We start from the raw sequence: 72,089 nt of genomic DNA on the forward strand, positions 1-72,089 counted from the left end.
ACCGTGAGATTCAATCCAGCTACAAACACGAGAACATGGACTCACAAAACAAAACAGAAAGCTGCCATGTGACTGCTGGGTGCTAGTCTCTGTCTACCCAGGCAGCTGCTCCCTTCTGTGGGGACCACGCAGCAGTCATTAAGCCTAACAAGCCAGAGGAAGGTGCCAAACAGAAGTACAAAGTCACCCTCGTAAAAACAAGAAGGGGAAGGAGCAGAAACAACTTTAAACAAGTTGTTTTGCAGCTGCTCTTTGTGATAAGGGACTCTTGTGAGGCTCCCTGTCAGCCTGTGCCATATGCTCCAGGAAACCAGGGCCCCTTGAAGGAGGAGCAGCTTCTGAATTATTGATCAATGATTAGCAAATGCAATCGAAATGGTACACTTGATGTTGTGCAACGATCCATAATTTATGAGTGGACAAAATAGGAGGTAGCAGAGGTAGCAGTAGGTGATTTCAGTCCCCATATTGATTACTTAAAACCACAGGAGGTAAGTGTACTGTGACAGATGGAACAAAAGCTGACAGCTCGCGGGCTGTCCATCAGCCTAGCCTGAGAACTGGGGAATAAGGCGCCTGCAGAAGCAAATTCATTTCCATTGTGTCTCTTTGATCATTATGCTGTTCGACGAGACCAAAGGACATATTTGTTTATAATTTATGTATTCTCTTACTATGAAAGATTGATGGCACCCTATTAGATACTCTGGTAACTAAATATCTAGGTAATTTGTACCTGCAACAGCCAGCGAAGTGCTATTGTGAAAGTGGTCTCCTTGGTCCACAGCAGAGGGACAGTGGGACCCTGACCCATGGTCCAGCCACCTCAGGGACAAGCACATCTGAAACTCTCCCGGGGCACAGGCCAGAAGGTGACCCGATTTTAACCCGACAGTCAGTCCCCTCAGGCAGGATCAGACTAGGTGAATCGTTCTCTTTCTGGGGAAGTGTGGAAGAAGACAGTCTGGAGGAACAAATTCTCTCTGATTTTCCATGTTTACAAAAATCGCACACTATAAAGGAACGATTTTTGTTGCAAGCAATAGAGGCAGTTTGGTCAATTTACAGTGGCAGCTCTCACTGGGAGGGACATTGAGCAATGTCTGGGGACATATGGGTGATCACACCGCAGCGGGTGCCCCTGCAGCCAGTGAAGCTGCTACAAGGCGCAATGCAAAGCCCTGAAATACCACAGTGCAAGACTGAGAAACCGTCAGAGGAAGGAGCAGAAGGGAGAGAAACTCCACAGCACCTTCCTGGCTTGGCCGTAAACCTCAGCTCTGTCCACCAGGGTGACTGGTACCACTCATGGGTACAGACTGTCCCTTCCTCACCCAGCAGCCAAGTTCACCGAGAGGAGTCCCTGGACCTCTGGGTCACAGCCTCCTCCTCTGTGAAATGGGGAAGAAGCTGTGTATCCCTGTCCTGTGGTGTGGAAGCCACTCAGACAGGATCCAAAGGTGGCAGGCTGTGTCGTGTGCATGGAATTACAGTATTCTGTTATTCAGTTTGTTATGGCTGTGGTCTCACCAAACAGCACACACTCCTGTGCCTTCACAGTGAGAATCCTGTGCAGGAGCTCACTGGACTCATTTCATTATAGATGTGCTATCTATCTGTCTGTCTGTCAGTCTATCTGTCAATCTTTCTAATCTATCTATCTATCTAATCTGTCTATCTATCATCTATTTGTCTAACTATCTGCCTATAGATAATCTGTCTATTATCTATGTATCTATCTGTCCATTTGTCTATCTGTATATTTATCTATCTATCATCTATCTATTCATCTATTGTCTATCAATCTATCTGCCTATTTATCTCCCTATCTATCGGTCTATCTACCTATCAATCATCTCTGGCTTTCTATCTATCATCTATCTGTCTATTTATCTGTCTATCCATCATCTATAGATCTGGAGGGCGGGTTAAAATAGCTCAGACAACTTTCTAATTCTGATGCAGAAGATGTGATGAGCCTTGGAAGAAGGCTGAGTTCAGAACTGCCGTGCAGGTCTCCAGACCCCGTGAGATGAGGCAGGGTTGGTTTGTGACCTTCAGATCCCACTGCACACATGCTTCTGAACGTGTAAGGGACAGGAGAGCAGTCACAGATTAAGGGGAATTCTCGAACAGTCTCGAAATCAGTTTGAAACTCCTGCCCTCTATTGTTTTAAAAATGTAAAACAAACAAACCAGAATGTGCTCACAAGAGGCGCCGTGGCCCTTGTTCTTTCTAGAAGTATAGTTTCTAAATAAAGCAAATCATGGGCCAGTGGCTTATGAAGAGTCGTAACATCCACTTGTACTACTGTTGCCCTTATCCTCTGAGGACTGTTTGCTGCTTTAGAACATGGAGCTCAGCCTCTCAGGGTGGACAGCGCTGTGCACGTGGTCCCAACCAGGGTCCAGACACTGCGGTTTCGAGCTCCTATGCAGCAGCCGTCACTGACTTGGATGCTGCCACGCTTCTGGCTTCCTCCCGGGTCCTGCCCAGCCAGGTGAGCTGCCAGACTTAGGACCCATGTCTGTGCCAAGCTCATCAAACACAGACCGACTTAGAAAGAGGTCTTTTCCAGTCACTGAACAGCCACATCCATGTCCCCTGAAGTTGCAGCTAAAAGTTTAGAACTGCAAAGTGCCTGGTGCAGGCTGTGCACCCAGAGCAGCTGGAGTGCAGCAGAGATCACAGCTCTGCAGGCAGGCACTGACAGTAGAACACCTGATTTTTCTGGAGACCCCAAAAATCCCACAATGACTGCCAGATCACCCTCTAACACAGAGTGACAGACTCCTTGACCCTGCACCCCACAAAGGTGGGACCATGCACACCCTACCACTACCTCTGGGGGGGCCTGTGGCTGCTTCAGGGGCAGAAGGGATGTTACACAGCTTCCAAGGCCTATCATAGAAGGCTGCTCAGACATCACCTTTTAAGGCCCCTGCAAACTTGGGGGATGTTCTGGAAGAGCCAGGCAGGGCCCCTGCTTCTGTCTACCCAAAGTAACCACCTTTAGTTGTATGGCTTTCCATCTCACCTTGGCCCAGAGACAAGGGACACACTGGTGTTCCATCAGCCAGAAGGCATCTCTCTCATGGCAGATTAAACCACTTCCTCATCAAGAAATTGCTCACACATTCATTCTCTGTCCCTATGCTGAGATGCACCCCAAGCATCCTGTGGCCTGGCTATTTTGTTAGCCATTGTGTCCCTAGATCCTGGAACTGGGTTGGAGTGGGAGAAAACAGTCTTCTGTAATCAAACTGTGGTTCCCGGCTTTGCTTTCTCTTACTTTTATCTCCGTCAGGACAGCATGGCTACAAACACTTCCAAATGCTGAGGCCCCAACCCAGTTCACCCTAACTTCTGCTGCTCATTCAGCAGGTGCCCACGATGCTCTGCCTTCTAAGGGCTAATTGATTCATGAACTTAAACACAGGGCAGGCCTGTGGACTAGCTTCTTTGTAAGGCTTCTGAATGATTCAAAGGGGTCTGACTATCAGCATGCCACACAGATCCCCAGCTGTTCTGCCATATGCTCTAGCAGCCATAGACAACGTGAGGGGCCGGGGACCATGGTCAGTGGCTTCTTTTTACCAGGTCCTTGTTTCTGCTATAGCTGACCAGCACCTGGGGAACAAATTAATGTTGACATGGAGGTAAATAAACTTAGGACGTGTGCTTAAAGGAAATCCACCAGGGTAAAGAGCACGGTGCATGATGTTAGGTTTCATGGCACACATGTGATCACAGCTTCAGCTGAGGATGTGTCAGGGAACTTCGGGAAGGTAAAGAGCTCCCCTCAGGCAGAAGCAGTTGGACCCATGGTCCAGAGGTAAAAAATGCTATCCTACCACTATGAGGACAAAAACTTGGAATGGAGATGGAGGTAGAAATGAGAGTTCTGTGATGGGCTGGACCAGAGAGGAAGAAGACTCAGCAAGCAGCAAGAGAGTTCTAGACACTGTTTAGGAGGTGGAGACTGCTAGGTGGGCTTCTAACCATATAGGGAAAGTTGAGTACCTAGTTGGCCGCTTGCTAGTTTGCCCATCATGGTTGAATTCAAGTTTGCAAGCCACAGATACCAAAGAGATAGCCTTCATGCTGGGAGTCCCTGTGTTGGCTTTGGGTGACCCCAATTTTGCCTGAAGTTTCCAAGGTTTATTCTGCGTCTGTAGGGTGCAAAGGCTGGGATCCCATACTGCTCAGGACCTTGGTGACTCTTCCAGAGTGACCTAATGTGGGGTGTTCAGCTTCTGAAATGATTCCAGAAGTCCACAGGAACCAGTTTACTCTGCATACAGATGACTCAGGGTGCTGCTGCTGAGAGAACTCACCTCTCCCAGCTCTGGAAGGCTGTCTTTCTGAGACTGGGCAGAAGAAAAACTTAAGAGAATAAATTCAATACTAAATGTGTAGACGGCCACACTTTTCTGGGGATTTCAGCATTGACTTTGATGTTTTGTTATGAGCATATATTCATTAGGCCTTCTGTCTGGGAGGTCAAGGTTGGGCAACAACCTAGATGCAATTTGGGGCAGATCACAGACAGGGAGTGGCTTTCAGACAGGGAATGGTTTTCCCCTGGATTCACAGAAATCAGGAACTGTCAAGACTCATGGTGGGACCTGTGTGGTTCAGTCCGAACCTGAGGGGGACCAGTCATGTAATCTCAGGATGCATATGGAGAAGTCTGTGACTACAGTCTCCCTTGTCCAAGATTTTTTTAAATCAGTTGTGTCAGCAAAGCCTGATTTCCAATCTCCACCTGCCCACTCAACCTTTTTCACTGGTTCCAACCTGAACAGAGCAAACAGAATGGGGAAATTCAGGAAAGACCCCAAGGTCCGGTGTTAAACACATCACACAATTTTGCTCTTTGAATCTCAAAAGAATTTCATGGAGGGAAAAGAGTTTTATCTCTATGCTATAGATGAGGAAGTCAGGTTCCATGGGGTCTTTCATCTTCTGAGGTCACACAGGGATGGGCAAGAGTGGGGTTAAGTCAGGAAGTAGGATGCCAAGGCAAGCTTCTGACACAGCACCCCTGGGTGAGGCTGGGCTGGGCTGACATCCCTCGTGGGGCTGGAAACCCCTTTGATTTTTGCATGGGGTTGGGGACAGCAAGGAACCTGCAAGTAGTTCAGAGCTTCTCACAGTGAGAGAAGGGCTTTTGTTTACTTTTAGGATACCCTGGTCCCATGGTTACACTGGGGATGTCCAATTCTGGCCACATGTTGGAATCAGAGTCTGTAGAGATGCCAGTGCCAGGTGTGCTGGTCTGATTGGACAGACTCTCCAACAAGGGGACAGTCTCCACAGTAGGTGTCAGTGACCTTGTTTCATTTTGTTTTTAGGATACCAGGCAATTTAATCTGTACCAAAGTTTAACACAAATGACACAAAGTTGTCAGGCATCATGGGTTGGGGGAAAACTGCTGTCATCAACAGATCAGGTTCAGACAAGTCCAAGAGGTCCCCTCTACACAGTGCCGTGTCCTACAAAGTCAAAAAACACTGAGTCAGTGAACATTGAGCCGTCGCTCCCGAGGGCACACAGGCTCGGTTTCCTGCCAGCCTCTGAGTGCGTATTCATCAACCAAGCAATACACAATAATTTGTTGTGTTTTTCTGTTAAAGACCCTCATTTAACACACAGTATGCATTCATTGGTATTGAGCTGTGACCAGAGCACCCTGCATCTTGCCTGAAGAAGCTCACGTGACACCCACGTGACACGCATCTTCTCGGTAAGGCATATCACAGCTCTGCTGCACTTTAAGGATCACCTCAGTACTATGCAGGGCTCTTTGAACAATGAGATCATGGCAAAAGGCACAAAAGTGGGAAAAATGTGGCACTCAATAGGCTGCAGAAATGACACTTACAGTATGAAAGCTGAAACAGATATGTACACCAAGTGTGTATCACATGTTGCTTTTGACACCTTCCCTTGGCTCCGTTGGCCATGTGCCCTGGTGCCCAGGTGAGCTCTGGATGGCCCTCCTTCAAGCAAAGCCATCAACACCACCACTATTTTCTATGAAGCCTCGTGGGTCATGTCCAGGTCCAGTGTCGTACTGTTTCTCATATATCAAGAAGTGAAATGAGATTAATTTCAGCCTCTTAATATATGGCATTATCAGCACAATATAGAATCTATCCATGTACTCATCCATCTGTCCATCCTTCCATCCATTCATCCACCCACCCATCCATCTATCCACCCATCTGTCTATCCATCTACCCATCCATCCATCCATCCATCCACCCACCCACCTATCCATCTATCCATCCATTCATCTACCATTTATCCATCCATCCTCCTGTCTATCTATCCATCTACCCATCAACCCATCCATCCATCCAGTCACCTACCATCCATACATCTATCCATACCTCCATCTACCCATCTATCCATTCATCCACCCATCTTCCCATCAACCTGTCAATCCATCCATTTGCCCACCATCCATCTCATCCATCAACTCATCCATCCATTCATCCACCACCCTCTCATGTATACATCATTCCTAAGGGCTCACTGAGCACCATCTCTGCACTGATTGCTGGGGTAGCTTGTGGAGGAGATACCTGAAAAGAAAAATAAATAGATTTGCTTTGTCCTCAAGTTGCTTTTGCTTACCCACACTTTCCTTTTCCCTCCTTTTATTTCTCATCCACATTCTGAATATCCTAACTATTACCAAAGGCAGAAAGACAAGTGGAAGTTGTTCCTGTTCTCCAGGACTTGGACTCTGGTACAGTGTTCTCAAACTGTCCTACTGCCCCTCAGTGTTGCTTGTTTCTAGAAAACCTGGTTATGTGGGAGACATCAGCATGTGAGGTACATTTGCAATACCCAAGAACATACTAAATATTCTGGTCCTGCAGTCAATGAGCCTACTTGATTTTGTTAAAATAACTGATTGAAAAGCAACGATGCTGAGTGTCCCTAGGTCCTGGAGTGAGCAATGCAAATCCAGTTCAGAAGAAATGATAGACAGTGGCCCCACCTAAGTCTTGGTGACTCAGGATCCTGAAGCTGTGATCCACATGGGTCACATTCCCGTTTGCTGGGTGCAAAGGATGGGAGGGAAGGTGTCCCTGGACAGAGAGAAAGTGGTTACTCAGGCTGTTGAAGTGACGTTAGAAGACTAAGGAAAGTCACCTGCTAAGTGAAGACGCACAGGCAAGACTGGCCAGCACTCATGCCCCCTTAGGCTTTCTAAGACAGTCCCAAGAATGGATCAGGAAGCAGCCTGCAGAGGCACATCCAGAGGTAGGCATGGCCTCCAGCTGATGCCCTCTGTCTTTAATTCAAGAGTGGGTAGGTCAGGGAGATTCACAGATCAGGGAGGCAGTGACAGGGAGGCCGTGGAGCAAGGTGGACCTTCCTCTCCCTGGTTGCACAGGGTGGCCACAGCACTTTGACTACTGGTCAGCAGCAGGCAGTGGTCTTGGGAATTGTCCCTTCACCTGGCATCTGATTGAGAACCAGGAGCCAGGTGTTTGGGGACTAAAAAGGAGTGAACAAGCACCTGATGTTCCAGGAGAGTGCCTGCCTGGTCCCCTGTCTCTGGTCCATTCTTGTTTCTACAAACAGTGCACATCTGGAAGCAGAGGCTGAGAGGCTCAGGGTCTCCTCATGGGTTGCTGTCCTCTCCCCTGCCCGTGATGCAGAAGGGCTGGTGTCATCCCATCTTGGGACCAGATGGGCCCCTGCTGGTCAATGATTCACTCTGCTTGCACCTTTAAACACAGTGAATCAGTCTGTTGTCATCATTCCAGCAGATCTGGGGACAGGCTTTGAGTTGACTAATGACGGTATTTGTGTTTCATACTCACATGGGCTGTGACATGGCTGATTGGCAGAGAAGGCCTCTGTGATGGCGTAGCATGTTGCAAGTAGCCCACGTTTATGAGAAGACAGTTCTGCTGTATTTGGAAAGGGTACATCTACTGCCTCACCAGGTCTCTTGAAAGGACACGAGCCATTTCCTAAAAAAGTGTCCACAGCAGGCCTTTCAGGAAATTACTTTACCCTTCAAAAGCTTTACTCATGTGGAGATTTTCAAATTTATTTATGAAGAATCAGCTTTCTTCATTTCTGGCTGCCATTAACATTTGAAGTCATGTAAGTCTCTGTGTTTTGGCTCACGTTTGTAACGTCCAAGGCAGCCATATTTCAACAATCACTACTGAACTCTACTAGAATACATGTGTGCTCTCCGAGCAGGAGCACAGATGCTCAAGTTAGAAAGTGAGCGTTTCACTGTAGAAACAGAGACTGTCCAAAAGAATATAGCTGTTCACTCTTCAACTCAACCTGCTAGTTTCTAACACAACCCTTGCCTCCCATCCAGGGACATTGTGACAGAAGTGCATGGTGTTATTTTTGCTTTGCGAGTAGCTGAGTGGGAAGGGAGGTGGAGACGTGCAGAGTCAAGCACCTCTCCAGGTTACCAGCATCCCAGAAACTCCCAGCCAGTGCCAGCCATGTGTGATTCAGAATTAGGGTTCACATGACCAGGTGTGTCCCCTGCCCTGCACCTCTGTGACTCATTTCTGGGAGGCACTCACAAGGATGAGGTCCTCTTTGGAGCTGGACACTGGAGTTTGACCCACTCTGGGGTCACTACCATAGGGCCCTGCTTGAGAATTAGCCTAATGACCTTCTTGAGTTTTTCTCAGTTAGCACCTTGTAATGAACCATGCTTCCACACTGATTTCTCCTTTGTCCAAAAAAAAAAATGGTATAAATAGAGTCGAGCAAATCGTCCCCTTTCATCAGCAACTCAGAAGGGACAATCCCGCATTAACAGGCCTTTTTGGAAGATATATTGGACTTTAATAAAATTTGATCAATGAATTTAAGTCAAATTGAATTATATGTAAGTGGATAGGGTTGACATATGTTTCAATATCTGTGAGTGATACATTATTCTCTAGTGAGCATAAAATTTAATGAAATATAAATACCCATTAATCCTCATGTTTCAACCAATCAGTCACTGTGGCTCCCGCCTGCTGCGAGCAGGAGCCGGTCCAGAAACTCATCTGTTTCATCCACGCAGGAGCTGCAGGCTGGAGAGACATCAGAGGCACTGAGGAGAGGGGAGAGGCCGGGCTGGGGAGCCGCCAGCACCATCTCCGTGCACAGACGGCACCACGCACATGGTTTGCCTGGGTTGGGGGAGTGACCCCTGAATATTTCTCTTCAAATGCATAAATAATGGTGAAATTGGTTATCATCACACATATATCTGCCCAGGGTAACTGGTGTGTGCATATGACCTTTCTTTTTTCCTGGGCAGCAGAGAGGGACTTTCAAACTCAGCCCTTGGGTGTGGGGACCCACAGCAGCTGCCAAAGCAGCCTCTAAGTCCCATGCAGGCTCTCAGAGTCCAGACACCTGAGAGGCTGTCCCCAGCCCACAGGCCCACGGAGCTGGGGAAGTGGACTGTGAGGGCTCACCACTGCCAGGGCAACTGCCCCCATCAAGAGCAGAGAGGAAAATGCAGCCAAGAGCAGAGGAGCCCAACCTTCATGTCCTGAGTGGGCAGCTGGCCACAGCTTCCAGACCCAGAGGGGTTAGTGGCTGCAGAAACTTGGATTGGAAGGAATGAATCATTTGTTGTTAGTGGCAGACTTTTTTCATTCTGAATGTCTTTTCTTAAATTCAGGAGCCACCGTGTACACCACTTACAGTCTCAACCAGGGGCAGCATTGGTCCCTTCAGAAGGAGACCCAATGGCCAGGCACCTGGCTGATTTGATTTAAAGCAACTTGGGCCCACTGAGTTCAGGTCTCTGTGCAGCCTGTGCTTGGTGACAGAGAACGCACACAGGAGCAAGGTGTGAGTTGGCTTGCAAGTCTGTGCGGATAATTTGGCACTCCAGGAGACACCCAGATAACCATTCCATAAGAGGACCCCCCAGGATGAGGAAGCACAAAGGCCACACATGCTAAGGGGCTGCGGGGGAGGGGTGGTCACAGGGACCAGTGAGTGGGCAGCCCAAAATGACAGGAGGAGGTGTCTTACAATCCCAGAAGGGAGCAGGAAGGCTCTGTGGGCAGAGGGGAAGCAACTGGGCTGAGACAAAGGGCAGAGTTGGACCAACTTACAGATGGCAAAGGGAGCAGAAGGAAGGGAGGGATTTGGAGGGACATGGGTGACAAGGAGGGACACAGAGGAAAAATGGAGGGACACGAGTGATGTGGGGGGGATACAGAGGAGTGACGGAAGGACACTGAAGTCTTTTGATTCCTCCTTCTCCTGAAGAGGGAAGACCCATTGAGCTGGCCTGGCTGGAGCTGAGGACTGGAGCAGTTGAAGGTGACTGCCCAACGTAGGCTTCATGCTGCACCCCACTGTATCAGTGGATTCGACATCGTTTTCAGAGAGCATTGGCTCCCCATTGCACTTGGGATGAGAACAGCCACAAGCAGCCATGGCAGGAAGAAAGCTAACCAGTGCCTGCTGAAGCTCATGCTGCCTGTGGCTGTTCCTTTCCTCCTCTGGCCACTCCACAGGCCACAGAGATCTGCTAAAGAAGTGGGGACCGGGGGCAGGGAGGGGATGGCAGAGGATCCCTGCAAGTGGGGACCAGAGCCAGGAGTAAACATCTCCTCTTTTCCCATGCCTCACGCTGGCACACCAGTGTCCACCCTGGAGATCTTTGCCTTTGCAGGCAGGAAGACATACCTAATACATACACAAGGACAATTTGCAAATGGTGAAGGAGGCGAGACCCCTGTGGTGAAGATGGAACTCATGCTAATTAGATGGCAATTTGTGTCCCACTAATGCATTTGTTGACATTTTTATGTTTCCGCTCGAGGAAGGATGCTCTTTGCATTTTTATTTCACAGATGAGAACCATAAAATTAGCTCAATTTAAATGATCCGCCTTAGAAGAAGCTCACCTATCCCCGTCTTCCATCCGTAAACACAGCAAGCGAAGTCGGAGCTAGATGCTGACCGCCTCCCCGAAGCAGAGGTGGAGAGGGGAGTTTGGAGAATCTGGAGTGTGTGCACCCCAAGACCGATGTACTGTATCAATCTGCTCCCTGGTCAGCAGAAGACATGGCGACCTCTGTCGCCAGGAACCCCTATAGGTGCATGAGGACCCTGTTTTCCCCCAGCATCCTGAACCAGGGAGGCTGTGGGTCCCAGCTGGGTCTGACTCTCCCGAGTGAAAGATGCAGTGCGTTCTAGATCTTAAGGCAGTGGGAGGAACCTGGCTGACCTCACGCAGAATGAAGTAGAATTCCAGTTGCCTGAGGAAGATTTACATCTGTTCCGAGTTCTTAACACACTTTGAAATACGCCAGAAGGACTGATCTCACAAGTGTTGTACACACACAACCCACAAAAGGGCACAGGACACTTTTGGAGGTGGTGGCCATGTTACCTCAAGTGTGGTGCTGGTATTGTGGGTGCAGGCATAGGTCCAAGCTCATTGGGACATATGTAGTAAACCCGTGTCATTGATCCTATATCAGTTATACCTCAAAAAAGCTCCAATAACATGACTTTCCAGGTCAGTCAGCAAAATGTGCATGGACCAACTTAGACAGCCAGCTCCTCCAAGAACGCTAGTCATGACCCTGTGACATTTTCAACCTTGGCACCTTGATGCTTAGACGGCACCCAACTTTCCTGTTGGTGACACACATTTCCGGGAGGCCATTCGTGCTGCCTGTATGGTAGGAAGATCCTAAACAGAGCTTGTGGGTGTCATGTGGACCTTGCAGGGTGGCAGCATGGGCGACATCACTGGCAGTGAGCAACCATCATGGACGCCGACTTACCTGACCTTCTGACATCACACCAGGGCCTGAGCCACAGCAGAGATTGTTTGTCCCTGAGCTTGGCGGAGGACACACTCAAGGAGAATGACTGCACCTTGCGTTCCCTTTCAGGGCAGGAGACCCATCCAGTTGGTCATGTTCTCAAGGCCCAAAAATGAGTCATGCACTAGAGGCCAGGCCTCACTCCTCTTCACCAATGGCCATTAGAGGGTGGTCCAGACTTAGACATGGTGACCGTTCATCAGGAGCAGCTTTCTAGCTGTCCCTTTGATCTGATCCCCTGTCATGGATGAGGCCTGCGGGGTCTGTGTGGGGACAGGTCACTGACTGTCCACACAGCCAATGAGAGATGACAGGTGCAGATCCAGGACACCTGAGCTCCTAGTGCTGCCCAGAGCTGCACAGAGCTGAGGTCTCATGGAGAAGGTCCTGCCCTGCCTGGGTCTTTTGTGATAACAAGTAGGGATCCCCTCCACAACTGCCCCCACCGCAGGCCTCCACTGTCCTGCCAGAACTGGGATAATTCCTAACTCCTCCCCCTCCTCTCTTAGGTGAGATCACAGTGTGCAGGGAATTTTGCCAGCATGAGAAGAACAGAGGAGAGTTGTAGCAGGCCTGAAGTGGCAGTCACTGTGCCCCTCATAGCAGACTCAGCAGTCATTCAACAAGGTTGAGGTGGAGCCTCCATCCTAGGGCATCTGGAAGTCAAGAAGCAAAAGACAAGTGAGACAACATTCACTGGCTGGTGTGAGCATGGCTCTCCTCCTCGGACACACTGCCCTCCTGATAGCCATGGCCCATTCTGTCCTGTGACAGCAGGAAGGCGGGTGTGATATGGGCCCATTGTAGCTCATAGTTCCCTTCTCTGCTCAGCTCCTCTCAGTGAGCACACAGCAGAGCTCCCCTGCATGGCCAGGAGAGACAAACCCTATGGGACCCAGTTAGATGTTACCTCTCTGTTTCCTTAAATCCCCAGGTACCTGATGGGGCAGAAGATGATGTCAGCAGCCACATTAGCTGTCACTAACTGCTTCTGTGAGACCTGCCTCACCACCCCAACCCCCAGCAGAGTGGGGAGGACAGTCGTGCTGTCACTACCCTGCAGTAGCTCACTGCCCCCAAGAGCCTGGGAAGATAGCATCCACTGCCCTTCAAGAATGAGGCCAATGGGGACATTTTTCCTTTTATTTTTGTGCCCCTGCACACTGTGCCTATTTTACGGTCCTGTCTTTCATTATTAATTTCTAAGTTGAGGGTCAAAGGACTTTCCCCAGGCATCTCCACTATGAGTATACTTTGGTCCATTCAAACCCTTCCATTGCTCTCCCTTACTCCTTCCCTCCATTTTTCACCAGCTTTCAGTACACATCCTTACACATCCTTATATCCTCGACCTGCACAGATGCGAAGTTTTAAGCTGTTACTGATGCTCTGTCATTCTCTTTTCTTTCCTCTCCTTCCCTGAGTTCCACGGCTAGAGACGTGTTCTACATAGGACTTTGTGTGTGATCATGCTTTTTTTGTGTATGTGTTTATCTTTTGGATCTATCTTCCACATTTGTGTTTCTGATCCTGGCTTACTTCTCTTAGCACGAAGTCCTCCTACTGCATCCATTTACCTTCAAACCTCATGTCATTTTTCCTTGTGGCTGAGTAAAACTCGATTGTGTATAAATACCACATTTTCTCAATCCATTCATCAGTCAACAGGGGCATTTTTAAGCCAAAGCAGAGCTTTTATTTCAGGCTTCGAGTATGTCTGTTTTCAGCTGACTTACCTCTCTCCATTCCACACAGATAGGAAAGTGTCAGACCCAGGTCCACCCCTCACTGCCTGATCCTAGGTCCCTGGTCCCTCTATGACGGCCTCCAGCACCACCTCAGCGGCACCATGGAGGTCTGCAGAAGGAGCCTCAAGTTCAACTTCTTGTGCAGCTAGACATGTCCAGTTCTGCAACCAGCATGCTGTTGCCAGTGGGCAGCTGTAAGGCCACCACAAATGTATTTCAAGGTATGAATGATGCAGACCTAGAGGCAACTTTAAAGCCACAAAGCTGACACCCTGGTCAGCTGCTCTGCTGTGGGTGGCAGAAGGTGGCCAGCACTTGTCTGGATTCCACTCTGGGCAAGTTGCTTTGGTCTGTTGCTAGCCATGACAGTGAAGATGACCTCCCCTGAGGGCATTCACACTCTGCACACTGCATCACTACAGGCTCTGCAAGGAGGGGCTGAGGAGGGCAGAGCCCCTCCTAGGTCACTGTATCCTTGAAAGCTTTCCCCCATCCGCATCCCACCCAGAACAGCCACCTCTCACTCAGTGACCCCAGTGCTAGCCTGGCACCATCCCGTGTCCTCCAGGGTTCAGTCCCAGCTCTTCAACACTGTCCTCCAGCCATCTGCTTCTGTACCCCTCCCCTCTGACCCTCCATAGTGTGAGGGCTGGGGCTTTACCTGCAGGTTCCAAGTGTTGGTCACTTCAGTGTTGCCATAGCATGACTTCAACTCCAGTTTTTATCTAAAAGATTTCCTTTATTGGAGTCTTTGTACTAATAGGGATGGCTCATTCCTATAATCCCAGTTACTTGGGAGGCAGAGTTTGGAGGATCTTGGTTTTCTTGTCCAGCCTGGACAAGAAAAACTTAGTGGGACCCCATCTAATTAAACAAGCAGGGTGTGCCTATAATCTCAGCTACTCAGGAGGCATAAGTAGGAGAATCATAGTCCAAGATAACTCCAGGCAGAAGTGCAAGACCTCATCTGAAAAATAACCAAAGCAAGGGATGGATGCATGAATCAAGTGGTAGAGCTTGCCTGACAAGCATAAGGCTCTAAATTCAAACTTCAGCATTGCCACACACACAAAAAAGCTGCTGTTAATATTGTCTCGTGTTGTTTCTAATCAGAAAAGGTCCAGGCTGGATGTTTTTTTTTTTTTTTTTGGCTGAGCACTCACAAATCCAGAATACCAAAGGAAGCTAGAATGTAACAAAGACAATTATTCCAAGTCAGAAGCCACGGAGCCTGTATAGACTGCCTGGTTCCATCTAAGTGTTACTGGTGTTCTGTTGTGTACAAAATCACACATTAGTGCTGGGGGTGCACCTGCCCTGCACAGGCCGACAGCCACACGCCACCCTCTTTCCTAGCAGGAGACTGTGCTAGGATTCTCACACTGCTCATTTTTGGGCGGGGAAGGGTTTGAACTCAGGGCCTCATACTTGCTAGGTATGCACACTACCATTTGAGCCACTCTGCCAGCCCTACACCTCTGATTTTTTAAGAGAAGGTAAAAGCTTCTCGTTGAAGGAGAGGGGTCGTCTGCAGAGTGGGTGCGAGGAGGTGTGTCAGGCAGGAGGATGAGGCCCAGCCTGCAGTTCAGAGAAGGGGCCCTGCAGACCTCACTCACCCAGCCTCCTGGACCTGTGTGAGAAGAAGAGACCCTGCAGGGTCAGAAGTTCTGGTGTTTAAAGGGGGGCACATGAGGCTCCCCACTGAACACCATTGGGCAGAATGTACCTGTGGCTTGTTGGGAGTGACACAGAGTCTGTGCCCCCTGTACACTTCTGGGTTTTGGGAATGATAGTTATCTGTGCCCACGTCCTCAAAGCTCACTGGGAAAATGTGCCTTTAAAGTCCTGCAGGTGAGCCCGTGATGCCCACCTCTCTGTGAGGAACCTGAGGGTCTTACGGCCACACCTGGTGTTGGCACCCACACCAGCCACAGGACTCCAGGAAGTGCCTGCTGGACTGAAGTGCCCAGCAGGTTCCAGAGTCCCAGGCCTGCACCGGGGCCTGAGAAGAAAGTGCCTATCCCTCCTCATGTGCAGATGGAGGTCCAGAAGCTTCCCATTCATCCTACAAGGCACAGGTGAGGCCTCAGCCCAGGGCACGTTGTGCGTTTTCATCCGTGCCGTGGCAGCCCTGGCATTGGAGCTCCACCGCCTTTGCGATTCTGGATGATCCTCGTCTTTCTGTCCCATAAATGCTATTTCCATTTTCTTGAATTCCTTCCCATGAAGACGCCTGCGGTGCAGCCCACACACGGTCTCCTCTGGGGCTGTCTTTCAATTAACCTCACAGACAGCCGAGGCCTGTGCACGGCGTGCCAGAGAGGGCTCCCGAGCAGGAAAACGCTCAAGGTCGTGGAGCTCTCTATAATAAGCCGTCTCTGATCCCCAGCCCCACAGAAAGAAGGGGTTTGGGAAGCGCTCTGAGCAAAGTGTGAATCCTGAGCGCAATCAGACTCTGTGGAGCTTTAAAGGGAGATCGGTGATCCAGAGCCACCATGGCAACCGGTTAACCAGGAGGACGATAGACCAGCCGGCCGGACGAGTGGTGCTCCAGGGCTCCCAGGCCCAGATCTCGCCTTAGAACTGGGGCTGTGAGCCACAAGCTTTGTTTTTTTTTCCAAGACAGGATGCCAGCACCATTGAGGTTAAAAATAACCAGAAAATTGTACAGGTTGCAGGGAGCCAGTCCCCTCATTTGTCCTGTGCTGAGAGTTGGGGGGTGTGTGTGGGGTGGAGGGCGACCAAACCGTCAGGTGCTCTGCTGTCACTGGCTGCACTTTGTCTTCTCACCCCTAGCTCACATGTTGAGGGTTTGAAGAGGTTGAGTGACTCAGACAAGGTGCAGAATTAGCAAAGCTGTGAGCCGGGCTCCCAGCAAAGCCACCCAGCTCCAGAGGCCACCTGGAGATCCTTCGCTTTCCACCTGGGGACGTTGTGGGAACACATAGGCGGGGAAACGTGCAGCCTTCAAGTTCCTCCTGTGTGGGAAGGCGGGGCGTGGGAGTAGCACAAGGAGCAGAGGCACTCTGAGTGCTCCGTGGGAGCAAGTGTGTGTGTACACGTGTGTGCAGTGTGTATGTTTGAGCGTGCGTGTGTGTGTGAGTGTGCACAGTGTGAATACAAGTGTGTGCATGTTTGAGCGCACATGCACATGTTGCTTTCACAGTGTTGCACTGTGTGCACCCGTGAGCACGTGTATGAGCAAGTATGTAATGTGTACCACGTGTGTGGCATGTGCATGTGTGAGCAAGTATGTGCACATGTGTGTTTGAACACGTGTGCACATATGAGCGAGTGTGTGCAAGCACAACAGTGCATTCATATGTGTACATGGCTGTGTGTTGCTGCGTGTGCACACACATGTCCACGTGCTTGTGAGTGTGTGTGCATTATGTCGTGCAAGTGTGTGTGCACATGTGTGAGCGTGTACCTGTGTGAGTGTGCATACGTGTGTGTGTTGAGGAAGGAAGGAGAACTTTTACTAAGAATTACTTTAATTGAAATTCGCACTGTGACTACGTTTGCTCCTTTACTGGGCTTGCTTAGATTGTGTGCAGAATGTCTGTGGAGTCCAAAGATCCCCAACCCCAGCTGGAAGAGCAGAGTGACAGAGCTGGACATGACTTTTCAAGGACAGCTGGACTCTCACTTCGTTTAGTTTCCTGTGAGAATTTTGCTGGTGTTTCACACACCCTCAAAAGGCCAGAAGACAGGATTGCATTGTACAACGGCCTTCCTTCACCCATCTTCCTAAATTTAAAATTAATTGGAACCACATCCATATTACCATCTTTCAGAAAATCCCCCCCATTTTTTTTAGCTATAGAAAAGTTATAAAAGCATAAGTTTTCTTTCATTTGGACCCACTGCACCACTGTTCTGGAACCTCTGGCTTGGTGGTAAGTGGGTGGCAGGCTCCCTCTCAGGTTTTGAGTCACATAGGTCACATCAGAAGTGACATGATGAAGACCTCTGCACTGTTACAGTTGTTCAGCCATCGTATCGCCAGAAGGAAGCGTCTATCTCGTGGGTGCTGAGACACAGGACAGAAGCATCTGGGCCTTGTACATGGAGCAGGATGCAGGGGTGTTTGTGACTGGGGAGCAGGACAGAGGGGATGCCACCTTGGGACTCCTGGGCAGGCATCCTGGCCACAAGGGAACAGGAGGGAACTCAAGTGGACAAAGGTGCCATTGCACTTCTAGACCACTTTAAGTGAGTTTAAAAAGATCATCTGAACCTCGTTCTTACTGTGATCTATTTTAAGAATGCACTCATTGGCCAGGCATGGAGATAAACTCCTGAAATTCCACTTAGGCAGGAGGCAGAGGGGGGAGGATTGCGGTCCGAGGCCAGCCCTGGGCAAAAGTGAGACCCTATATGAAAAATAAACTAAAGCAAAAAGGTCTGGGAGTGTGTGTTAAGTGGTAGTGTGCTAGATGCAAGGCTCTGATTTCAAAGCCCAGTACCATCAAACACACACACAGGCACATACTGCAGAGCAGAAAAGAAGCATTATTTCCAATATTCATGGTTTTGGTGATAAACTTGATACTGTTATTCCACAAGTGGTCCATCCATGCTGTAGGATTCAGCACATGAGAACTTAGGTTGGTGGCATACAAACTGGGATTTTTAGCACAAAAGAAAAGAAACTCATAAATACAAAGGAAGGTAGAAATCCTGCAGCCCTGTATTTACCTGGAAGTCCTCGCCTGCACTACCACGATGAGACCTTTTCAGTACACCTGCTGCTGCAGCTCTGAACAGGTAGCAAGGAGGTCTCTCGGCACCTGGGCCATGGCGCCTGAGAACCAGCACTAGCAGAGAACTGAGTGGCTCCAGAGAGGAGCCTCTTTCATCTTCAGTGAGGGGCTGGTAGGCGCCCTGGTCCATCTCTTTGGACATAGCAAGCAAGGCAGAGAGCCAGGAGGAGCACTGTGTGAGAGCAGATGGTGTAGAATATCTTCTAGTTCCTGGGTCCCCAGGGTGCAAGAGGAGACAGGTAGGGAAATGATAGGGTGTTGTGTCCGTGAGGCTCTAAGAGAGTCCCACGCCATGAGGAATGGGGTCCTCCCAGAAAAGAGCGAGCCAGTTTGGCACAGGGGGGAAGGACAGGAATCCCTGTAAAAGATGGAAACCCTCTGAAAAGGAAAGAATAGAGCAAGCGAGGACTCAGACACCTCTGGCTGTGAGCCAGGCTCTGTCCTATGGCAGCAGTGGCACTGTCAGCCCGTTGGAATCAGCTTATGAAAAGAGATGTCCACAGTAATAGGCCACCAGAGAAAAGAGGAAGTGTCTTTGATAAAAAGGTTCCCTGGGCTCTAAGGTCCCTTAGAACGAGGACAGGGGCTGAAAGCACGTGAGTTTTGAGGATAAGATATGTGATTATTTAATCAGGGCTGGCTCTGTCAGGTGAGACTAGCCCCAGTGTCCAGTGACCAGGGAACCTGGATGTCTTCATAACCAGAGGGAGGAGGCCACTTATAGGTGGTCAGCTGAGGTCAAGACACAGGCAGGAGCAGACTCAGGCACACAGAGGCCCAGTCCTGGGAGGGTGGGCTCCAAGGCTGCTGTCAGAGCCCAATGTCTTCTCCATCAGATAGACGACTAATACAAGGAAGGGGGCTAGTGCCACCAAGCTCTAGAACATTTGAGACCAATTTAGTACAAAAGTGCTTTAAAAAAAAAAAAACCTCAAGAGAAAAAACAGAACAGCAGCACATTTCCAGCTATTCAGCATCCACAGAGTGTGGCCTGAATTTGACTTTTATCAAAGTAAACTGAAGTATAAGAAAAAAACCTCAAACCCCATCTCCATTTACAGGTCTGTACTGACTTATATGAGGCAGTGATTAATAGGCTGTAATCTTTTGTCTCTTGGGTAAAGATTGCACATTTTTCATCTGTCCTTCTTACTCTCTTTCTGATTGAAAATCTGAGTTTGTCTACAAGTCACAGTTAAAATGCATATTACGTGAATATGACTATTGTTGATTTTGCAATTTGTCTTTGTGCTCCTTTTCTCCATTCCTCTGTCCCATTTATGAATTTATTATTCAGCAGTCATTTATTAAACCTGTTGAGTTTTCACTGCACCAGGAGAAACTCACAAAGCCATACAAATTTCTCTCCAGAAACTGTGAGATTCAGGCAAAATGTGGGCACCAAGGATCCTGTTAGCTTGGCTGACTACTGTTGGAACTGAGGTCAGCTCACCGGTGGTCCCCAGGAACTTGTGTTGTGAGTGTGGGGTGTCAGGAGAGGGGCTTAGCCAAGTCCTACTGGTCAGGGAGGCTTACTCTGAAGGCCAAGGCCAGGTACACGTCCAGGAAGCCCAGAACTATAGTCTGGGTGGGCAGTGGGCACTGTGCATTCTGCACTTTGGCCAGCCAGGTCCGGATTGTGGAGGAGGCCAAGGACCCTGAGGAGGCTCTGACTGAGCCCCGAGCTTTGGCGGAGTGGAGATGTACGAGGCCTTTCATTTTAGCATGAGGTTGAGCACAGCCTCTGATGCTCTGTGCTCCTGCTCACCCCTTCCAAGCCTCCAGGTGCCCTTCCAAATTCTCCTGGGAGCATCCTGTCACAGGGAGGTTAAGGTGGTAACCCACAAGCTCTCACACGCCACTGAATTGCACATTGGCTAGAGTTTAAATTAGGGAAGATCAAACTTTTTATGGGCCCATTTTAACTTGTACCAGCAAAGAGGGGTTTCTAGAGCTTTTACCTTTGGGTGAGTAAGGACCACACGCAGGCACCAGGATCAACGTATCTAGAGGTGATGCCTAAGCTGTGGGTGAGATTTTGCTAGCCTCAGTTTCTCTGCTGCTCCCTTGGAGGTATCTCCCATCACCAGAGTTGGCTGCAGGCAGCTCTTGGTGGCAATAGAGGAGAGCAGAGTCCTGTGTGCAGTCTTCCCAGGTCTCCTGATCCACCTCCCCTCGTATACTAGCCCACCTGCTTGGCCTCTGGCCTTAAGGGGGCCTAGCAATTTTTTCTCTTTCCATACAAATTAGTGGTGTCACAAAATTCATCAAGCATGAGCTGTCAAAATGCCAGGAGAGGGAGCACACAATATCTGACAACCACCAGAACCAGGCACCTACCACAAACACCATATCCGTTCTGGTTTATTTGTTCCAGCCATTATTATCCTGTATTTAACACAGGGAAAACTTCTGAAGTCCCACAAAAGTTCTGAAGAATGTCACAATGGCTTGAGGAAGTGAAGTGTACACTGTCGTTATCAAGATCACCTGTGAACAGCTACAGAAAGAGGCTCAGACATCTGTGGGGAAGTCCCGTGCTGCCTGGACACTCCACAGGTGAAGTGCTTGATGTGTCTTCTTACAAACTGTCAGCCAATCTCTGTCGTGAAGGGACGAAGAGCAGAGCAGGGCAGGGAATATTACTCAGATGCCAGGATCTCTAGCTACTATGACAACCTGACATGTAAAACTATAATGACTTGAAGTTTCTCAGCTTTGAAAAACATTCAACCCAAACTCACCAACTCACCACCCCATGCTTTCCAAGTATACCTTGTTTTTCCCCTTAAGCATCGTTAGAGATTTCACAAACTCTAAACCCAACCAGAGATATGCAAGTGGACAGGACGTCAACACAAATCCATGGATGCCCACAGGGCATTCCAGCTCCTGCCAGTTGAAATGGGGTCCAACAGGCAAGGAAGACAGCCTGGCATGCATAGTGCTGGTCTCTGGAGTCTGTGCTCCCTAACCCGCCAGGCAGGAGCTCTGTGATAGAGGAATGGTCCTTACCAGGCTCACCTATAGCAAGAAGGAGCCCTGACCACGCCAGCTTGGCTGCCCTGTGGTCTGGTACCTCAGACCAAAGATGAAGCTTGCTCAGTCGGCCTTTCAGTCCACCAGCACCAAGTTTGGGGCTTCCTAAGTTTATTTTTCACTATTGATTGTTAAAACACACTCACTTTCCCTTTGAACATTCCCTCTTCACTGGATAAGACACCCAGAGAGTGTGCAGGTGTCATTGAGGGGAACAGGTGGTGTGGACCGATTAGCTTCCAGACTCCAGCATTAATGCAGCTAGAATGTGAGGCAAGACAGGATGGGGTTACAACAGAGCCTTCGCGTCCTACAAACGCACTTCAGTGAGTGGCTTGAGTTTGAGCACTGACTCTAGTTAGAGTAGAACATGGATTTTAACTGCCCGCACTTGTTGTCCTCCATCACCCAGACTCTTCCGCCCTGTGAAGGACCTGTTCTTTCACCAGAGACTAAGCCCAGAATGCAGAGAAGACCGGCTGGGAGGGGAAGTGTAGTGTTTGTGAAAGTGCCTGTCGAAGACGTCCCTCTCGTTCTTCTCAATGCACACAGCTACGCAGGTGTCTCTGAATTTGTTTCTATATACAACACTTGTAAAATCATTTCTTTCACACAGCCTTTCAGGAAATTCTCATTATCCCCTGGGCTGCCATAAGTAAATGACTCAGTTAGATGACCGAACAGGAGAAACGCAGCAGCAGGGCTGGAACCAACCCCTTTTCATAGATGGCTCATATTCCACAGTCCTGGCTGACCCTAGTGATTTGCATTATAATAGGTCCACTTTAAGTGTACATTTTTCTCTGTCACTAGGACACAGAGGACTTAATCCCAGTGCATGTGACATATCTGAGACCATAGGAGAAGACACTGAAATAGGGCCATAGCTGAAGGCATTATAAACACCTTAAGATTCATTTCTTTGAATACTGTCAAAGCCAGAGCTAATTTGGCAATTTTTCCTTTACAGCTTCCTCACTCCCCCAGTCGGTGTGATTGTTCTTTGTGAGACACAGAAGTAGGACGTGCTGCAGGTCCTCACTCCATCTCCACAAAAGCCAGGTTGAGCACGGCTGGGTTCCCAGACGCATCCTCTACCTGGAGCTGAGGAGCCAAGCAGCAGGCTCCGCCATCCGAGTGTGCACACCTGCATCCATGAAATGCCTCCTCCGGCGCTGTGTTCTCCGATTGGCTGGAAGTGACATCATAGAGACCAACAACCCAGCATTTGGGCAAGCCCTGGTGCCCTGCAGTGCGACTAGCAAAGAATGTGAACCTCACTTGTTTTCCAGAATCTACCTGGTAACAAGGCTGAAGTTAAAGAGCCAACAAAAAAGATGCTCACAAAGTGAGCAGCTATTTGGTCCTCTGTTCTGGCGAGCCTACTTGCAGGACAGTGAAGGGCCACCATGGAGCAGGAGACATTCAGAGCTACTGATGAGAAGGGAAAGGCTTTGCTCACTGGTGGGTTTCACACACATGGAAGCCAGAGGTGCCAGTGGCCTCCGTTGGGGGTACTGAGCTCCCCTGCTTCCATCACTTATAAAGGGTTGGGTCTCTGAGCTCCTCTTCTGTGAGTTAAGAAGTATCTGAGCACAAAACACTTGGTGGGAATTTGATTATCATTAGGAATTTATACAGAAGTCACTATCACTCCAGCATCACTCAAGCAGTTGTCTTCATTCTTTTAAGCAGTGTGACAAAATATCAAAGACTGGGTCAGCTCTATACAACAGAAAAGCACTTTTCACAGCTCCTGAGGGTGAAAATTCCAAGGTCACAGCCCCCTCAGATTCAGTGTCTGTGTGGACTCCACCCTCATGGTGTAATGACCTCCCAAAGGCTCTGTATCCCGACACCACCACATTGGAGATGAAGATTCAGCACATGAAATTTAGGGAACATGTTCAAACCACAGCACAGTGTCTAATTCCCTCCACACATACTGGAATTTGTGTTACCTAGTCACATCAAACCACGACTAGGCTTTCTAATTTTGCTCAACAAGCATTTGTTAATTCCCCATTGCATAGAAGACACTCTACCAGGTCATTGGAAGACAGCAAGCAAATTTCTTGTATCCTGAAAGAAGGCAAATGGAGCAGACATCTGCCTAGTGCCACCAGCTGCAAGGCGTCTGGTTGAGTACATCAGTCAGGGCAGGACAGGTTTCACTGCAGTAACAAGCCACCCTCCGTCATCAGAGGTTTAACACAGCAGAGGTTCTTCCCTGTTGATGTTGTCTTTTGAGAGGCTGTGGACTCCCCAAGATAGTTCTCTCCGTGTGTTAGCCAGCATCCCAGCTGCACTGTCTTTTGGCATCATTCTGTCCAGCTATCTTTCCACAGTGTACAAGGAAGGGGAAGAACAGGCTAAAAAAATAGGGCAGTAGCAACTAAAGGCTTCTTCCTGGATGTGACCCATATTAGTTTGCTCTCATTTTATTGGTCTAAGCATGGCATGTGATTAGAACTATCCTCTAAGGGGTGGATCCTCCATATATGCAAAGAGGGGAGACCCTAGCACGCCATTGTGGTACTGCTGACCCGGTATGAGCTACAAACAATGCCATTTCACCAGTGAGGAAAATGGGCTGCAGGTGGCTTACACTGCCAGCAAGTGGCAACTAAGCTTGATCTTGGGCATCTATCTGTGGCATTGGCCAATGAACCAGCATGCTGGATTATTGTCTCCAGAGACCGCAACCTTCAGGGTGGCCTGTGTGGTTTCTAGCCCAGCTCTTTGAGTTCCATGAGGACTTCTCCAAGCCTCCATGCTGTGCGCCCTCAAAGACAGCACAGGAGTCAGGGGAGGAGGGCAGGAGCTGGGTCCAGGACAGGCAGCGGAGTGAGGACACAGGGTACAGATGGTGTGGGGTGTCTGTGTGGCCAAGTCCAGCTGAGCCCTTGGCTACCCAGGCCCATCTGTGGGAGGTCTTCCACCGGCCATACACTACATTTACTGATGATACACCCATGGAGAGCTGAACCAGTGTAACTCCTTTCCACTTCTTGCTCAAAGTCACCTATCATGTAGCAAGGTGGAAGCCATGGTTGTGACCCAGAGGTGGAGTCTTTGTTCCAAGTTTGGTTTGGGCTGTGAGGGACTGTTGTGCCCAAGAGGACAGACTACTGTGTAATTTTATTAGGTTGGACTTTCTACCTGATTTCTGTAATTTGGCGAGTGTTGACAATACTGTTTCCTGGTATTTATTGCATGACTAAAGTAAGAATGCTTGGAATGGCAGCTTACAATGGGGTCAGCTACATTTCTGGAGCTGAGTCTTTCTCTCAAACACCCAGTGTCCACTTCAGTGACGTTTGTTATTGTGCAGACAGGACAGAAGGGATGGAGAAGAGACCCTCATGTGTGTCATTTTCAACCATAAAACAAAAACACGTTTTACATTAAGGACAAAAGAAATTTCAACTCCTATATAATTCAAATTGCAGCATATATTTAAGGCGACAGGAAAGATTATTTTGCTGAGGTGCAATTGGAGAAAGACAGGAAGGTCAGGCTGACCCTAGTCTGCTGTTGTTGTTCTCAGTGCACAGATTAGAGAATAATTCAACTAACATTCAAATATCCCAGGATGGGTAACACGTTAACTCAGTCCATCCATCAATGTCTCTGCTTTGTATTTCTAAGAAAACTCAGGGTTCCAGAAGCTCTGGATCCTGATTTCACCCTAAAAAGAATGCTTTTACACTCTGAGTTTAAACTTGTGCACAAACCAATCCACTGTCATCAAAGTAGAGCCCCCTAAGACCTCCAGGCCCTGACATGTGACCCACTAGCTCTCACCACCTGGCTTTTTCACTGTATCCCCTCTCCTTCCTGTCTGTGCACATTTCGAGTTAGCTATGAGATCAGGGATGCTGTGTTTTAGAATCCAAGCCTATGTTCTCTGCTGATGTAGAATAGCATGCATTTCTGCTGTGCAAAACCGTTGTAGCACAGCCCAGAAAATATGCAGTCCTCACCTTTTGGAAGCTTCAGTACCTCTCATCTGACCTCTGAAGAACTGAGGAGCTATAGCTAGACAACTCTGGGCCAATAGGTGAGAATAGTTAGCTCCCTGCTTTGGGCCAGGAAGAAAAGGGATCCTGAAGAAAGAAACAAGGGAAGATTCTGGTTGTTTTGAAACTCTGTATAAACACCAGAGCAAGGTCAATGCTGAGGAAAATGAGATTTGTTAAGATGACGTTGGGTACTCTTTAAGCTACATTCGATGAATATTTTATGTGCAGGAATGAAGATTGAAACTGACTGGAAATACATGTCAGACTCGTGGACTCCCGCCCAATCACTTGCTTAGGAAACAGGAGACATGGCCTGGCATGGACAGGCGTCCTGGCAGTCAACTTGGAACCACCATCACTCCCCTTTTCTAACTTCTGCTGTAGTTTAATTGAAGCATAGCTTGAATTTGCAAGTGGAGAAGATTCTTGGTACTCTGCAGACTGAGAAAATGACAATAAAAACAGAGATCATGCGATCCTGATTAAAAATTTGTATTCATTGAGCATCTCAATGTTCTGATTGGTTGATTTTTGCTAAGTGTCAGTATACATTTTAACATACCCGATTCATGTATACAACTCAAATACCACTTCTGTCTTTTAGCAGGACTGAGGTTTGAACTCAGAGTTTTACACTTACTAGGCAGGTGCTCTCCCACTTGATCCACCCTTCCAACCCTATTTTTCTCTCTTCTTTATATTCTGGGGCTTTAAGGAAAAATTATTTTTAAGAAAATTATACTGCAGTAAACTAAGTTTGAGATACATTTTAGTAACTGACTAGAAAAGCAGGACTGGAACCTGAGCAGTGAAGTGCAAAGTAAAAAATGAGCTCGTTTGATTTGAGACAAGGACATCCACACAGAACATGACAAAGAGAGCAAGTTTAAGGACCAGGGTGAGGACTGGGGGACGCCCTGTGGGTACTGGCTCCAGGTGGGTACTGTGGTCTGAATTCTGTCCCCACTGACTCCTGTGTTGACATCCTCACCACACGCTGCTGGTATTAGGATCTAAGGCCTTTGAGGTCACAAGGGTGGAACCCTCAAGAATGGGATTAGTGTTCTTTTAAAAGAGACACCACCTTGTTCCCCTCACCAAGTGAGGACACAATGCTACTGTCTGTGAGCCAGGAATCAGCCTTCAGCAGACACCAGAGACACCACACACCTTCTCCTTGGACTTCCAAGTCTCCAGAACTGTGAAGAATACACATCTGCCGTCTAAAGTCATCTGCCAGTAGTATTTTGTTGTAGCAGCCCAAATAAATGGACTAATATGGGCTAAGGGAGAGGGATGCATGGCACGCATGGGAGATGCACCCTCCTCCCATTTTCCTGAGATAGTCAAGGCTCATGGGGGGTCACCCATTAGACACCATGTGAAACCCGGCTGAGAAAGGTTTTAAGACTTTTCTATCTTTTTGGTCAATGCAAAATTGACGGAATATGCTGTTGTGATATTAATGCTGCATTACTGAGAACATGCTACATATGTTATCCTTTGTGAGTAAATGGATTTTTGTTCCATGAATGCAGCAGTGTGAATTAGGAAAGCTATTAAAGTAAGTCCGCACATTAATAAGTCAATAGGCACCAATGTATAATTAGATGCTATAAGCTTATTCAGGAAAGGAATATTATAAGAAAGACTTCTTGGTGATATACAAACAGAATTTATAATCTCTTAATAATTCTTAAAGATTTCCATCAAAAATAAACAGCAAAGGTCAGATTTAGTGTTAAAGGAAGAGAATTTTACATTGACTTTAAGAACTCTATCAAAAAGAGAAGTGATCTCAAAGTCAACAACGTCATTTTTTCTTATAAATTCAGGCCAATGCAATAAGGCAAGAAAAATGTATGAGCTATGAAAATTGGGGCTAAGAAGACAAAACTGTCAGTATCTGTGGAAAATAGAAGTATCTACCTGGAAATTCAAGAGACTGAGCTGAAAATACGAGAATTATTAACAGAGGTGATTTGTTAAGGTAAATATATCAAAAGTGTACACGCTAATGTGCTCAACACATACACAAAATATACAAAGAGGAGGCATCATTTGTAGAGCTGTGTGTGCACCAGCATTTGTGTATGTGAGGGATAAAATTACAGACAAAGGTAAAAGAGAATTCTTTACTGATGCACACATGAGGTAAGAATAAAAGCTGTAAATCAAATGGAAGTATGAATATTATGAATGTGTCAATTTTATAAACTACCATATAAATTAAGAGCAAATCCAACTTAAATTTTATCTAAATTTCACAAAAGATTGCAACACCTTCAAAAGTTTATTTGGAAGAGTAAAGACATAACAAATTTTTATTTCAACATGTCCTGTGCCAAAGCTGCTTACAAACTCACACTGAGGACAGCCCCAGGAGGGGCACTCCATAGAGGCTATGAAGCCCAGATTGGGAGTCACGATGTCCTTTCCCCAAGGCAGTGTGTTAATGGAGTTTGGAGCAGGGAGATGGAGAGGACCTGGTTCTGTCTTCTGCATTATGGGTCTGGTATTACAGCGGCTCTGGGAATAGTTCAGAAAGATGAGGTGTCTGCACCTGTGGATTTAAAAGGCCAACATAGCACAGATAGAAATGAGCAAAGACCTTCTAACAGTTCACAGGAACAAACCACCAGGGCTCAACAAGCAAGGAAAGTGGGAAACAAAACCCAGTCATGACTAAGAAAGCCATACGAATTCAAACCCTGGACACTTCAAATTGCTAAAGTAAGTATTGGGAGCCCCGAATACGGGCAGGTTTCAGGAGGCGAGCTATGCCTCTGGTTTATAATGCACAGGTGAGGCAGTGTTGTCCACACACCCGAGGGAGGCAGGGCAGCCTGTCTGCATACATTGGCAAAGTAGAAATTTGTACAATGCAAACAGTTGTGCCACCTACACACAGTGGCTGCTGTGAGGTGAAATCAGATGGTGCCTCCATAGAACCTGGAACACAGCAGACAAGAAACAAACCTTAACTCACCACCAGAGTCTGCTTTTTATAATAAAAACGCTTTACAAATAACCACTTATAAATTAGGATTATTCATATAATTCTTTACCAATTACAGTAATTTCCTTTTTTCTATACACCGATCACCTGTAGGAAGCATTTAATTGGAAATGGTAATGTACACTGCCTCCTTTTATTTCTCTCCAGGTCCTCTCCAGCCATTCTTCATGAGTAAATACAATTTTAGGAAGGCCTCAGACCATGCAAATTAACCATCACGAACTAGCACTCTTACAAAGCCACTTTCATGAAGTCCACCAATACACGTGGCCTGGGTATAGCTGAGGTCATCTTTTCGCTAGCAAACAGGTGTAGGCGGCTGACCCTGCATTAGAAGAACGATCAATGAGGGGATTTTGCAGATCATATTTGTCTTTATATCCATTTCCAGGCTGTCTCCATTCCTGTTTGCGATGGACTGTGTAGCAGCTGCCCGTGAATGGGATATGAAATGCATTTGAGTTTCACACAGTATGCAATTAACTGCAGTTGTTATCTTATTGTGATGTATTTTTAGAACTGGAGACATTCACAAAATATTTAGTCTAAAAATAACTTTGGAAGCCAAATGATAGAGAGTGAACAATGTTAAAACACGTCACCACTGGGTAGGAAGAAGGCACACTGAAACACATGAAAGCTGTCACAATGCGGGGGCAGGGTGAGGGGAGTAATAAAGAGGACTAAACTGATTAAAATGCAAGATATTCACAGGTGAAAGCGCTCTGGACAATGAACAGCTGCTTAAACAATGAAGGACAGGAAGGTAAAACAGGTCCTGATGGGGGGAGAGTACTCACAGGAGAGGAGGTGAAAAAAATATTTGGAGTTGTGGGCTGGGAAGCAAGTCTGTGGAGGCACAGAGCCCTGAATTCAGGACTTCTCCCACCCACAGTAGAGAGAGAGCCTGTGTAGAGTTTTCTAAAGTTCACAAGCTAAAAACCTCTACGGTGGAAATCTAATTTTGCTATCTGTTTATTAAATTGTGCTTTTTTTGATGGAAATATTTGCCTCTGGGGTCTTTAGTCTAAGTACACAGGGACAGTTAGAGGTGTGCCTCAAGTGGTAGAACGTCTGCCTAACAAGCTTGAGGCCCTGAGTTCAAACCCCAGTACCACCAAAAAGTAAATAAATAAATAACCGTAAACGCACAGGGAGCCAACTCATTTGCACACGTGTGTGCTCACGCACATTCACCAGGTCCCACACTGGTCCTGTCAGGTGAAAGATGCAGTCCTCTGAAGAGAGGAGAAGACTCTTTAAGCCTTCATGACGAGAATTGCTAGACTCTCACAGAGCCTGGATACTGAAATTGCCACCTTGCAGGTATCCACATTTGGTTAAATCTCCAAGTTAACGGCTTCAAATAAGGACTTAATTTAGATTTAATAAGACAGCTAGTGTATGCTAATTGAAGACAGAAGGATTCTTGAAAAGGCATTTGCTGGGGGTTAACAACTTTGTAGCATCTGTGGATCATTCACACATTGTGGCTTTGCCCCCCATGGGGTTCCACCCTGGGGATCCGTCCATCCTGCAGAAGCCTGGGCGTTGTGCAGCGGGATTTCGGCTGCTCCAGGTCGTCCTCCCCAGCATTTAGGTTATCCTGCCGTGAGTTGTGGTCCTCTTACTCCTTCTTCTTGTTTTAAGAGTTATTTAGAAGTTCTTGCACATTAGGAGGGTTGTTCATCATGCCTTTAGTTTGACAAATTGAAATGAAAGTCTTTCAGTAGCTTTGTGTTTTTATGGTACAGATGCACAGGTCCATTGTTAAAAACCACGTCGGAATGCAGATGCATCTCCTAAGGCACAGTCAAATGATTGACTGCTTGACCAATAAGATAACCACAGCGTAAGCAATCTGGAGCGCGGTGTTCTTAATGTACTCAGACTGCCACACCCTGGGGCTTAAACAGCAGAAAGTTACGTTTTGGGGTCTGGACATCTGGGTTCTGGGCAAGCATGATTGGGCTGTGGTCAGGTTGGGTTGTGGTCAGGGTTCACCTCCAGGCTTGCAGACTACCACCTTCTTACTGTGTCCTCACACACAGAGCAAAAACAAGCCCTCTGAAGCCTCTTGCTATAAGAACACTAATAAAATCATGAGCGTCCAACCTTAAAACCTCATCTGAACCTACTCACCTCCTCTGAAGACCCCAACCCAAAATGCCATCATTCTGGGGGAAAAGGACCTCAGCCTGTGGATTTGGGTAGGTCACGGTCCAGTCACAGCCATAGGAGTTGACAGGAAGAATAAAGGTGTACTTCTCTTTGAAAGGAGAGCAAAGAAAACATGTAAGTGTACCATAATCCCCAGTCTCTCCTGAATTCTGCTGCTGAAGGTCAGAGAACATCAGTGCATAGCATAGCATGTGCCCCCCTTCCCTGTCCCTGGAATGCCAGGCTCCGGTACAAATCCGCTCTGATAATTTAAAACAACAACAAATATTAGGTGCTTATCAAGTAGCCACACCCGATACCTAGCAGCCCAAAGACACTAACCTGCCCAGTGAAAGAAGAATATGTGCTGCCCACAGAAGTAGGCAAGGAAACCTCAGGGCATCGCGCAGCAAAATCAGAGCATCCCAAACACTCTCCTGGGAAGAGGTGAGGACAGGGACTCAGTACCACTGCAGAGATGGTCAGGGGAAACATAGGTGACATATCTTTTATCCCCTTCCCCGGGAGCCAGGTCCAAGACAGGTGTGATTAGTAAATATCTCAGATCAAACCACTCATGTCAGACATAGCAGAGCTTTCCTGGGACACCTGAGTGCTGGCCAAGGGCACAAACTAACAGGAACCACAGCTAGGTTCCGATGCCTTAAAATTGGAAGAGAACTGAACTTTCCACCCTCAGTTTCCCTGTGTGCTGGCTTCACCCGAGAGCTTCTCCCAGGTCCAGCTTCTGCAGATAGTGGGAGCTGGCTCCGCCACACCCCCACAGCCCTGCTGGCGTGGGCCTTGCTTCCCAGGTCACAGAGTCTTCCCTTCTGCGTGGCCTTCTCCCTGCAGGAGGGTTTCAAATGCGGTGTGCGACTTCTCCCCCCAGCAACAAGGACATCAAAAACAACCCTTTCGCAGCTAATTCTGATCCTCCAATTAAACTTTAATTAGAATGGCATTTTTCAAAAATATACACCCCAGAAAAACATAATTGTTGACTATTCCAAATGGCACTTATGTCTTGGCAAGCTTGTATAAATGTCATGCTAGGTATGGAGTTTTTCAATTGTATGGTAATTTTTCAAATGGCCTTTAAATAATTTTTCAGTAATTAAATAGGAATGGTAGTGGAGATTTGTTCTTTAGGAAGAATTGCATGTCTGTTCATCATTTTTTTTCATTACTAATTTCACCTAACCAATCCTGATAGGGTGAGGGTGGAATTTTAATTTTAACTGCACACATCTTGGAGTGATCGATGGTCCACAGAAGCTCCAAACTCCATCATAATTACGTCACATGGCACAGGGTTTGAGTGATGCTGTGTGTCTCATAGCTGTGGGCACAGTAGATACAAGCGCTGGGCAGAGCAAAAGCAACGAGCATTTAGTCTTTCTCAAATAAATAAAGGGCAAGAGCATGTATAATCCAGCAATGCTTTCACACTCTTTCTAGCAAAACAGTGAAAATATGTGCTTTGTCACCAAAGCTGAAGTCACCAGAATTGTCATGTTAACTGGGACCACAGGAACGGACCCAGTCACCTCCTCAGTGCTGTCAATGATAATAATATCAGATGCCCATGGCACTGTCTCATGCAGGGCACCACCTATTTACTGCACAGAAGACAACCCTCAAACAGGGCTCAGATGAGGAAACTGAGGCTCGGAGGTATCAAGCACCTGTGCAGACTCAGTCTCACATGAGTCATCCCTCACCTTGGCCCAGAAGTACCTCTCCAACAACACAAAGGAACACGTGGACACACGCACACACAAGAACAAGGTCACTGGCACCTGCACACAGCACATGTGCATGTGGACATGAGTAAATATGCATAGACATATGTACACATGGCACTAGCACTGGCACGAACACATCCTCCCAGCTGGTGTGCATGCAGGTCTGAAAGTGCACTCACGCGGGCACTAAGGTTTACACATGTCCAAACATTTGCACACGAGGCATAAGCACGCATGTACACACACAAATAAGCACATGTGAACACATGCAAACACAATCACGTACTCAAACAGGCACAAATGTGATATACACATGCCTCATAAGACATGAACCCCCCATACCCACAAATGTGCCTGTGAACCTGCTCATGAGGCACTCACACACACATGTGCACACACAAACATCCACACGCCAACACACCAGTGCGTCCACACTCACAGAAGCACTGTGTGCCCACTCGCACTCCCATGTGCTGTGTGCACACAGTCACATACCTACACACTCACACATGCATGTGTGTGCTCAAGCAGGTGTTCACACACAGGTGTGCACACAGCGCTGCCCACACGAAGGTCAGCTCTCCAAGGTGTGGCCGAGGGAGTGAACTGTTATTTCATCTTTAAACTGAATCTTTGGGGAATGAGGTGCTTATGAAGGGCAGGCCTCCCAGGGAGCTCCCCTAATCGATGTTGCCATCTGCACAAGAGACACATGAAGTATACATGATGCCTGACCACTGCCACATACACCACTAGGGCAAGAACACTGAGCCTCTGGGACTAAATGACCAGAGTCCCACTTGCCTATTCATATTCCATTGTCAGAGGGAAGCAGCCAGCCTCGCATCCCGTCCTCTCACCTGCCCACTGCACATCACCATCTCTGGCAATTCAGTTCCAAGGGCCGCTGGTCCTCACTATCACCCTGCCCAGATCAACTCTGGGGTGAGGACTCCTTCCCCACGAACTGGCCTCTTTCTGAACCTCCCATCAGCCCATCAGCCTCTCCCTGTCTTCCAAGCTTCAGACCCGTGCCATTCCCCACCCTCCTCCTGGGGAGGGGACATGCATCATTCTCTGAAAGGCCACCCCCAACTAACCCAGAACCACATCTCACCACAGACACCTGCTTGCTGTACAGCCCTGTGTTTAGTACCTCGTGAATGCAGACGCTGGCCGCGGTTGCTCAGAGCGCCCTCACTCTCCAGACCCCAAGAAGGCCAAGGCTGTGTCTTTGCAGGGAGGACCCCATCCTCCAGTGTGGCCTCCACCCTGTGCTCAGCAGCGGCTCACGTCCACTTAGCCACAGAGGCCAGGCCAGTGCCATTTTGGTGTCTGGCCAGCAGCTCTCCTTGTGGGAGGATTGCGCGCACCTGTCTTGACATTGACTTCTGACACATTCTTTGGTTCGAAGCATCTGCCTCCCCAGAGGCAGGAGCCCCTAGTTCTGCCCCAATATGCTCTCTTTCTACACAGCCAGCAGCACGAGCCACACTGATGGAAACACCTCTGGTTTCAATATAACTGGGTGGTGTTGCAAGTAGGTGACAAGCAAAGGGCCCAACTACAGATCAGGGTGTGGGAGCCGTGGGGTCATCTCTCCTGTCTTCCCAACTGCCATTTGGTGTCCAGCCCACTGACCCAGAGCAATCCAGCCAGGACCCAGTGCTCACGTGATTGGATGGAACGCGAATTTGCCTACAAATGGTGTCAGCTGCCTTGTGGTCACCTCACAGACACGTGCAGGTAATTCAACAGCGAGGACAACAGTCTCAGTTCTTTTGTTTTCAGTCAAACAAAACCAGTCAAGTTTGTGAACAAGCTATGTTTTCAACCTGAGTACAGCTTTTAAATATTAATGTAGTTCAACTTGTCAATGAAAGTGAGAACAGGGTTAACACACTTGATTTTGAACTGTTGGGTAGCCCATTTCAAAGATTTAAAAATCAGCTTGTGTCACATTGGAAGTCAGGAAGTACACCACTCTTGCTTCCTGATAACTGACACAGCGGGAAGGTGATCCACAGACACACCAGGCCACACTCCATGCCACTTTCTGTTCATCCTGACATCCTCTCATGGGACCCCCGCCCCCATTACCCAGGACAGAGACAAACACTCAACATGGGAACACACAGTCACACCTGCTGTGGAAAAGGTCAAGTAATACTCATTTTAACTCTGTTTAATTGTCTCATGTCTTCATCCGATAGCAAGGAAATTTTAAGTTAATGACATTAAATTTCATTGCAATTCAACCATCGGAGCTAAAACAAAAATGTAATCTGTCTCCTTGTGCCTTGCCTCTTACTATGTTGGGTCGTGCTCTTTGAGCACAATTCCAGCAGACGTGTGCAGCACTCTGGATTATTTCAGGTGAGACACTCCTATTTGGGGAAGCCATGGTGTTTATTTCATCTGGAGCTGGGAAACGAACTGGTGATCACAAGGTAACCCAAGCACTGCTCTGGCACTACTGCACCCCATGGATGAGACTCTGGGGTAACATGACGTTTGTCCTAGGACTGGACTCTCCAAACAGTTTTTAAAAAAAACAAAAACCAAAAAAACAGCTCTTTTTTCTGACAGCTGCTGAAAAGAAAGCAGGTTTGTAGACATTTTCCTTTTGCTTCTTCGTAATAATACATCCTGAGACTCCACAGCTCATGTCCGTCCTTGTTTTCACCATGAGTGACTTTGAGTTTTTCCTTCCCGCTTTGGAAACAGATGCTGTGAGCGAAGATGGAACCACTGTGCGCTCTACATCCCGGTCATAAGGGACCCACGTCGGCACTCCTGAAAGGAACTGGGGCACACAGCTGGGTCTCATCTTAATTCCTCAATAATTAATGTCACCCTATTAATCTTTAACGGCAAGTTGATAAGTAATGGATCGGCTGCCATGTCACCTGCTTGTTCATATAGCAAGTTGCCTGGAAATGTTTTGGTTGTTCTCTGCACCGAACATAATGGAGTTACAGGCACGAACAGAAAGGAGGAGTTTAGGGAGTCGCCCTGCCACCCTCTACCCCCCCCACTGAGCCAAAGTGACTGGCCAAAGGCCGCACGCATGACCGTAATGCTAGTTCACCACTCTGCGTCCCCAGCCCCTCAGGAATAAATATTAGGGTGCCTTTAGATTATATAATAAATAATAAACCGTGCACATGCGAGTCATTAAGAAGTAAGAACTGGAGCTGGCTGATGGGTGCCATGCACAGGCAAGTGTGGTCCCAGAGTGGGGACTTTCCTCAGGAAGGTATCTGTGAGAGCAGGTGACGTGATGCTTCCTGCCATAGCCAACACTGTCACAGATACCAGAACACCGAGGTCAGCACAAACCCAGATCAGGCCTCTTCTGGGGAACGGGTCTGGGTGACCCTGCTCCCAGACATGCCCCCTCAGGGGTCCCTTCTCCCCCAGATGTCCCTGCCCCTGCCCAGGTGTTCCTGTGTCCAAGTGCCCCTGCCTCCCCTCCAAAGATCCCTGTCCCCCCCCCCAGTGGTCCCTGTACCCCATCCCAGGGATCCCTTCCTCTCCCACTTGACACCCTCCTGCACCTTGCTGAGATTGTCCCACCCAAGAGAGGTGGACAGTCAGCCATAATGACACAGTGTGTATGAGTTTTTTGTTTTTATTTTTCCATGACATGGTCAAGCCTGCTAGCTGGGCTGTCTGCAAGTTCAGTGCTTCACTGAGTTTAAGCTTCATTTTTGTTCTTGGTAGGAGCCCTTTGTTGAAAAAAATGTTTCCTAAGTGACTTGTCCCTTTCCACTGTCCACCTTCTCCACTCTAAATACACATGTGCAGATATGTGTGTGTCAGGTCTGTGTGTGCTGAGCTATCAACATACAGGAATAAAATTGGTCCCTGGTGACAATTTTATGCATAGGATTTTGCTCAGTTTATTTACTAAATTTAATAGTCAGTTTTGGATTGTTGGGAATTATTTATATACGTGATCACATCGTCTGCAAAGGAGGACATTTTCATGTTTCCTTTCCATCCTGTCATGTTTTATCCCAAGACCTGTTGTGTTCCCTCTTCTCCTTTCAGGAGAGGAATTTCTACATTTCACCTTTATGTTCAACTGACAATTGAGTCTTCATTTTATGCCGTTTTCAGTTTTAAGCAGTTTCCTTCTGTACCTTATTTACTGGAACTTGCAAAATTTTTATCAAAGAGATGTTAACTTTCTTCACGTATCTCCTCAGTTTGTGAGGTGTTACACAAATCTTCACTTTGTTATCTGTACGTGCGTGTATTGATCAACACTCAAATGTCAATGTCAGTCTGCTGTTCTTCAACAAAACTAAGCTACTGCTATTATTATTTTGTCCTATTGAATTGACAGGCAACAGTATTTGCAGCTGGAGATGGCTGCAAATACTGGGAGGGTTTTCATTACATTGTTAATTTTTTAGCACATTTGGAGCCGTTACAATGTTGCATTTTTTGCTTGTGTCACTTTTAGCAAGTTGCATTTTCCTAATAATGTGACCACTTAATTGCAAACTTGCCCTACATTGCTTATAATCCTCTTTATTATCTTTAGTGCCCAGGCATTGTTGGAGATGCTGAGTGCTTCCTTACTGAGACAGGTTCTCCATGCTGTCCCTCCTTCTCGCCCTCCTGAGGTCATGCCAAATGCTTATTAATTTTCTTAGCTTATTTGAGCCAACTTTTTGTTTTGCAAACTAATTCTATTCTAGTCTCAGGTTACTTTTAATCACTCTTGACTCATATTTTCATCATGCCTTGATTTTTCTTCATTTCTTCAGGCATAAATTATGAAAAACACATTTAGTGCCATACTTTTCTCTGGACTAGACTTTGGATGCAACACTCACGCATTTGGTGTGCTACCTTTATTTTTACTGACTTCAAAATATTTTCCAACTGACATTGTGAAATTACCTGACACCTCAGCTATTGAGAAGCTCATTGCTTAATTTTGATGTATGTGGGGTTTTTTCCCAGTTTCTCTTTCTTGGCTCTGCCTTCTGGCTTGCAGTGCCCACACTTACAGTACTAACTGTGGGCGATTTCAGGCGTGGACACTTGAGGACTCTTTATGGACGACCCCAAATGTGGCTGACTTTTGTCACTGTACTACGCACCCTAAAAGAAGCATCTCGTTCAGCTATGGGCTGGAGGTCTCTGTGTGTGATGGAGTTGTTCACTGCTCATGTTGTTCAGATTTTCATCTTCATGGGTTTTTGCCTCTTTATTCCACCAGTTTGTGTAAAGTATGTTAAATTGTCCACATGTAAACTTTTAGCTTTATTTCTTTTTTAAAACTCTCACTTTGTCTTGTATGTATTGAAAATTGAGTATAAGGAAGGATTGGAAAGTGATATATCTTTTATTTTAATTCATTCTACTGATCTCTGCCTTTTCATTGGAGGGTTTAATCCATTTATTGTTAATATGATTATGAATAAAGCAGGATTTACCTTTGAAATTTTGCTATTTTTTTCTATATTTTTGTGTCTTTTTGTTCCTCTGTCCCTTCCTTATTGACTTTCTGTAGTAAGTAGATATCATAATATCCTTGTAATTACTTTCACTGTATGTCTGGAGGGTGTGTACATCTGTGTCACATCTGGGTGTCACAATTAATGTCTTCATTTAAAATAACTTAGTGTGTATTAAATCAACCATATATTATAAAAAGTATAATATATCTCTATAATAAAGCATAATTATATTTCTATAATATAGAGATAAATTTCTCTGTATCTTCATCCTCTCTCTCCCTCCTTTGTGATGTTATTTACACCTTTATACACACTTTAATTGTTTGTAAAAATTACAAATTTGTTTACGGTATGCCAATTAACGCAGGTTTATAATTTTTGCTTTGGGAAAGTTGTGTTTAAGTGAAATAGGAGGAAAAGGAATTACATGTTTGTCTGCATAGGCTCAGTCTTTCCAGGCTGCTATGAGGAAGAGCAAAGCCTTAGTGAACCCCAAAGAACAGACACACATCTCACAGCTCTGGAGGCCGCACAGCACAGCCATTCATTGTCCTTAGATTGTGGCAAGGGCACAGACAGCCTCGTTCTTGTGTTTGCACATGGCACAAAGAGAGAGGATGAGGGCGCTCTGGGGTCCTTTTGATAAGGACACTAATCCCACTTATGAGGGCTCCACCCACACAACATAACTCCTTCACACTGGGGGTTAGCATTTCAGCATATGAAAAACATTTAGTGATTTTATGTATGTATATATATAATTATACAATGTTATAGTTAAATATAACTGTTAATTATACCTTATATATAATTGTGTATCTTCATATATTTCAGTTTGCTGTTTACAATCCTTGCAATCATCCTGGCAGATTCACTTTTAGTATTTACTATACATCAGCTTTTCCAACTTTCTTTAGTCTTTATTTATTTTGGAATTTCTTCATTTCTCCTTCATTTTTGAAGCACAATTTTTCAGGAAGTAGAGTTCCTGGTAGTCAGTCTTTTGGATCATGCCACCTTGCTGTCTTCTTTCTATTTTCATGGTTTCTAATCAGAATTTTTTTTTTGGCAGTACTGGGGGTTTGAACCAAGGCCCCATGCTTGCCAGGTAGACCCTCTACCACTTGAGCCACGCCTCTAGCCAGTCTAGTAAGAAATCTTTTTGATGACCATTTGTGTCTAACTGTGGGTCCCTGGGAGCCATTCTACTGGGAGTTCGTTGAGCTTCCTGGCTGTTTTTATTCACATGGGGACATTTCCAGCCATTATTGTTTTGAATAAATTTTTGGCTCTTTTATTCTCTTTCCTTTCCTTCTGTGAGCTTTTCTGCATGTGTTAGTATGCCTGACCATGTCTCTCGGATCTCTGAGGCTCTGTTCATTTCTCTTCATACTTTGTTCTTAGACTAGAAAATATCAACTAACCTTTCTTGACATTTATGAATTCATACTTAAATATACCATTGAGCCCTTCCAATCTAATTGTCTTTCTTTCTTTTTTTTTTCTTTTCGTCTTTTTTCTTTTTGGTAGTACTGGGGTTTGAACTCAAGGCTTAGTGCTTGTGAGGCAGGTGCTCTACCACTTGAGCCAGGCTTCCAACCCATAATTTCTGGTCTCTTTAATGGCAATTTTTATAGCTTTTTATGGTGTGTATTTGGAGAAACATAACTCATATTTTCATTATTTAGACGTATCCTTTCATTCTTTGAACATATTTAAAACAGTTTTTTAAAGTGACTGCCTACTATGTTCAACATTTGCATTTCATAAGGACAGGTCCCACTTCCTTTTTTTTCTCCCATGTTTGGGCTGTGCTTTCTCATATCTTTGTATGTCTCATAGGTTTTTGTTATGGAAATTTGTTATTGCTGTTACCGTCTTTCACTTGGTTGTCTCGTTTATTCACTTCTCTTAATTAATTCTACAAGTCCGTATTCTTGATGTGAGGCCACTGCAATCCCTGCCCAGTCTGTTTGGTGATCAGCTAATGACAAGACAGAAAAGCTGGAACCAACAGGTCCACCAGCTTTGCTGGGACTCTGTGGCTGTCGGGGACACTCTCTGTACACAGCCAGTTAGGTCACAACACTGACCTTCACTTCCTGCCTCAAAAGTAGGTAGAGGTGAGAGCGTAGGGCCTCCATGGTTCTTTCTGGGGCATAAACTCACCTCTGGACATGCACACGGTCTTCTAGGCTCTCAGAAACATTGTGTAGTCTCTGGATATCTCATTGGCCTAGCTTTTCCTTTTAATTTTTTTGGTACTGTGATGGCTTCTGCACTGTTTTCCACTACCTCAAGCAACCTTGATGTTCAACAGTTGGTCTAACTATTTTCTGCAGGCACCACTGCAGAAAGGGATGCACTGCTGAGTGAGTTCCAAGTGGCGTTAAGTACACACAGCCTCACCAGTGAGTCTTTCCAGGGACTGCCTGCAGGTCAAAGGGCGCCGGTTCCTGGGATGGAAGTGTCTTCATTCTGCACTGTGTGCCCTCTTGTTGGCTGTCACCATTCCACCAGCATCGCAAGCTATTGGAGTTCAAATTTACCCAAATCTGGGCACAAGGAGATGGGACTAGAGCAGATAAAATGCTATGAAGCTCCGACTTATTGTGATCAAGTAGTTTTTCTTGAATAAACACTCCTTGGATTAGTATAAACCTTGGTTTAAGTTGTAGAGTTTTGCAAAAGTTGACAGACAAATCTTGCAGTTTTCTCCTTGGTTTACTGGTGAGAAAGTTTCGGGGGTCTTAATCTAGAACTTTTTCTGGCATCCTGTTTACTGGCTTGACTTTTTTGTTGGCATACATTAGTTATATGTACTTTGCTCCACAGTGAAAAAAGGGGTTCATTATGATACTCCTATTATATCCATACAGTGTACTCTGATCGGGCTCATCCCCTCAACCCCTCCCCTCATCCCTTCTATAAACAATTTCAACACCTTCCATAGTTCTGTTTCCACACGAGTGTAAAGTGCTTCGCCCATATTCACCCCCTTCTCCTTCTCCGTTTGCCCTCTGCCTCCTCTGACACCCCCAAACAGGCTTGTCTCACATTCCTGTGGGTACAATTAATTAGTCACAACCAGCTACTGACCTGGCTTCTGAAGGTGATTCCACATACCGTGGATATTTCCTTCAGCATTTTTTAAAGTGTCATTTATTTTAGCATGGCTCTATCACTTCCTGTGAGATGTCAGCGTGGATCTTGCAACTTTAGCTCTGTGTTTGGTGTGACGCTTTTTCTCTGGCTTCTTTCATCATTTTGTTGTTGCTGGTGGTGGTGGCTCTTACCTCTGCTAGCATTAGAGGTAGGTGTGGGCGTTGCTGTTGTCCTAAGCACTGGGATCGTTACTGGAGTTTTGTTGGCAAGCACCAGGGACAACAGAGTTCCTGTAATGATTTTAGTGTCTTCTAATCACCGGAGGAGCCCCAACTAAACTCCAATGAGACCCCTTCAATGAGTGGAGCCATCTGCCCCAGACCACGACCCTGCCTCTGTCCTCTGTGGGTCCTCTGTGGGTGGGAAAGAGGACCAAGCCGTGGACAAGGTCTCAGAGTCCTCCAGCTGGCCATCTCAGAAGCTCCATGGGATCCCTGTATTGGAGGAAGTTGAGATGTGTGTTCCTTGCGAAACTGAGATGGAGTGAGAAGCTCCCAGAGGAAGACATGCTGGCCAAGCTGCGTGTGGTGCCCTCATGCAGGTACCTTGCTGGCGCTCCCTGCTCCCTGTGCAGATATTGGGAGCTGGAGTTGGGAAGACATGCTTTTGCTGGACTACCTCTTCAGGTCACTCCACAGCAATGGCTTAGATGGACCAGAGATGGAGTCTCGGTGCCTCTGTCCATGCAGTGAAGAGAGAAGTTTAAAAACCTATCCATGTGTTATTGTTTTACTTCCCTGGGGGCAAAGATGAACACCCCACATGCAGACTTTCCGATCTGAAGAGTTTGTATGAGATTAAGTCCTGAAAAGGACAGAAATAATGGAAAACATCTCATGTCTGTTAAAAAGTCCCAATTAAATTAGGGGTTGCTATATGTCTTCCTTGAGAAATCCAACACATACCTCCACAGGAGTTTGGAAGATCCAAAGTCCTTTGTCTGTAGTGGTACAATACGTTCTTTTTCGCATAGTGGAGTGAGAAAAGAACATCTAAGATGCGTATAGCCTTCTCTTTAACATAATTCTGTCAGAGGAAAAGCAAATAAAAATACTTCCTGTGTCACCAATATACAAATGGATTTCAGGTTAGCACATCCTTGGCCAATGGGTTTCTCTGAATAAATTCTTAGGGACATAAAAGTGCCCAGTGAATAGTTTAGACAGGTAAGTGTAAGGTCTTGCATGGCCTAAGTGCACACAGCACGGTTGGTACCCGGGAGTTCCGTGCTCTGCATTTTTGGTCTTTTCATTCCTCTGCTTTTTTTGTTTTTAGCATCTTATGACTCTGCTCATAAGATGCAGATTAAATTAATTTAAATTCTTTTAATTTTTGCTGTCTGAACTAGTCTCTAAAACTCATCACACACTCTCTCATTCTCTCCAGGACTCTCAGAGTCTAGGGACTGTCACTCCTGTCACTTCTTTAGGAGAATAAATGTCATATTTGCTGTCCTGTGGAACAGCATAGCAGGAACAGACACTAGAGAAAGGGCAGCTTTTGGAACTCAGGGGTGCTCCAAAAATTTGCATCAGTAATTAGATTCTATCCTTGTGAGAACCACAGGACCATTTAATGTGGCGGACAAGGGTTTTAAATAATAGAAACTGCTATTAGGTGAATTTATGAAGAAACTGAAAAGTTCTAACAATACCGCGTACCCTTCAATACCTTCTGCTCAGGAATACGCAAGTAGTGCTGAATCATTTATGCGAACATGCAGGGAACTGATAAATTCCGAAAAAGTTTAATTGAAATCACCCCCGGAGTGAGTGTGAAGGAAGGATTAAATTTAATGGTCTCCCCGAGAGTCACAGCACCCAACTGCCCCCTTCCCAAGTCTATTTTTCTTCCCTAAATAAAAGATTCCAAACCTCAATCAAGAGTGAATGTGAGTTTAATCACATCTTAGAAATGAAGAGCAAGCTACTTCCCCATGTGATGAGGCTTAAAGGTGTTTAACAGACAAACCACAAAGTGGAGCTGCCTTTTAGTGGTGGGATAGGACAGGGACATGCTGTACTATGGTGAATGCAGTGTTGTCATCCCAGGGTCCACTGCTTGGGGTGGTCTGCTCTGAGCTTTTGGACAGACATTGTGTTCCACAGTGTGAATGATCACATGCTGACTCAGAAGTGTCACCTGCATATATAACAGTCACCACCTGACAGCTGGAATGGACAGAAAAAGGACTGGGGCCTTCCAAAGGACAGGAACCATCCTAGCTGTAGGAAGGCCATCTACTTCTGTGACAGTCACTCGTGTGCCTACTCAGTGACCGGCTTGCCTAGGATTCCCAATCTCTGACTCAGATGTCCTGGGAAGACAGGGCTCCAGCTGCTCAGCTCACCTGGGAAGCAATGCTGTGGGGGGCAAGGCGTCTGTCCTGCAGAGGCCCAGAGGGCGAGAGCGAGGGCCTGCTCTCACTCGCTCATGGCCAAGGCCTCACGCCTCACGCCTCACTTTGTTCCTTCTCCCATTGGGTATGAGGCACCTGGAAGATGGTAATTAGTGCATTCAGATTGTGCTTTTAAGAGACTTTAGCAATGGTGGACGTGCCCCCCCGCCCCTGGACAGAAAGAGCAGCCAAAGCCCAAGAGGTGACACAGAGGGACTGAGTGTTCCCCCCACATCCTCGGGAGATACCGGGACCCTCTGTCGGAGGACCAGGCCTGGGGGTGCTGCATCTGTGGGTACATTATGATCAGACACAGGAACTTCTTACACATGTGGCCTGTTGTAGAAAAGTGCTCTCCCTGTCAGCCAGAGGCGTCCAAAACACCAGGATCCATTTCAACACACCAGCAGGCCTGGAAAATGAAAACCCAAATGGCATTTGTGTTTCTCACTGGGGTCCGGAGGGAACCTGGGGGAACCCTGTCTGTCCCTGTCCATGAGCACATAAGGCCTGCTGAGGCCAGTGAGGGGCTGGGGCCAAGGACTCAGGTCACAGAGGCGCAGTAGTTGTCCTGGAAGGAAAGGTCGGTGTGATTCACCCACAAGGGAGCCTGAGTCCGTCAGTGAACATAGATGGGGCCAGCCATGTTCTCCCTCACTGCCAAGCCATTACATGACAGATAGGAAGGACATGTCCCAATATGTGTGTGAACACCTGTGGCCCTTTTCTGTCAGGCGTGTGTTCTGAGTTCTACAGATAAACAGAGTTTGTCCTTTACAACTTTTTCTACCTCCTCCTGGTTTTTGTTTTCTGAAGGTTTTCTTTTCATGTCACTCATACTGCCCAACCAACAGCCATCTTTTTCATCTCTCTCCGTCTCTCGACCTTCTCTGTAACTCTTTATGCATGTCTGTTTGTCCAGGGGCACAGCAAGTGACCAGGAAGAGCAGGACGACAGGGGCAGGAGGGGCTGCCCTGCTCCTCAGAGCTCCGTGTTCATCAGGGAAGCCCTCCTCCCTCCACCACAGCCTGCACTTGGCCCAGCCTCCTGCACCAGGGCTGCTGCCTGGGACCCACAGCCTGCATTTTTACTTCGTTTCCAAATAAAAAGCCGTCAGCTGTGTCAGGAGCTTTGATTTCTCTGGATGTCAGGCTTGATTTTCAAACGTAAATGTGCCCCAGGTTAGTCTTAGTAAGTTACCTGGCCTGGGACCAGGAGCACACCTGTCAGGTGCGGCCCCCTGACCTTCCACCTCAATGTAATCCTTCATGTTCTGCATCAAAGACTCCCTCCCGCCCGCCTGGAGCTGAAGGCTGAATTACTCTCAGAGGAATTTACGACAAATTCAATAATTCCTTTTAATGCAAGGGTTGTTTTTTTCTACCAGCACATGAGGTACAGTATACCACCAGGAAACCAGCGTTATGTCTACAATTACCATCTTTATTTAGAGAGTACAATCGATCCTCTAATTGGAGCACGGGATAGATGGGTTCCCCCACCAGGGTCTCTGAGGCTGAGCTTGGAGGAACATGGTGCCCAAATGCTCAGTGAGGCCGAATGTCCCCTTACTGGGCTGTTCACAGTCACCACAGCACTTTGGGTCTTTTTCAAGACACCTCTCTTCCCACAAAGCGTTTCTTTGCAGTTAACTTTTAGGTTGCACCAGTGCAATTCTCCACACAGGAAGATGGAGATTTCTGTCTTTCCATCGAGAGCAAGAAAGCTCACCAGCTGTTTTGCAGCTCACATTCCCTGTGCTGTGGTCCTCGCCAGCACTGTAGCCATCAGGATACATCTAGGGACTCCTGTTCACACCTTGTGTCTCTTAAGCTCCCCTAACCTGGTACCAAAAGCCAGTCTGAAAACCCAGAGTTATTCTGTCCCTTGGTAACCTCCTTCTTCTCACAAGGATATGACAGTGACTTTGCATGTCACAGGCTTCCTCCAGATCCTCTCTGTGCCCTGTGGGCAGATTCAGTGACTGTGTGCCCAGCCAGCAATTGTGGGACATCTGTGTGGTGCTATGGACTGAACTGTGCCTGTCCAGTCCATAGGCTGAAGTCATCAGCCTCTTGGGAAGGTCCAATCTGTGTACCACTAGGAGATATGTGGTGTATATGAGGTCATGAGGGGACCACGGGATGAGGAAAAACTGCCTTTATTCAGGGGACACCTGAGTGCTTGTTCTCTCTTCCACATGAGAAGCTGCAAGAAGATAGCAGTCCACAGCCTGAAGGCGGCTCCTCACCAGACCTGATACCGGACATCCAGCCTACGGAGCTGTGAGACAACGAATCTCTGTTGCTCCAGCCACCCGGCACATGGTGTTGGTATGTTCACAAACTGACTAACACCTGAATTTCGTTATGATTACCAGGAATGTCCAAATACCCTGTTCCCTTCTTTTTCAGCTTGCAATATATCAGGAGCACTCCTCCTGGTAATTAATTACTCATAACATAGGATTCCAAATACCCTGGTTGATTACAAAAGCAACTCGTATAAAAACTTAGAAAGCTGAGAAAAGTACTTTTAAAGCAAAGAAAAAATAACTGCTCATCTTGTTTCCTGGGGTTTTTTTGACCATGTTAGAGTGGTTCTCCCTAATGCATTCTTTGTGTGAACACAGTTATTTCTGATTTTCTCTTGGGAGTTTTGAGCCATGACATCACTCTCCTTTTTCAGTGCCATGATACAAGAAGTCCTGCACACCGTTGTAACACAGACACACATCGCACTTTGATTGTTTTCCTTAAAACCGAGCTGCAATTTTGCATTTGTGCCATTGGGAGTTACACTGTAATATGCATGTCTGTGCTTACATCCACTTGGCATTTTAATTATTTTCATGAGTTGCATTTCATAGGAGATGATTTCTCATTTAGCCAAATAAACTGATGTAACAACATTGTAGGCGTATGAATTATTTTCTCTCCTCTAGGAAGACATGCTGAGTGATTTGACGCTGATGGAAGACACTTTGCATCTGGGCTCTACTTCAGTTACCGATAGCTTCTCTTCCTGCTCTTTTCAGACACCTATGTGCTTCAAAATTAAAGGAAAATAATGTTACATTTACAGAGCCTGATCCAGGTGAACGTTTTATGCTTCTCAGGTGAGACTGAGCATCAAATCAAACCAACCAAACAAGCAAAATTGACACGTAACTCTAAAACATGGGTTTTACGATCCCAACAATTTTGTAAATGAAGAATAGTGGCTGCCATGAAGACCAAGAGGAGAAAAGAATCAGAGCTAAGTCCGGTAGAGGTGCAGATAGTACTTCGGGAGTTCTTTGTAAGGTAACAGCCTGATGGCCGTACAATTTTTGGAGCATCTTTGTAGAGAGTGACACAAATCAGCATGACCCTCAAAGTGTTTAGATGGTACACTTGGTCCTTTGAGGTAATTACGAGGAGGAGTGTTCCAGGCAGACACAGTTATTTCCTGCCCCTGGCCAGGAGAAAAGGCAGGCCTTTTGCTACTGTTTTGAAGTTTCTTTGAAGATGATTTCCTGCATGGCAGAACAAGGGGATACTAGCTGATGGCTGTTGGGTCTGGAAGGATAGAGGGCTTGGGCACTGAAGGTCAAAATGCATGGGGTTCTCTTCCCTGGGAGAGGAGTCTGGGAAAGTGGCTTCTCCAGAAGCTTCCTCCAGTGGGTGTGGGGTCTCACGAAAAGAGACAAAGATAAAAACTGACACTGTGGAGGAAGGTTTGATAAATGTCTGTTTCTCTATTGCACAACTGCAAACTCATCTTTACATGAAAAATAGAGCCTCCTTTGATGATGTTCAAAGACATTCTTTCCAAGGTCTGGGGCTGTTTGTGAAAGAGCTCTACCCTGGGAGTTTGTGGGTGTGGCAGGGTACCTGGATTTACACTACAAACTGGATATAGGGAGAGAAATGAGACAAGAACTGCATGTGTTCCCTTGTCACTGCTGACTCTGCAGGAAAGCTGCACTTGGGTAGAGGTTTCTAAGCAGAGCAGGGGGTGGGGACAGACTTCTCCATTGGTGACGCCACCCACCTGAAGCCTTTCCTCCCGTAAAAGCACATGAGGCACTCTCTTTCTTTAACTTTGCTTTTGTTTCAAGATTCTCTGGATTTGGTTTCAAGTCAGACGACCCTGACAAGTTTACGCTAGCCAAGGGTGCAATTAGGTGCGATCCCAATCTCTCTAATTAATTGAGTTACCACCAGAGTAAAAGTGATGCTGTAAAATATGTTGATGTGGGTGGTGTTCCCTTTGGCAATGGAACATGCCCACAAGGTGAAACCATGATCAAAAAAGAAAGAATTTAATACAAAATTAAGACAGCACATTGGCAGGGTTTAAAGAAGGGAAATAAAAAGCCCATAGTCCTTATATTCTGTGCAAACTGGATTCTTCTTATTGGGTGTGACCTTGTCTACAGTAGAAGCAAATGTAGACTTTACTGTCATTCCCTCTGTGACCTAAGAACAGTCACACGGCAGGCAGCATGGGGCAGGCCTGACACGGGCTCTGTTGCATTCTGCAAACTAAGATTTTTCTCCCTGATCCTCAGTGCGTGCTTCTGGGCTCTTTCTCGAAGAAAAATGCTTCAGAGAAACTTACTCACAGAAAGTCTTCTTAGCTACCCATCTGCGACCATTTTCTTTGCAGGTCTTCATTGACTCAAATCTGCCAGTGTCACCAGCCTGCCCTGGGGACGTTTCTGTGCTGTTTATGTGTGGGTCCATATGCTCTCACTGCTGGCGAAATGCACTGCCTTCTACACACAAGGTAAAAGTTGTAGAAGTACTTCTGTTTAGTTTGCTTTTGTAGTTCTAGTCAAGAGTCCACCAGGCCTGGGATGTTTCTTGTGTCTCATTTGTGAAAATGCCACACGACAGCTCCTTCTGGCACCCATGCTCGCCGCTCCTAGCCTGACTGGTGTCCTACCCACCATCACACAGTTCTCAGTCATGGCTTCACTGGGCTACCCTCCGAGTCTCCATTTCACAGGCCAGGAAATCAAGGTGTCAGGGGCTGAGCAGTCTTTGCGGGATCCCATCAGCTCAGCAGAGAGAAAAAAGGATGCTGGCCTGATCTAGACAGATCTCCTAGCCTGGCAGGCCCAGATTGCTCACCCTAGCACCTTTGGGGACTGGCTATAGTTGAGAGGGACGAGGTTAGAGTAGCACCCTTGCTTCTACCCACCAGATGTCAGTGGGGCCCGCTAGGTGTGACATCCAAAACTTGTCTTCCTGGGTCAGGGTCCTGGATGAGACCCTGAGCCACCTCTCCCCTACTGGTACAAGTTTCATTCTCTGACCAGGCCTCTCCTTACCACCCTTGATCAATGTTCCGAAGAGCCTGGAGCCTCTGACTTCCACTGTGCACAGGGATCCCGGAGCAGCTGCTGACAGGGTGAAGTTCTCAGGCATGGGAAGGGTTCTGCCAGGGTGTGCCCGGGAGGTCTTGCCCCACAGCACTGTGCTCTGTGGGAAGGTTAGCCAGAGGCTTGGGCAACAATCTGGACAGAAACACAGAGGCTGCCGCCTTGTGACAGCATGGCTGGCTCTGACAGGTACAAGGAGACAGGGGACAGTGCTGACAACACTGGCCATGGTTAACCAGGAAACCAGAAGGGACAGAGCTCCTCTGTGCTCAGGCCTCCCTCTTGTTCCCAGACCTCCCTGAACCTCCCTCAGGTTCTGAGCTGTGCTGGAAGATGAAGAAGGTCCTTTCCCTTCAAATGCACAGAGGCTTGGGGTCCTGACAACATCCAATACCCCAGGAAAAATGCTACAGCCCAGGAGCCCAGAGACTGGCTAGGGCAGAAAGAGAGACCTAGCGGGTAGGAGAAAGAGGACAGGGCCTGGGTCACTGGGTCTCAGGACAGGAAAAGCCCCTCTTCCTCACCAGGAGGACAACAAGGCCCTTTCCAGACAACCGTTGCCAACTGTCGCAATGCTCTTGCCATTATTTTTTACATTGAAATTCCCAAACCCCATATGGTGTCACCACCACTCTCACAGTTTCTGCTCCCACCTCTCCAGCCTCATACCTCAAGGCAGGTCAGTGCTGGTGAATTCCAGGGCCGTCTCAACAAGGGGTCATCCAACTTAGTGCATTTGCCAGGTCAAGGAAGCAGGTACTGAAATCTGATCCAGAGACCTGTTCAAGGTCGCACAGCACCAGGCTGGGCAGAGCCCAGTAGCACCAATTTCTCCAGGCCCTGCCTGGTTCAGCCCCAGGAACCCATCGAATCAATTATTTTTAAAACATACATTTCCATTTAGTGATTCATGCTGAGCCTAATTCACCTGCTGTTTAATGTCACTTAAAATCACCCAGGGACTAAAACAGCCCGCAGAGAACAGATTTTAAAAGTATATTTTAAAGATAAAGATGAGGCTTTAATATTCTACAGGATTTCAAATCCCTGGACAAAGAATGTCAGCTTAAATTTAAAAGCAGACCTCTAATATCTGTCTCTGGAAAAGAAAATGCAGCCTCAGCCTTCAGGAAGGCCGGGGACTCACCTTTTTCAAATTACAGTTTTCAAGTCTGGTACAGCAAGATAACCATCGGCAGCTCAAGTGAAATCATTATTTTGTCAGAGGGAAAAGGCATGTTCCAGGGGAAAATTAATGACAGCTGAGAAAGAACAAAGTTAGTCCTACTAGAGAGACTTTTCGAAGATTAAAGGAAGTACTTGCTCTTAATTTTGCTTCAGGTGTTGGTCTAAAACCATTTTAAAGGATGCATGAAAATTTTGCCTCGTGAAAAGTGGGGATTGAGAAACGTCCAGGAGGAATGCAGCCTTGTGGCAGATTCCAGTGTGCAGGTAAATCTGTTTATTTCCCGCGGCTCCCTGTCCATTTTCATCTTAGCCATCGCAACAGTGCTTTAACCTAGGGGGAAATCAGAGTAAAAGAAAGGGTGGCCCCAGCACGGCATGCCCTCCTGGGGAAAAGGAGAAGCTCCTGGATGATGCAGAAGGAAATTTGAAGGGGCACCCAAGCCTTTCAACCTAAATTTACAGCACCACTTCTGGAGTGGCATCTCTGTGTGTGTGTGTGTAGCACTTCAGTACAGCGTCACCTGCCTTAGTCTGATCCAGAAGGGCTGAGAGCGCTGAGCTGCCGCCTCCCAGCCTGCATTCCTGGTGGCGTCCAGGCTGCCACGCTGAGTCTGGAGGGGTCGGGAAGCCCTTATCTTCCTTCAGGCCCAGCTGGCGTCCTGCACCCCCAGTCTAGCCCTGCCTGTCTCCATGAGGCCATATTCATCTGCCTCACCACACTGTCACATCTCCATCCTCTCCTGCCTCCTGCAGGGAATTTAGGATTCAGGGATGGCCTGGGGGAAGGGTGGACAGGTCTGTGTTGGAGCCGATGAAGGGGGCATGGCCTGGGCCAAGGTTTGGGAGGATGTGGACATGTGGTGTCCTTTAGATCTGGTGTGTGTCCTGTTCAGGTACCCATGGGTGAACTGAATGACCTTGGGTCTATGGAAATACTAATCCTACACCATTTCTAGAATGTTCTGTACCTTTGGGACTAATTCCTGTGAGAGTTCCCCTCTCACCAGCACTCAGAAGCCTGGTGGCCACCACACACAAAATGCACTCAGGAGGCCACCCAAACGAGGAGATGCCTTCAGAAACACGCACGGGGCATCCTGCAGATCGTGTGTGTGTGTCGGCCAGGGGCAGCTAGTGTCTGTGCAGGGAAGGAAGAGCCACAAAGCCACAGAAAGCTGCTTAGCGTTCTCATCTCCGGGCCGATATTCATTCACAAGCAGGCCTTGGACACATTAGTCAGGGTCCGGCCTGTGCGTCTACCTAGAAGAGCAATGGATCAAGTTCTGGGCAGAACTGTACTTTTGGCCCCACAGGGAGAAGGAGGTAGAGGAGGGAGATTGGGTTGCCTGCAAGTCACAGGGTCACAGGGCAAATAGGCGAGGGTAGCTCCTGAAGCAGGAGGGGACAGCGCCTGGAGACTCAGTTGGGGAGGTCCTATCTGGTGGCTTGTGATGACAGCATCACACATTCAACCACATCTTCTACTCTTCTTCTAAAAGAAGAAGCTAAAAGAAAAAGGGGGGCTTAAGGCTCAAACTAGACCCAATTGCATGTCCTTTCAAATGTGAACAAAATAGTGACGTTTGGACATCATCCTGAAGACAGGACCTATGTCCCACTTCTTGTGACATTCTCTGGCATTTATAAAGAGGGAAGAATGGGGAGAGGGGAGCACACATCTTGCAAATAAGTGAGGAGCTTTCAGGGACAAAGGATCCTTGAAGGAAGATATTTCAAAATCTGAATTGTTTAACTAGAGGAAGTGCCATCCTCTCTTCCAGAAAAGCCCAACAAGGTCACCAGGTCAGGACATGTTTCCAGGCCACTTCCAGAAGCCTGGAGGATCCAGCTGCAGCTCTGATCTCGTGCACTTGAGTCTCTGTGGGAGCAGATGAAGGCCTCAGGGCTCCTCTCTGCACCATGTACCTGTGTCCTGATATGATGGCTGGCTTTCATCGACCAGGTGTGTATGGAGCATCACCTCTGAGTCAGTGTCGTCACTGCAGGGAAGAGGACAGAGAAGGTATGGATGACCTCATTAACATGGTAAGCACAGGCAGGCCTCCCCATGTACCAGGCTCACCAGAGTGTACAGGTTCACCATGTACCTGTCAGACCAGCTGCTCTCCAGGCACCCAAAGAGCTGCTCATATACTCACCTCATCCTGACCCCAGTGACTGACCTGCCACCCTACCACCTGGCTGAATTACAAACTTTAAAATATTTATTCTATATGGTTATGAAAACTTGATAGTGGTATCAAACATTTAATCTTGCTCCTTTAAAAAAAATGTCAAAGGATTAGCAAGGAATGGAATTGCATCCCTGGCAGCCTCCCTCAGGAAAGCAGTGACCACAGAGGCCATTTCCACAGGGCTCCCAGTCCTTGTTTGAGACCCCCCAACTCAGCTCCTATGACACTGTGACACAGATCCAGTTAACACGAAGAAACAAAGCCTGAGTTCTAGACGTCTGTGCTGTCAGCCAAGCATCAAGGCAGAAGAGGCCCACAGTCAGGGGCAACGTGGTGTGGCTCAGGGTCAAATGCAGAGAACTTGGCCCTGTGCATGGTGGAAGGAGTCACAGAACACCATCAGTGGAACGAAGTACAACCCAAGAATTCGCAAGGAGCAGTGCCACCCATATGAGCAAACCCAAGGTGATGGCCATGCCTCCTGTATCCATCCTAAGTGTGGTCTTTGGGCTGCAGGACAAGTGGAGTCTCTGCCCATTCTGAACCATACTAATGGCTCTCCACCATCTTGACTGAGCAAGCCTCATGCCACAACTTTAAACACCACACTAAGAAGTCGTAAATAGATAGAAACAGAAGTCAGCCTGCTCTAAAGGTGGGACATTCTTAACAGTCTGGATGTTCAGAGGCAAGTCTCCTGATTGTGCAATGGCTTCCAGGGCCATATCTGGGTGCATGCCTTCCATGCCCACCGCCACCTTGGAAGGCCTAAAGACAGGGGCTCAGAGCCTCCAAGGAAATATAGGTGCTGCCTCTCTGGAGCAGTAGAAAGCAGGTCAGCAGGATGGGGTAAGTTGCAGAGCTATAGAAGTATCCAGAAGCCACCTCTGGAAAAGGTCACATGCCCCCAACTCAACTATCACAGGAAATGCTTCAGCCACAACCTAGCTCTCAGGACACAGGCTTGGGGAGGGGGTGAGAGAGAAGGCAGGTGGGGAGGGCTGCAGGGTCAAGACTTAGGGAAATACTGAGACAGAGAAGCAGCCCAGGGGACTGCGTGCAGCAGTGTCCATCTCCCCAGGAATGAAGGCCAGCACCATCTTATTTCTCCATCTTTCTTCTTGGTGACCCAAGAGAACTGCATGACAAAACAAGAGCCAATGGGATCTCAGCAGAAGAGGCACCCCAAGTACAAGGACATCAGTGCCCCGAGCCCTCCCACCTCTGGGGACCACAGGCAGCCTTGCTCCCAGGACCCAGCAAAGATGGCAGACTCAACCCTCAGCCTCTGTTCTTCTGCCTGGTTCAGGCCCTTCCTCCACATCCCACCTATGTCTCCATGAGCCCATCATCTGCTGTAGTCACAGCATACCCAGGTCAGCAATGGCATGGGTTTGGATGCCCTTGGAGTCCAAGGAACATCCAAAGTCTCTGGGAGTCCAAGGTCTCCAGACTCTGGGCCCAATATGCATGGCCTGCCAGGTGCTCACCGTGGCTTTGTGAGTGGGTAGCAGACTCTGGAGGACAGATGGTAGAACCCAACATGGCAGCCTGGCATTTTGGGATTGGGAGAAGGGTCCTAACTCACCACAGCATTTCAGATGTAGCAACTAGCTTCTTTCTAGAGTTTCTCTGCCTTAAGGGAATCTAGTGATGCTATCTCGAAACTGAGGCCAAGGAGAGTGGTGAGAGGCCTCCTGTGTGATGTGCTGAGTTCTCACCCTAAAAACCTATGTGTTAACTGTCCTTGCTGTGTCTTACCCCAAAAGGAGGGGAACCCCCAGAAAGTCCAAGGGAACAAGTCCTGAGTTACTCAGCATATGACTTAGCATACGCTAATCTTGGGCCAGCATTCTCTGTGACCCAGCACAGGGATTAAGGTGGAAGTCAGTTTCAGCCCTGTTCAATGGTAAGGAGTGAGGTGGGACTGAGGCTGGCGAGGACAGTCTGTCTTTCACCATGGACTCTGTACAGCAGACACCAGGCCTGAGGGTCAGGATCCCAATCCCAGCAGAGGACAGACAGGGATCCACAAGGAACAGAGCCAACTCAGCAGGGGTCCCAGATGGAGCACAGTGGACCTGGGATACCACTGTGGTCATCACCCCCAACATCCTTGTCTTTTACCATGACAGGTCCTTTTAGAGCTTCAGTGACTTGCAAATGTACCCATTTATACTCCCCCTAAACCAGGAGCCAACAGAAAAGCAGACAGAGAACCAGGCCTGTGCTGGACAAGAAAGTGGCACATGCTGACTTCACTACTGGTCTCCAGGGCTGCCATGGCAAAGGAGCACAGACGGGGGCATGAGACAGCAGAAAGGTATCCCCGCCCCCAGTTCTGGAGCCCAGAAGTCTGTAACAGAGTTGTCAGCAAGGCTGGTCCCACCTGAGACCATAAAGTGGTCTCTGTCCAGCTGGCAATCGTTGTCCTTCCAGGGCTCACATACCTATCACAGCAGCCCCTGCCCCATCTTCACATGGAGTTTTCCTTGTGTGTTGTTGTCTGTGTTCAAATTCCCCTTATAAGGGCACCAGTCATGTTGAATCAGGGCATGACTGATCCAGTATGACCTCATCTTAGCTAATTACATCCATGAGGACCCTGTTTCCAAATAAGGTCAAATTCAGAGGTACCTGGAGTCTATGGCTGCATCATGAATTTCAGAGTATTCAATTCAACCCATAACACCCATAGCACAGCATATGCAGGAGTAGTAAAGCAGTCACTGAGATAAATCATATTTTAATATAATGGTTAAAATTATATCAAATAAAAAATCTGATGTATAGCAAGAGAAATAATGAACAGAGTGAAGAGGCAGTCTATAGGATGGGACACAATCTTTGCCAGATATTAGTCCAATATGGATTAACATCTAGAATAGATGAAGAAAACAAAAAGTTGAACAACGCAAACACAAATCATCCAGTCAATAAATGGGCATTGGAGCTGATCAGGAAGTTTGGGAAGGAAGAAAACAAATGGCTAATAAATACATGAAAATGTATTCACCATCCCTAGCCAACAAAATGCAAAGCCAAACCACCTCACCTCAGTCAGAATGGCTGCCATCAAGAAAGCAAATACCAACAAATGTTGGGGAGGATTCCAGGAAAGAAAAAAGGAGCCCTTACACAGTGTTGGCAGAAATGTAAATTAGTGCAGCCACTGTGGAAATCAGGGTGGAGTTTCCTCACAAAGCTAAAAATAATTCTCATATCATACAGTCTTACCACTCCTGGGTATGTATCCAAAAGAATCAAAGTCAGCTTACCACAGGGAACCCGCCCAGCCATGTTTATTTCGGCACTATTCCCAATGGCCAAGTTGTGGAATTATCTTGTCACTGGATGAATGACAACGAAAACATGACATATGCACACAGGAGAGCTTTACTTAGCCATAAGGAAGAATGAAATCTTCTGGAAAATGGGTGGAACTGGAGACCACTGTGTTGAGTGAAATAAGCCAGTTCCACAAAGACAAGTATTGTGTGATTTCTGCCATTTGTGGACTCGAGGGGAAACACACGTGCACACACACACACACACACACACTCGTGGACAACTGGGGAGGTGGGAAGAGAGGGGAGAAGAAAGAGCAGCAGTTGTGTGAACATGGTCAGAGAACATTGCATGCATGTATGGAAATGTCACAAGGAAGCAAACCCCTCACTTTGTACAATTAATATATTTAATAAAAAAGTATCAAGTTAAGGGACAAATCCATGATGGAGAACTATAAGAGAGTTAGGTAAACACAGGATCTGAACTGCTGACTTTCCTCTGACCCTGGGACTCTGATAGGACTCACCTCAATACTGCAAAGGATCTTGTTTCAATATTTTGTTAACCATGTACTTTTGTTGGCTTAATTTTAACTTTAGACAATCACACTAAATGCTCTTTCTCTCAGGCCTGGGCTTGTCAGTGTCCTAGAGTGCCAAGGGCAGCGTCTCGCTGGTCTTACGCTGACCCTGCTCGTACAGGATCCAGTCCTATGGAGACAAAGATCCCTTGAACCACAGAGGGGACATCATTAGAGGGCTGGGTGGCCTGGCATGATGGTCTTCCCTGGGCCTCCCCCAGGACCCATGTCTAAGGATGGCTCACCCAGCACTGAGGTCCAACGTTGAGGTCAGGGAGTACAGAGCCATACCTGGAGGAGTAAACTCAAGGTTGAACAGCTGGGGACAAGAGATACTTTCCCACCTGCTCTCCCTCCATGACTGTCTTTCCTGTAGGCAAGGGGCCGAGAAGAGCAGGTCCCCAGATGGGGCCTGCCACCCCTTCCTTCCTATTTCCTTCTCTAACCTGCCTGGCATAGGACACCTGGCCAGGAGGTGCTGACTGACAGTGGTGATAGTCACTGCCTGGCAGCCTTGCCTTGACCCTGGCTCCTGCCGGTCCTCTGTCCTCAGGGTGGTAATGCTAGCCCTGTCTCTGTGCTCAGGTGACCTGGCCAGGACAGCTAGCCTCCAAATGACCTTGGTCACTGATTTCTGAAGGGCTCTCTGCTTTGTCACAAGTCCTTCTATGCTTTATTGTGACTGGGCTACTGGTGCTAAAATTTCCATGATTCAAGCAACGATTGAGTCTGCTTGTGTGCTTGTATCACAGGCATTTCACGAGGCCCTCCACTTCCAGGGGCCACACCACGAGGCACAGCTCCATTCTGCAGTCAACAAAACCAGGCCAAGAGACCCTGCCGGGAGCCTCGGCTGTCTTCCTTTGGCTTAATTTATTTTTTTTTTAATTTTACAACAGGGTTTATTGAGATAAGTCCATATGTGCATATAAGGTATTTTGATCCTATCCACCCCATCACCTTTTCCTTTGTCCCTCACCCCTACCTTTGGGTCCAGCCCCCAAACAGTCCCCCTTTTACATCAAGTTCTCATTTTGGTTTTTTTTCTTTCTCAGGTCTAAGTTCTGTATATGAGAGAATACACACGATACTGGAATTTCTGAGTCTGGCTTATTCACTTAACTTGATGAGCTCCATCCATTTTCCTGCAAAAACCACATAATTTGTTCTTTATGACTGAGTAATACTCCATTGTGTATATATGCCCCGTTTTCTTCATTACGGGCACGCTGCCTGGCACACCCTCTTTCTGTGTGCATTTTTTCCTTCCGTGAAGACAATTTGAAGTCTGTGATCCATGGGGCAGGAAAGTGTGTGTGTTCATGAATGCAGAGGGAGCTGACCTCGTCACACCAAGTCCTCCAGTATGTTGGCTCTCTGTGTGTCCTTTCACAGTGTCCTCACTCGGTGATGGGCATCACAGCTGTCCTGAGGGCCTTGCTGACCCCTGAGTAGGTGACAACGCTTTGGAAGTAAGCTGTGGCAGTCCCAAGGACAGCACTGTATTCCACTCCACTCTCTGATGTTGCCAAGCAAAGAAAGGATCTGGTCGCCGTTGTCATGAGAGGCTTGGTCTCTGCTCTGATTGCAGCCACGCCGTGTTTCCAAGCTGCTTGAGAGAGCTGAGCTCCGGATCTGTCCTGGGCCTCCTGACAAGGAGGGGCCTTCCCTAGGCATCTGGACACCTTTCCTTGCTGTTCTGATCCTGGCTCGGAGGTATGTTGACTGTACACAGGGGCTGAGAACCAGTTTGTGGGTCCCATGCTCTTCTGCCAAGAAGTCATTCCACAGTCCCGAGGAGAGACCAGGCTCACTTACTCTGCCTGGGTCAGACTGTGCCTCACTATGAAGACAGACATTTGAGTCCGCCCTTTGGGTGTGGCTAGAATCGACTTGTCATATCCCTGAAACCCCAAGGTGGAATCTTCACAGCAAAAACAAAAAAACGGAGTGGACGAGCCTTTACAAGGACCCCTTCTCTGCGCACTCTGGCCCCTCATTCTGCAGAGTTCCCAACCCTGCCCGATGGGCCCCAGATACCCCAAGTCAACACAGGACAACTGCGCATCAGGAGTGGGTCCTGAGGGAAACACTCATGAAGGACACACTCATGCCCTAGAGAGGGCTTTGCTTCCCCTCCCCTCTCTAGTCAGACAGCTTCTCCCTGAGGACCTTCGTGGCATGGTGTCCCAGACGCCCTGAAGGCCAGTTCTGTGCTTACCTTCCAGGCCTGATGTGCACACAGCATGCAAGCACACATGCAAACACACAGGTGTGTGCACACAGCATTGCATACAAGGCATGTGTGTTCCCCACACATCCCACACACATGCACAAACACAACCACACGTCTACACCATGCACCAACACACACATGTACACACCAGTGCAGACACGTGCAAGAGGCCGCATCCAGTCCAGCACCCACAAAGTCAAAGCTACACATTTAATAAGACATATGTGACTGCACATTTGTGAAAGTATCTGAAGTCTTTAAGTAAAAGATTTCTACTACAAGACACGAAACAGGTTCTCAAGTGTCCCTCTGATAGGCATTGATGATTTCTACAAGGTTGTGTGAGTTGCTCTTCTTCGTCTCTGGAATGTTGAGTTGTTGCATTTCAAAGTAGCAGCAAGACCAACCGTGATGAACTTTTGCTGTTTTAATTCTGGTACCTGAGATGCGAGAGCAGCAAATCTGTCTTCTGTGAGCAGCAGGTCTGTGGTTAATTGCATGCTCTGGTCTTGAAAACACATCCCCCTGCTTCAGCCATGCTGGAGCCAAACTGTAAAAATCTTGGAAGACTTTGCCAGCATGACTCAAAATAGGCAGCTGGAATATTTTTTTATCCTTTCCAGGTGCATTTGGGGGCGAGGAGAGTTCTAATGGGTCTGAATTGGCTGCAAGATCCAAGCCCCAAAAGTTATAGTCACTCATTTCAAAGAGATATAGCTTTGGAGTTGAAGGAAGATGGTCGGTCCCCAAACTGAGTGTACGATCTGCTGTGCCACTCAGCGCCTTTCCCGTAAGTGCTTAAGAACTATTTCCTCCAAAACATTCTTATTTTGGATTTTATTTTCTGATTTCAAAGTCTGGGAAGAAATGGTCCTGCCACCAGTCAGAGAACCTTGTCATTCAGCTCTTCTCGCACTGACGTGCCCAGGACCCAGGATCTAACTTCATCCTTCAGACCCCGGGGCTCTTTTGGCACTGGACTCTGGCACAGGGACAATCCTCTTTCCTAGTTGGTCAGGCAGCCTATGCTAAGAGTCCCTATTTTGGACAAGATGTTGTATCCTAACTGGAAGTGAGTCTTCCAATGGCCCAGTCCTGCAGGGCTGTCCACAACTGCCCCCTCCTCCTTGAAGTGCTTTACCGAGTGCTTTCTGTAAGTTACACATTCCTTCTCTCAAATCCTTCCCATTCTGCCTTGGTTTACCTACTTGATTCCCGCAACCAGTCAGTGCTGCCTTTCCAGGTATTCCAGTGTGGCTGTCCGTACCTGGTGCACCTGTTGTCCTCTGTGTTTGCACTCTGACACTCACATTTGTCTGACATTCCAGTCTCCTTTACTGTGAACCCAGGTAACCCGGTGTGAAGTCTCCACCTTGACCAGCTGCCAATGGGTAGGGACATTTCTTATGCTTTTTCAGCATCTAGAGTGCCCAGCAATAGACGATTCCAGAAATACTTGTGGGACCAGAACTTGCCAAGGTAAGAGGAGACATGCCCCTTGGTAAGACACTCTGCATTCAGACCTCCTGGGCCCTTCTGACTTCCTTCTACCACAAGGAGAGGGTCTCAGAAGGGAGGAGCAGATGACAGGGCCACCAGCACAGAGTAGCAGAGCCTCCTGGCAGGACTTTAGTCCAGGGCAAGCTTCACAGATGGAGTTGAGATGTGGTGACCCACACTCTACTGAAATCAAGTGAAGTTCTCTGTCTGGCTTCCAGACACCTGCCCGTTACTCATGATGGGGACAGGTTCTGTTTCCAATCACTAGGGACAGTGTTGAGTAACCCTGAAACCAAGTCTGAGGGGAGCCCCATTCTCCTCAAAACACGCATGAGAGAGGGCCTTAGGCAGCTAGTGTCACCTGTCTGTTCTTGAAGTGTGCACTGTGAAGACAGCCTGATCAGGGTTCCATCAGGTTGAGTCTATTAAACAACTGAGATTCCCCAGGAATTCTGCAAACATGCCAGGGACTCCTGGGAAGAGCTTTGCACTCTATATCGGGGTCTAGCTGGAAATTGAACTCCATCTCAAGTCCAGATGGGCACAGTCCCTCTGGACCACAGGTCAATAGCACTTTGTACCTGGTCCTGATTGTTGCTTTTGGACTACTTGTTTTTTTGACACACATTTGTTACAAAGGATATAGTTTGAATATTTAATAAGTCTACACAACCTGTCAGCAGATTTCCTTAAAGAACCTTAACAAAGGATGGGCTTCTGTGGTCAGGTTCTTATCCATGGAGACCCTTTCCTGGAGTGACCAAAGCATCACTAAAGACACAGATCTTTTCTTCTGCCAAATTCCATCTGGTTGAGGAGCAGCCATCATCCCTTTAGTGCTTGGGAAGGACGGTGACAAGAGCTGGGTGAAAGGGATATGTGCACTCCAGTGCAGCATGCTGCTTTTGGCTGCAGAATTACAGCTTTAATTTGTGGAATCAAATGAACTTATTACAAGATGACTACTTATATATGGACTCATGACAAAAATGAGCTGACATTAGAAGAACAATATGAAAATGATTGCTTCAGACATCAGATCATTCACAGACTGCCGGAACACAACGGCTTCTCTGGTATAGTATCCACGCCAGCAGAGTGGACCTGAGGACTCGGGGCAGGCAAGGCTCCCTTTCTGCTCCCTGAAACAGACTTTGTCTCATGCACACACATACACATACACACAGAAGTGCACGCACACTCACTGAAGACACCCTCAGTCTGCACAAGTGCATGGACGACACCCAACAGTTCCTGAGTAGCGTCTTAGAGGAGCAGACAGAGTGACCAATAGGAGGAGAGAGGCATCACCTGAGCAGTCATGGCACTTGGCAGCCACAATGTCCACTCGGTTGTGACATCTGGCTATGGAGACAGGTGGCTGTCATTGCCTCAGTTGACCTTGTCTTTACCTGGCCTGAGGCAAGACATCCTGAGAGTAGTGAGAAAAGTCGCATGCCCACTGTGGCCTTGGATACACTGGACAGTGAGCACATGGAGCCAGGAGTTCCTATGGCCTTGGGGTATCACCCGTCCTGTCTTGTCACTCACACTTCAGGAGGGCTACTGCCACCAAAAAGAAGGGGTGATGCGGTAGCTGGCAGATTTTCAGGTGTCCTTCTGACCCTCAGAGATTCTGAGCTCTGCATCCTGGATCCAGGTCTAGTTGAAAATTAAACTTGACTCAACACAGCCTGGCTTGGTCCCTTTGGACCACAGATCAATAGCACTTTGTACCTGGCTTTTAATAGCTCTCCCACCATTAACATCTTTTGACACACTTAAAAAAATAATGAAATGCAAACACAAGAAAAATATCATGATGAACTTTCATTTATTCTGTAAAACAATACCTTAATCCACACCATAAGCCAACATCTCATTTTTCTGCACTAAGCACACTCTGATTCATTTGGAGGGAGGGAAATAATCTCTCCATACTCTAAGGAGTATGGATGTTTTGTGTGTGTCAGGAAACACTTCCTCTCAACAGTGAATGACCAGGTGCCCAGTGATGAGCTCTCTTCCTGCTTCCACCTTGGCTAACTAGGGACCAGGGAGTCACAGGACAAAGAGCCAGAAGCCACGGAGTCCCCAGAACAGTCCTCACAACCACTGCCAGGCTTTCCCTTGGCTTCTGGGAAGACCCTGGCCATGATAACAAGAATCTGGACCCTGGGGTCCTGAAGGAGGCACTGCTCTGGGAATGGTTTCAAATAAAAGGAAAACGGCAGGTGGGCTTCTTGAACTCAGTGCTGCAGGGTCCTCTCCCATCCTCTGCAGCATGGATGGAGCTGGATTTGGGGCAAGTGAAGAAGAAGAGTGTTCCCATCATCTCCGTAACTGTTTTCTGGCCCCACGGCTTGGGGGTGCTGAGGCCCAGCACACAGATTGAGTGGGATCAGAATCCTGTGGAAATGGGCAGCCCAGGAAATGGAACTACAATATAAATGGTAGACTTCAAGGTGAAATAAAGATGTGCAAAACACAGTGCACAGTATAAAGAAATAGCGGATGGTGATCATGTCTTTCCCTGGATAAAGTATTTTATGAACAAAAGTTTACGAAGAAAACGTAACAGATAGTTTTCAGGGTTTGATGTAACTCAGATTTAGAGAACGGTGCTGAGAAAATAACTCTGTTCAGATTTCCAAGTAGCCACATTATCCATGAGTTCAACTCAGTAAAAAGTGATGACGGTGTACACACTTGTGTGTGTCACTTGTTCATCCAGTGAGGTGAGTGGTGAGGGGAGTGACCTAGCCTCTGTGGAGGCTCCCACACCCTGGTGTCAGACACAGGCATCTCGTCCCCACCACAGAGACAGCTGATGAGGACCTAGGGTCCTGTCCTGCATGGGCCCAGAATGGACATTAACCCAACCTGCCATTGTCCACTTTTGGACAAATGAGGAGTTTGCATTTGTTTCCCCTCCTCTCTGAAATCCTCAGAAGGAAGAGGAGAAGAGTTATTTGTTCTCTAATGGGACTCCTTGTCAATCGAATGCTAAAATGGAACACTGGCCTTTGGTTTGGCCCTTCAGTGAACGATTGTGGGAAAACATTTTCTGAATCTGGTGAACAGCTCATCCAAGGATCTTGGATCCAAGGCAGCCTTGGGCGAAAGGGAGCTGTCTCCCATTCACAGCTGCCCAGGGGAAGCATGCCTGCCTACTACTTGGCCTTTGATTCTAGTGCTTCATTTATCGTGCAGACAACACGGAACTTATATAACAATGGGAACTAGAAGAACACTCAGGTACGAAGAGAATTAAACAGTGATCCCGAGGTGTCAAACCCTGTGTTGACAAAATCTCCTCCTTAGTAGGTAGATTGAACTGTGACGTACCCTAATGAGAATATTCAAAAGTAGTCTGCATGTATTTTGCTCCTTAGAAAACTGAATTAATCAAATGATAATACATTTATTAGGAAGGAGTACAAGTTATTAAAAACATCCAACAAGGATTTATTGAACACCGATCGTGTGCCAAGCGCATTTGGGTCCTGGGGATATAGCTGCAGACAGGCTAGGCCAAGTTCCAGACTTCATAATCCTCACCATCTAGTGATCTAGTGTCATTTATTTCCCATTTAGAATAATTTATCCCTCAACTTTTTTTATCGCCAGTTCTTTATTACATTCTCATGGTTATTATATTAAAAATCATAAAAATACAATTTATCCATCCTAATTTGTTATCGATGCTTGTTCAATAGTTTAGAATGGCAGTCAGCAATCAATAATGACCCCAGAGATGAATCCTGCTTCTTAATATATCCTACAGCATGTGAATGTGGGAGTCAAAACTTCATGTGTTAATCCCTAATGCAACCATGTTGGCAGCTGGCACTTTTAGGGATGAGCAGGTGATGGGGTGCTTATCACAGCAGTGGGATCGTAATTAGAGGAGGCACCTTGGTCACCTTTCTCTCTCTCTCTCCCCCACTCTCTCTTTATCTCTTGCCATGTTACCACTCAACAAAAAGAGCCTCACCAGAGGTCAGTGTTATACTCTTAGACTCCCTAACCTACAGGATCACTATTAAAATCAACTTCTCTTGTTTATAACTTACCTGGTCTCTGGGACTCTGTTATATCAGCAGAAAATGGACTAAGGTACAAGGGGTAGACCACTTTAAGAAAACTCTGATGCAGCCGGTGGCTCATGCCTGTAATCCTAGCTACTCAGGAGGCAGAGATCAGGAGGATCAGGGTTCAAAGCCAGCCCAGGCAAACAGTTCCATGAGACCCTATCTCAAAAAAAACCCATCACAAAAAAGGTTGGTGGGGTGGCTCAAGGTAAAGGCCCTAAGTTCGAGCCCCAGTACTGAAAAGAAAAGAAAAGAAAAATCTGTTGTATATTAAATTTGTGAATCTATTAAGGAGTAAGATTTCCTTTATTTTACCAACACTGTAAGTATAATTTCCTTAAATAACAATGTCATTTATGGGATTGAATTGTGATTTAATTTGCATAAATCTATATAAATCAAATCCTCCAAATTCCATAATAAAAGTCTGTGCATTGTCTGATGGGGTGAAGGTGGTCAGCACTGTGCACAAGATGTGGGATTAGTGCATCATTCTGAGTATTTTCAATGTCCACACTTAAACTTGCAATGAAAAATTACCACCAAAATCCCCTGAAAACCACTTCTTTGCTCAGGACAAGATGCCTTCTGGGACACAGGGCTCTCGGTGCTCATGCTAGGGAAATTTCACACAACCTGGACAAACTCCTTCCATCACCTTCTGTGGTCAAGTAGATCAGGAGAGCAAGCAGCTCCAAAAAGAAAGGGATTAGATTAAATTTCTTAATGGAAAGAGAGTGAAAAGACTTTGTAAACATCTTTCCCACATACAAACTAAAGGTAGTCCTAACCACAGGGAAAATTATTCTGCATCAAGAGGAAGATTCACTATTGCAAAGATAACATTTGTTGTAAATGACTCTATAAATTTAATGTAGCTTTAGCCAGGCATGGTGACTCATTCTAGCTACTTGGAAAGCAGAGATTGAGAGGCAGTTTGAAGGCAGCCTGGGAAAAATGTTTGAAAGACCCCATCTCAACTAATAAAAGCTGAGTTGTGTCGCACACCTGTCATCCCAGCTATGTGGGATGCTCAAAAAGGATCACAGTCTAGGCTGATTAAAGCATAAACATGAGATCCTATTTGAAAAACACCTAAAACAAAAAGTGCTGGGGGCATGGCTCAAATGGTAGAGCACCTGCCTAGCAAGTGTAAGGCTCAGAGTTCAAGCCTAGAAACACCAAAAACCATTTAATATAGTTTCACTTTATATCTCAGTTGTAGAAAACTAAATTCTAGAAACAGTCAGTGAGACAGATTAGAGGGACTTTCCTCTCCCTGTGATGCAGAGGCAGGAGTTAAGCCTTGTTAAAGCCCTGTAAAAAACTGCTAAGGCACCATAAATGATAACCTTGACTGTAAGCACCCCTCTTAACATGCATTTAAAAAATAACTTTTTAATTATTTGACTCCCCACCAGACAGCTCTGAGGTCCTTCCTTGTTGCTCCAGATGTCTTGAGGGATGGACCATCAGCCAGCCAGACTGTCCTCAGGTCAGCACCAACTGCTCTGCATGCTGCATGGACCTTGAGGAAGTTGCACAGCAACCACAGCTGCTCGCTGTAGAAGCACAGCTCCAGCTCCTGAAGACATTGTGTCAGCCATGACAGCTCATGACAGACACTTTGCCATCACAGCCTGTGTGAAGTCTCAGTGACCCCGAAGTCATTTTTACCCAGGCCAAAAGACACTGCCTGTGCTGCCCCCGGTGTTGCAACCTCAGTCCCAATAAACACTTCTCTGAAGTGGTCTTTTTTGTCTACTTTCAACCTTTATCATTGGTAGAATGGACTGAGCTGCTCACATGAGGAAAGAAGCAGAGGCAGTGGCAGAGCTGGTGGCAGCAGCAGAAGCAGCCACTGACTTGGTGGCAGTGACAATAGAAACAACAAGGTACAGGAAAAGTAGAGACAGAGTGAGAGAGAGTGGATAGCTGGGGCTGAAGAAAGACAGAGGGCTGTAAAGAGCCAGAGAAGAAATACTGTGGTTGCTGATCACTCAGCTCAATCCAGAGAGCTCACTCACCATCACTGTCAAAGGACCCTGATCTCCGAGGCCCCGGAACTGTAACACAAGTAACTGTAGGGTTAACAGTCCCAGCATCAAAGTCCTGTATGAGAGCTGAGACACTAGAGGGCATCACGTACAGTTGCTGGCTCCTGGATTTAGAAATGCCGCCAAGGGCAGGGGTTATTAGCACTGGAAGTGTGTCTCTCACTCACCTGTGATTCCCATCCAGGAAGAGGAGAAGGGACCCAGCCAGCCAGCTGACTGGTAGCAGATGTATGGTCCCATTACATGAAAACCAGAAGCAGAGAGCAATCAGCCAGGTAAAAATGGATATGTTACTCATTTTGTTTAAAACTTGATCATCTGTGCCAAAAAGCATTGGTTGTATGAGTAAGCAATCAAGATTCTCTAGAGGAAGAACCAACTGAACCATATATATATATATATGATAGGATTGGCCTACATGATTACCAATCACGTAAGAGGCAGAGAACATGGCAACTCTCAGACCAAGGAGCTAGAGACCTCAGAGCACAAGGGACCATCAACACAGCTTGGGAGGTCTGAGGCTGCAGTCCTGGGAGCTCCCTGGAGATGGCTGGTGTGAGTCCTCATTGAAAGGGTGACAGGCCATACAGCAGCTACAGTCACACTTGCTCAGGATGAGTGGGGCTCACCCGTGCTCACTGAACTTCTCTTCTTCCACCTCTACTCCATCCAGGCCCCCAGCCTATTAGAAAGGGCCTCCCACGTTCAGCCTGGTGAAGGTGTTTGCTGCCTGACTTCAGGAAGAAGAGAGTGTGGTCCCTCAGGTTCTGCTGCTGGAAGCTGAGGTGGTAAAGTAACTTTGGAAGAAAACACTAAAACTGAGGATGTTGCTACGTGTGAGCCCATTTCTAAGCATGCATCCTAGGAGTGTTTATTCAGTATGGCTTGGGATGGAGAAAACACTACAAAAACTATATATCTGGTAAAAGGAGAGGGGGGAGAATAAGTTGGCCACTTCCACTCAGTGGAGCACCTCCCGGGCGTTTGCAGGGTGGGGCCTCATCTAATACAGCAATCAGCAAACAGCAGCCTGAGAGGCAACCTGGCCGGCTGCCCACTTCTTTCAAATGGGGTTTGACTGGACTGCCTCCAAGCCCACTGGCTTATGTGTTACCCGTGGCCACTTCCACATTACAAGGGCACAGCTGAGTAGCTGCCCACAAAGCCTTAAATAGCTATCACCCGGCCCTTTACAGAAAAGTCTACCATGTCCACATTTCAAAACTTAACATGGAACAGCTCCAAAGCTAGTTGTAGAAAGATATCTACACCACAACACCATATTTACATAAACTATAAGAATGCAGCTTTTGTTTTGTTTTGTTTCCAGATAATAGACGTGTAGCAGAAGTCGACTCCCCCCTACACACACTAATGGCTCCCTGCCACAGTGGAGGTCACCTCTGGGGAAGAAGCTGGGCAGTGGGCTAGGAGCGAGGCACTAGGGTGTGACACTCATTCAGTGATGCTCCATTTTTTTAAAATGATTTCAACTATGTGACGAATCACAGGATTTGAGGTAGGAGTGTGTGCCGTGTACAGTGTGTTGTCCTTATCGTTCTCTGGACATTTCATGAGGAAACACACCAGCAGCAGGTTGTTGGCAAGTGGGGTGGCCAGGGACACTCCACAGAAGGAAGATGCTATAGGGTGGAAGTAGGAACCACAGATTGCAGTCTTCACCAGGTCTTATGCTGCTTACAAGAGTCATTTTAACGCTGTTTCAGAGATAGGCAAGAGGCTGCGTTGGTTTAAGTGGATCAGCTTTCAAGGCATGTGTTGACTTCCGCTCCAAGGTGCCAGGGAGTGTTTTACAGGGGCCAAAGAATAAAATAGAAAGGCCACAGCAAGATGTACCCCAGGGTCAGCTGCCCATAGCACTTGGCCAAACTTGAATGGCCCAATGAGCCCCAAAACACAAGCTTGTATCACAGATGACTCTTGAAATGGAAGCTTCACGTGCTAGTCAGCACAACTCAGTGAAATTAAACCAGCCTTGGATACTTTCTTAGCAGTGTGGTCCTGTATATCAGCTGATTGCAAGATGGTTCCCAGGGCCCCCACCTGCCCTGGTCCTCTGTGGGTAGAGCTTTTGGTTCCAAGTCTCGGGGTTGATTTTTGGATACACAATAAAACTCTTATGTTTTTAATTTAATCTGATTAAGGGTGAGCATTTGCTATAAAATGGTCACCCAGAGCAGACTCAAGTTGGGTAAGAAGTTAGTTACTCTTTGCTGGCAGAATAACAGGGCTTTCCCGCCTGAGAACGTTTTGTGATGGGAACTGACTATGTAACCAGAAGGCATGAGAAGTCAGGCAGGCAGGAGGCTGGTCCTCCAGGGTCCTCCCTGGTACAGGCTGGGGACCCTAGCTGCTGCACATGGGGACAGAGAGGAGGGTGCAGGCTGTATGTGGGTGTGATGAGTGGCCCTTGTGGGAAGATAGAGGGACATCAGCCAGGGCAGAGGTGACTAGTACAGGACTTCCCAGGAAGGCTGGATGACTTTGGCCAGCTCTGAAGTGGCGTAGCTCCTCAGATTTTTCTCAGGTTGGGGCTTGGGTGCTAGTTGCCCATTGAAAACAGTGTGTGATCCCTGAGGAAGGCTGGCCACCAAAGACTGACTGCCAACCTCCTTCCCAGTGTCCTAGAAAACTGGTTTTCCACCCCTAAGGGTGATCTGGGGGGACCCCTCCAGGGTCCGAAACCTGGTCTTGTGTAAACAATGGAATTTGGGGTGGAGGCAGAAGCTAGAGCAATTCGCCCTTCAAACACAGGACTTTCAGTGAAACTCAGGTTACACAACCAAAGCTCCTGAGTTCAGCGTGTCTTCTAGACTATTTTATTAGGGGTTCAATTTTGCTTTATTGAGCTTTATTGGGTAAGTTGTTTGGAAGTAATTTTGATTATTAGAGAAGTTAGATGGAGTTCATATCTTCCTTCCTTGAGGGCCCATGTGATGCAATTGGATCAGCCCCATTTTGCTCTGTGCTGTGTACAGCACATTTAATTTGGCCAGGTAGACCTCCCACTTCAGCAGCCTCAGTCCCACGTTCACTAAATCTAAATTGGGGCACAGTAGCTATCTCCTGAAGGTCATTTGTCCTCTCTGAACATCCAGGCCTCAAAGCAGACATGGCAGGACAGCCTGCCTCTAAAAGGAGTCCATCCTGGACTTCACGTCCAGTCTCTCCCCACTCTATCCTTTCAAGGTGAGCGTCTCTATCCAATGGTGTAATGAGCCACAACTTCACCAGCTCCTCCAGGATTTCCCATGGCTAGCTCCCCTGTCTCAGTTATCCTCACTTCCCACCTCTGAGGGTCTCCTTGACTCCTGTCCACACTCAGGCACTTCCTTGTACTTTCTCTAGACAGGAGACTGGGACACTATTGCCTTCAGCAGACTTGGCAACTCCAGGATGACTCCCAAGAAGTTTCCTACCCCTTTTCCTGGACTGTGGCTCTCTGTCCCCTCCCCGTCCTCCTTACTGTACTCACTCACGCTTCACCATTGCTCATGGGAGGCTCAGCCTCACTCTGCTTTGACTCTACTTCTCCCACCTGCAGATTCAGAGCTTGGAAACCGTCATTGCTGGTTCCCTCTTTCCAGTCCTGACCTCCCTCCTGACTTCTGGCCTTTTATTTGCAGTACCTCGTGGACTTCATTATTCAGATGCTTAACTTAAACTTAGCATGTCAAAACAGAATGCATTACCCTACCTATTGTCTCATCGATGACCAAATTTCCCATTTTGGGGGGACCTCACATCTAACATTATTCTCCTTCCCCAACAGAGTGGGGATTTCTGGAAACGAGATTGTACCTTCCCAGCTTTCAATGTATTCAAATATCTTACGTGTTTTGAGTTATGTGTTGAATTAACTCTGCCAACACCTAACTGTCCGGCTTCCTTTCCATGCTGATGAGCCCTGTGTGTGGGTAGGTGACACGAAGACACACTTCCCCATGAGCCTCCTTCTAGGCTCTGATCCTAAGTCACAGAGTCTATGGGCGCACACGCTTGCATGTGTGCATAGGCCTTCCTGATCATTTATAACTCTATAATTCATTCTGAAACTGAACTTGATCTGCCAGCCAGGTGAACCGTCCAGCCCTTTGCTTCAGTCCCCTCTCCAGGGCCACCCTTGGGCAGCTCCACGTCTTCTGAGCCTGAGCTGGAGACATATTAACTCCCTCATCCAAGACATCGACTCATCTTCTCATCTTTCAGACATGCCAATCTAGCAGCACTGTTTCAAATATCACCATCAAAAAGAAGATGTCTTCATCATCATTGTCCCACTTGCTATCAGTGGCTGGCAGGTTCCCACAGGAGTCCTCTTTCTTCTTAGGACAGAGTACCCTGAACACAGCTTGTGTTCATGAACACCTGTGTGGATTCCAAGTCATGGGCTGTAATGTTTAGTCTCAAACTTCCATTTCATTAATAAGTCTTAGTCGAAAGGAAGAAAGTGTGTTTTCCTTGCCCCTGTGGCTTTCCAGCCCAAGGCTTTTGGAAGATGGAAGTCAACTGGGCTCACAGCAGGTGCAAGGAAGGAACAGTAGAAGGAGATCCTGATCCAACAAACAGGAGCAGGTGCCCAGAAAGCTGTCCCTAGACTGACCTCACTCACACTTGGGCACAGTGTCTCACTCACAATTCAGCTCCCTGATCTTAATGTGAGTTATCCAGCCCTCCAAAGGTTGCCTTTGATTATTTCTGGTAAAAACGAGCTGCAGATGCCCTGTCCTTGGTCTTGTGAGAAATGCAGGCCTTGTAAAGTCAGGAGGACTGGCTCTGCTGAACATGGCCAGCAGGCTTGCAGGAGGTAGGGAGGTGCCAGCCCTCGAGGACATCACGTGATGATGTACCACCTGTGCTAAGGCACCCAGGGGAAGTGTGAGTCCTCCTAGGTGAGTCAGAGCAGATTGGAAGTTGGAAGTAATGCTTCTCCATCTGATTTGCTTCTGGAACATTTCCTTGAAGGAGCCTGGAGCAGGTGGGAGGAAAGCTGCAGCCTTCGCTATCTATGGCAAGTACTGCCTGGGGATGCTCCCCAAGCTGCTGTGCTAAGTTGGTCTTTGGACCATCGTGGGACCTTCTATGCCCACCCTGATCCTCAGCTTTCCTGTTTCAGGGAACTTCATAGCACCCAGCCTGCTGCTCAGTTCTGGAGTTTACACTGGAGCAGCTGATGCCCTTGGTCAGCATGACCTTAAAAGATGGAGAGATGGGGTCCTGATGCTGCCTTGGGGAGCTATGTCTGCGTGGATGGACGGTACCTCAGAGCTGTCTGGGACCTGCACACCTCCCAGAGGAGAACGTCTTGCAGGGACTCCTGAGTGGTCATGCTCTTTTTAAGCAATTGGAATTTTCATTAGCAGAGTATTCCTTTACTCTAGCATGGACATCCTCGATTATCTGAGACAGAACAGGTTTGCATGTGTAAGTAGTCATAACCATGTCTGCTTGTGGATTTCCATTCATTTCCTCTCTGAAGCTTTGTTTGAAGTGTTTAGGTTTGCTTTCTGATTCTGCAAAGTCAGTCCACAGACTTGGGGAAGCCAGCTTCGTGCTGAACCTTGAAGGAACTCGACATCTGCATCCACAGTGTCACTGTGTCCACAAGGACATGGGTACTGTCACCCCTGCCTTCCTCCCTGGGAGTTGTGAATGTGCTGCCTGTCAGGCTGTCACAGATGGGACATCTCAGTGTGCTGCTCTCAGAAGTAGCTAGCATGGCCTACGGCTTCTCCTTCACCATCGCCCTGGCCCTGAAGAGCTGCAGTGACAGCTCTGGCCCCAAGACCCCAAGGCTCCCAGAGCAGGGAATGGGGACTCCAGGGCTCCAATGGTGTAGTTGAATACATGGGATATTTTGTTCCTTTCAAATATTTGAGGGCCGTTGTGCATTTGACTTCCAATAGAGCATAACGTCTAACCTGGCTTGGCTCTGGGTGGCCTTTCGCCCTGCGCATGGCTCAGTTCAAAGCCTTGGGTCTGCATGGGCAGTTCTTCATTTGCAAAGACAAGGGCCTGGGCTTGGAGGAGCAGTGCACCCCCGGCTCACCCGGTGCCCCTTTGACCACTGCTCTAGGCTCCTTTCTCTCTGCTGACCTGCTGGCTGGCGCTCCCTGACCTATGACACCCTCTGATTGTTGTCTA

The sequence above is a fragment of the Castor canadensis genome, chromosome 6, assembly GCF_047511655.1.
Source record: "Castor canadensis chromosome 6, mCasCan1.hap1v2, whole genome shotgun sequence".
NCBI classification, from domain to species: Eukaryota; Metazoa; Chordata; class Mammalia; order Rodentia; family Castoridae; genus Castor; species Castor canadensis.